General features: G+C 36.1%; 1 protein-coding gene and 1 pseudogene across 1 annotated transcript; both read right to left on the reverse strand.

The window, feature by feature from the left end:
- Positions 1 to 25,107: 25,107 nt before the first annotated feature.
- Positions 25,108 to 47,085, reverse strand: LOC132629154 (zinc finger CCCH domain-containing protein 16-like; annotated as a pseudogene).
- Positions 47,086 to 68,712: 21,627 nt separating this feature from the next.
- On the reverse strand, positions 68,713 to 69,178 carry LOC132623868 (protein SMALL AUXIN UP-REGULATED RNA 51-like). Its single transcript, XM_060338679.1, has one exon. The coding sequence runs from the start codon at positions 69,107 to 69,109 to the stop codon at positions 68,789 to 68,791; it is 321 nt and encodes a 106-aa protein (XP_060194662.1). The 5' UTR covers positions 69,110 to 69,178; the 3' UTR covers positions 68,713 to 68,788.
- Positions 69,179 to 72,089: the final 2,911 nt, after the last annotated feature.

Here is a 72,089-nt window from a genome sequence, read left to right on the forward strand (position 1 = left end):
TTTTATTTTACAAGCAGAGATACAACAAATCCGAATAACCACCACAAATCAAATAGCACGAAATCAACCTGATGGGAAAGCTTGGTCGAGATCTCCAAAAATGGGAGAGTTAGCAAAAGTTTCAAAAAGAGGAGAAGGAAGAGCAGGAATGGGTTATGGGACGAATCAGGAAAAGATATGAAAGGTTTTTTTTTAAGTGTCAAGAAGAGAATGGGGATCAACCCCTTTTTTTTCAAAAAAAATGAGAAAGAGTCACCCCATTAAAATGGAAGATAAAAGTCGGAAAAAGAAGGAGAGAAGTGAGCATTTTTCAACCAAATCTGCTCAAAAATCAAAGAAATCCCCTGAGATTGAAAAAAAAACAAAGGGAGACAAAGTAAAAAAAAAAAGGAAGACAAGAGTGGGGGCCATGGAGAAAAAGGGGGAAGAAACAAATCTGGAAAAAATGAGGGGAAAAAGAATGGGAGAAAAGTCAAAAAGGGTAGGAAAAAATAAAAGATGTAGAAAATGAGGAAGAGAGTGAGGGAGTGTAAATTTGAGTGTAGAAGAATAAAGATTGTGATGTTAAAAAAATAGGGGAGAAGGAGTAAATTTTGGGGATCAGTGAAAAAGTCAAAAAGAAGAAACGTGTGGGGCTCGCGGAGAAGAGAGAAGGGAAAAAGAAATTATATGAGGGGTAGATGAGATTTTAACTGTACACTGAGCGATAATTCGGTAATTTGCACAAGGTGACTTTTGAAATATCTTTGAATTAATTGTATTGTTATAAACTCTCCAGGCTTTTTTGTATTAACGAACTGTATTAAAATATAACTAATATACATATAAAAAATGTGAGTATTAATATACAATTTAAAAAAAAATGTAAATAAAAATATGATTGATATTTGAAAATGTAATGTGCTGTAAAGAAATAAAAAATGATTATTTACTAAGATGTAATTGCACTGTTGTGCCGTATCTGTACAGATGACTCTGAAAAAGCAATGATTATTTAAATTAATTCAAATGACAATAAATTGATAAAAATCCTAATCTTTGTATAAATAAGGATAAGTATCAATAAATCGTATTAAAATTTGAAAAATATGTAAAAAGTTGCATTTTGTGCTATTTTGTGCTGAGACGTTAATTTCGAAAAGGATGAGCCAAAATTGGGTGTCAACAGCTGTCCCTCTTTGACCGGAGATGATGTAAGAGTCTTCGGACAAAGAAGTTGACATCGTGGCCAATTTTGGCTCGACCGAACAAACAATCATTTTGATAAAAATATGGTCGAACTCTTATTTCCTAGTTTCTACACACCTCGAATTGCCGGGATATCACGCCATGTAATACCTTTGCTTCGGCGAAAGAATGCAGTGCCGGTGCATAAGATAACGCCTTTGCTTTGGCGTGAATGCAGTGCTGGTGCGAAAAGTAACGCCTTTGCTTCGGCAGAGAATGCAGGTGCAGATGATAACGCCTTTGCTTCGGCGTGAATGCAGGTGCAGAAGATGATACCTTTGCTTCGGCGAAGATGCAGGTGCAGAGGATAACGCATTTGCTTCAGCGTGAATGCAGTGTTGGTGCGAAAAGTAACGCCTTTGCTTCGGCGTGAATGCAGTGTTGGTGCGAAAAGTAACGCCTTTGCTTCGGCGTAAATGCAGTGCTGGTGCGAAAAGTAACGCCTTTGCTTCGACGAAGAATGCAGGTGCAGAAGATAACGCCTTTTCTTCGGCGTAAATGCATTGCTGATGCGAAAAGTAATGCCTTTGGATTATGATGCAAAAGGTAAGGTCCTTGGGCCATGAAATGGTGCCTTTAGGCGATGAGAATGATGCCTTTAGACTATGACGCCCTCGGTGTCCTATTGTGGGGCTGGACAAGCCAATGCAGTGTCCTACGGTGGGGCCGGATGAGCTAGTGCAGTGTCCTACTGTGGGGTTGGACGAGCCCGTGCAGTGTCCTACTGTGGGGCCGGACGAGCCAATGCAGTGTCCTACTGTGGGGCCGGACGAGCCCGTGCCTTTTCTCTCGAAATGCGCCATTGGTGGAATTTTTGAGGGCGCCCTCAAAAATTCTGTCCCAGTTTAGAAAACAAACAAAAAATTCGCATACTTCCCGCGAAATGTGATGTGCCCTTGCGGAATTTTTGAAGCTACTCAAAAATGCTGTCCCAGTTTCATGCTTCAGCGGAGAAATACGAGAATTTTTTCATGGTAAAACCAGATGTCGATACCTCGTAGAGTTAGTAACAACACAACAACATTGAACTATATTTACTGTGCAATAAAAAAAAAATTAAGAAAATAGCAAAATCATGAAAGCAAAATCTAGCAAAATTGATTTTTTTTAATAATAACAATGATTGATATAACATGCCTCGACTTCAGTTGGTACCAACAATTAGTATTGTGCATAAGAATCACCATTATTTATCATCCAACAAACCAAGATCGACTTATTGGTAATTCCTACAGCTTCAAGTGGTACCTCAAACATACCTAAGGATCGACAAGATTGGTTTATTTTGCTTCAAACAAAGATTTTGAACTATACCTATCCTCATGTTTCAAGTGCCCTCACCAGAAAGAAAGTCCATTTTCACACATATTCAGTATTTTTGAACTTTGGGACGTCTAGAGAAGTACACTCAAACTCCGAAAGATGTTCAATGCTTGCAATTGTGATACCATAAGCTTGGCCGTCATGTAAGTATCCACTAATGTGAGAACCCTTAGCATAGAATCACATAGGGCTTATTATGGGGTTGTAATGTAGGCTTGGGAAAAGGGTAGGATATTATTTGGGTAAGGAGTGACTAATCCTTCCCTGAGCGTTGCACTATGTCTGTGCTTGGTATTTGTGCCCTCTGACGCTGATCTACTTCGTTTTATTGTCCCTTTATTTTGTACTTGTGCGACTTCTTTTGCAAGTTGGAGCCCCTTTTTTTTTTGAGTTCGGGGTTGTATGCCCGAGACTCTGTGGGGATTAAGAGAATTGACCTGGGTTGTATGCCTGAAGTCTTGATGCTAATTCCGGGTTGTATGCCGGAATGTAAAAAATAAAAAGGAATAACGGGTTATATGTCTGAGATCCCGAATGACTGATTTTTTTTTTGTGGGCTCCTTCTTGCTTTGGAGGTCATTCTTAGCCTTTGTTTTTCTGGGACGGTCGAATCCCCTTTTTTTTTATTGGAAGCTTCAGCTCGGATCTCTATCCGCGGTTGCACGTTTTTAGTGCGCTCAGGGAGGTCGGGCCAAGAGAGGGATAGTGCGTGTAAGCACTCAGAAATGGTATAGGCTTATGATGTGGTTGTCAAAGAAAAGGATTTAGGCTCAAAGGGAAAATGCTAGGGATAATGTCATTTGGTAGGCTAGAAAGGCTCAAACGGGTCAAAGAAGGCCTACGATCCTTTCCTATACCAAGCGTTACTCATAATTTCGTCTCAACAGACATTCAGGCCAAGTTCTAGATCACAATGCAATGCAATACAATTGAACGCTATCTAAAGCTCACCACACAATGCACATGAGACAATGAGTTTGGTTTTGTTTTTGTCTTACAAGCATGCAAGAGAATTTTTCAAGTGTCACTTAAAGTATGAACGAGAGGTACGAAAAGAATCTATGGTTTACCACAAAGTCAGTCCTCTCCATCATATCGATTGTTATTTGTTTCTTTCCGATACACATTCCTAACTGTGTTGGTACCAACCAAGTCAAAGATATGAATCTATTTTTTTTTTTTTTTTTGTATTTTTTGAATAAGGGGTACCGAACCCAAGAAGGGTTGCCTACGTATCTCATCTTTGATGAGAATCAGGTGCGCGTAGTTCGTTCAAAGAGGTAAGAAAAAACTTTTTTTTTAATTTATTTTCAGACCCTTTTTTTATTTTTTAAAATAATGAATACCGAACCCAAAAGGGCTGCCTACGTATCTCATCAAAGAAGAGAATCAGGTGTGAGTAGTTCTTGTAAATAGGGTATAAAATGCATGATTGAAGAAAAGAAATATGGTAAATAAAACTTGTTAGTCAAAAAAGAGGACAGTGATAAAGTGTATGAAAAAAAATAGTAGATATGTACTTAAACAAATAAGGGAACAAGAGGAAGGGTATGCATGACGATTAAAATAAATACAGGCAAGTAAAATAATAAACAAAAACTCAGATAAAGACAAAATACCTCGAATAACAAATTGAGTCCATGTGGTTAGAACCTCTCATTATCCCCAGCAGAGTCGCCATGTTGTTGCACCCTATTTTTACCAAGGCAAAACAAAGTACAACTTAGGGGGCTCTAAAAGGATTAATTATGTACAGAGTCGTCACCTAATTATTTATGGTGAATTAGGATACCTAAAGTTCATTAAAGTTACTTTTTAAAGTTGATTTTATTTTAAAGTCTATGAAACCAAAAGATCTAGGTAAGGGTTCAATTAGTCTAAAGGGAAGGTAGTAGGCATCCTTTAGAATCCACAAATGTGGTTCCCGGCTGGACCAATTTTAATTATACGAGGGATTGGGTAAAAGGCTTGATTATTATTTACAAAAATATTAATAGAATTTAGACTAAGAATAACTAATATGAATGTTCATGTAGTAAAAGGTGTAAGTATTTACATATGTATAAAATACGTATTACATGATTATTTACAAGTGAACAAGGTGCACAATTACACTGACTAACAATTTTAGCTTTACATGAATATATCGTAAAGGTATTTACTTAACAGTGAACGAATATGACCGAACATAATGATTTTTGTTTTCAGGAGCTATAACGAGTTTAAGGGATGTTCACAAATATTCAAGAAATTATTTCAAAAAGATGATTTAAGTTAACCAAAAAATGTCAAGAATATTAACAGATATAGCACAACATTGTGAATGATGTGATATAAATAAAGAATAGAAGAAAAGTTTAGCTTTGAAATGAAGTAATAACTGCCTAATATTAATTTGTCTAAAACACATAAAATTTTAAATCACATAAGCAGATCATAAATAAATACTACCAACCTGCACCCTAAAAAGTAGAGTTTCATTATATTTTATGCTTTGTATAATTTTAAGGATGTAAAAAAATAAATTTAAACAAAGAAATTGAGAAGCTATTTGAACTTCTTTTGAGTGTCATCTTCGAGAAAGTAACTCCGGATACCTGTATGAGACTTAGTAAAAATGTTAGTAAGAGAATAAATAATTATCGGATGAATTGAAGAAATAATGAATAAACTTAAAATAAAAACTCGTCTTTATACATGGAAGGCCTTGAAAATCGACGGAAATTTCTTCATCGACCAGATGTGTAGTATTTCTATACCAAGAGCAACAAAACAGAAATAATAATAATAATAATAATAATAATAATAATAATAATAATAATAATAATAATAATAATAATAATAATAATGTCAAGATATCATGAAAACTCACATGGAACACAGTCCCTTTTTATTTTACAAGCAGAGATACAACAAATCCGAATAACCACCACAAATCAAATAGCACGAAATCAACCTGATGGGAAAGCTTGGTCGAGATCTCCAAAAATGGGAGAGTTAGCAAAAGTTTCAAAAAGAGGAGAAGGAAGAGCAGGAATGGGTTATGGGACGAATCAGGAAAAGACATGAAAGGTTTTTTTTTAAGTGTCAAGAAGAGAATGGGGATCAGCCCTTTTTTTTTTCAAAAAAAATGAGAAAGAGTCACCCCATTAAAATGGAAGATAAAAGTCAGAAAAAGAAGGAGTGAAGTGAGCATTTTTCAACCAAATCTGCTCAAAAATCAAAGAAATCCCATGAGATTGAAAAAAAAACGAAGGGAGACAAAGTAAAAAAAAAGGAAGAAAAGAGTGGGGGCCATGGAGAAAAAGGGGGAAGAAACAAATCTGGAAAAAATGAGGGGAAAAAGAATGGGAGAAAAGTCAAAAAGGGTAGGAAAAAATAAAAGATGTAGAAAATGAGGAAGAGAGTGAGGGAGTGTAAATTTGAGTGTAGAAGAATAAAAATTGTGATGTTGAAAAAATAGGGGAGAAGGAGTAAATTTTGGGGATCAGTGAAAAAGTCAAAAAGAAGAAACGTGTGGGGCTCGCGGAGAAGAGAGAAGGGAAAAAGAAATTATATGAGGGGTAGATGAGATTTTAACTGTACACTGAGCGATAATTCGGTAATTTGCACAAGGTGACTTTTGAAATATCTTTGAATTAATTGTGTTGTTATAAACTCTCCAGGCTTTTCTGTATTAACGAACTGTATTAAAATATAACTAATATACATATAAAAAATGTGAGTATTAATATACAATTTAAAAAAAAAATGTAAATAAAAATATGATTGATATTTGAAAATGTAATGTGTTGTAAGGAAATAAAAAATGATTATTTACTAAGATGTAATTGCACTGTTGTGCCGTATCTGTACAGATGACTCTGAAAAAGCAATGATTATTTAAATTAATTCAAATGACAATAAATTGATAAAAATCCTAATCTTTGTTTAAATAAGGATAAGTATTAATAAATCGTATTAAAATTTGAAAAATATATAAAAAGTTGCATTTTGTGCTATTTTGTGCTGAGACGTTAATTTCGAAAAGGATGAGCCAAAATTGGGTGTCAACAGCCACGGTTATCTTATTACCTTGCTATAGTTTCTGCTTATTGCTATTGCCTATTTTTTGTCTTTATATGAGCCAAGGGTCTCCCGGAAACAGCCTCTCGACCTTCCCAAGGTAGAGGTAAGGTCTGCGTACATACTACCTTCCCCAGACCTCGCTTATGGGATTACACTGGGTATGTTATTTTTGTTGATTCTATAAAAATTCAAGTTTCATGTTTGAATGAAATTAGAGTGTAAAGGACATAAATAGTCTCTTAACTATAGTCCCTTAACTATAAACTTAATAGTTTTGGTCCTTTAAATTTGCCACAAGTTAACAAAAAAGATCCCTTAACTATGAGGGTTGGTTAAAAATAGTGCCTTAAGTATGCACTTAACAGTTTTGGTTCCTTAAGTTCGTCAAAAGTTAACACTTATAGTCCCCGATAAATTTTTATCTAACTCTGTTTGTTAGATTTGACGAGAACTATGGAAAAAAGGGAAAAAATTAGCGAGAACTTACATTTAGAGGTACATATTGCTAAAGAAAAGGCCAAATATTTAGGACAAAACCGGCATAAGTAAACTAGAAATAGCAGAAACTAAAAAATAATGTTGCTACTAAAAATAAGCAAAAAAATGATGGACGGAAACCGATGGATAAAATCGAGGGACGCTATTTTTTAAATTTTATTATTTTTACGAAAGCCAACGTACGACTGTCGGTTATTTTCACGAAAAAATGCGCGGAAACTTTTTTTTTTTTTTAAAAAAAAAAGAAAGAACCACTACGATGGAAGTATTTATATTTATACCACATTTTCAATAAAATGAGTCTAGTGTATTTTCCCTCGGTTTTAATCGACAACGTCTGTCGGTCTTTGTGTTCCGAGACACTACTTTCTGACATTATCAAGTTTGTATGTTTTCCCTATAACTGACTGACATCCGTCGGTTTTATCTCGAGGCATTTGACATTTTCTTTAGTAATGTGTGCCTCTAAATATGAGTTCTCGCTAACTTTTTTTCTCTTTTTTCATAGTTCTCGTCAAATCTAACAAATATAGTTCGATAAATATTTTGTTGGAGACCAAAAGTGTCAACTTTAGGCAAAATTAAAGGACCAAAACTGTTTAGTGCATACTTAAAGGACTATTTTTAACCAATTCCTTATAAAAGGGATCATTTTTGTTAATTTATGGCAAACTTAAAGGACCAAAACCGTTAGGTTCATAGTCAAGGGACCATTTTGAACCTACTCTCCTAGTTAAGGGACCATTTATGTACTTTTGTTGGGGAGAAGGGCATGTTTGAGTTGCTTCTTGCATGAAAACCTGCAAAAAAGAACACACAGTTAGAAAAAATCACCATCATGCCCTTCTCCCCAAGGATTTGGACATGATGGCATAGAATTCTCTTCACCACACCAAGCAGACCACATTCTTTTAATTCCTCACCAGCTCCATAAATCATCTCATCTGACAGACCTACCCTTCTAAGCCAATCCTTCCCAAGCATGTTAAGCAAAACTGCCATCAGATGTATCCCAAATCATGTTCTGTGTGTGCAAAATCAATGGGATAAAAATAAAAACCAGTCATTGCCCCAGCTTTATAAAAAATCTTTCTCAGTTGCTCAGAACAACCAGAAGCCAACATCCCAGCGAGATACTCCTTGTTATGCGCTGACGAACTTGCTCTAATGTAATTTCCTGTGCAATCTCTCTTCAAATCTCTTTTAACAATCTCTTCAAATCTCTTTTAACAAGCTCATCTGTATGTACTTAGACTAGCAAGCAGTTGCACTACTCATTTTGTATTGTTCAACCTCATGTCCCATATCATTTCCATGCATAACCATCAGCAACTGCATTTTTTGAATTCTGCATTTTGCTATCAGTACTGTTGACACCCAATTTTGTCCCTCTTTTATTTAATTTACTCGGGTTTCTAAATTTACTGACGAGCTAAATACTTTATTTTTTCACAATATTTTATTGCTACTACTATTAATATCACTACTTTTATTTTCAACATTATGAACATTACTTTATCACAAACTTTAAACGGTTAGTCATCGTTTCGTTTTCGGGTTTGGACTCGTTAAATTAATTACAAGGCAACGCTTTGTTAAATCATTATTTTTCTACATATTAATTGTCTTCGCACAATATATGTTGTACTAGTTATTAAATTAGAAGTCCAAGAATAATTAAATAGAGGGAAAGACCAACAATTTCAGCCAAATAAATAGCCCAAATAATCAGCCCACGCGTTTTAATCCAACCAGTCCATGTCTTCAACAGACTAGCCCACATTATTCCCCTACCCAAAAACAATTCAGCCCATTACCTATCCTACCCGACCAGCCCAAATAATTCCCGTACCCAGCCCAACCAAATTTGCCCGACCCGGTCCGTCCCATAACATGAAATGAAACCGGTAGGGTTTCATTCCATTTTCTTTCTTCAACCTCATCTCTCTCGTCTCACCTCCGCTCTCCCTCTCATGCTCTCTCCCTCTCCCATGTCCCCCACGTTCTCTGCCATCTCCACTTCCCCTTGTTCCCCACGCCGCTCCTCTCTCATACGCTCCTCTCATCCTCACTCTATAAATTTAGAAGGATTTTCAGATTATTGGGGGGATTTCAATAGTTTCGAGGGACATGGAACTCGAAATCAACTAAAAAGGGAAGAACAGACTGGATAATCACAAGATCTGGAACCCCAAAATCCCCCTACAAAACACAAGTTCTAATCGCCTCAAATTTTCCAGAAATCCTTAGATTTTACAACTTTCAATCGTTCGATTATCGTTCTAACTTTAAGACCGTTAAAAATTCGCTCTGTCTTGGTGGACTTTGACCACGACAGAGATTTTGGACTCATTTGTATCGAGCCCTAATCTGTTCCCAACGAGATTAGATTCGAGGCCTCGACGCCCCACTTCACTGTACCCACAAAAGGTCGGTAAATCTCTCTTCATTATCTGTTTATTAGTAGCTTGAATACTTTCCTGTTTGTCTCATATGTTGAAGTGTTTTCATTGGTTCGATAGGTAGCTGCTGATTTGGTTTAATATTTTGTTAATATTAATAGATGACTGTGCCAGTTTCTGCTCGGACTCGGCTTGTATAGGTCCATATATGTTTAGCATATAAATTAATTGGTTAGCTTAGCCTTAATGTGTGTCGACGTGTGTCTGTTTGAGTATCAGATGTAAGGGGATAATTTGTTGGAATGAATGTGGCCATATTTGAACACCTCCTAGTCGATATTTGAATCATTGTTTAGTTGCTTACCTTATTAGGAAAAGAGCACTTGGTTGCAGAAACTGAAATCATAACAGTTTGAGTATTCTCGAATGATATTACTTAACTTTGTTTGAATACTAGTGTATATATGATAATTTAACTGTGCCCCATCTTAAGAGATGTGTTAGCCTACCAGTTAAAGCATGAGGTCCTAAGATTAAAATGAGAGTCAACAAATGAAAATGTGTGCAGTTTTCTTAATGATCAACTGAATAAAATGAACTAGGAATTGGTAACAGGCTTTGCACACCTGGTATATAGGTCAAATCTCTGGTAGTTCTGGACAGTGTGTACATTAAATATGAGTTTGTAGGTTGAGATTCCCTTCAAAGATGTTCCCTCCCTATTCAATCATCTAAGAATATGAATGAAATGACTGAGTTAAATGTGAAGTTGGCAAGATTAATAATGGAACAATAATGCTGGTAAAAGTCTGCCCTCTTCAATGTGTTGTCTTACAAAGCTACTATGAAACTTATACATAGGATATATAGGTATGTGCAATGCTGAATATATTTTGGTGTATGTTGCCCTGTATATAGGGTATTACATGCTTGTGCGTCTTCATTTGAGTTTTTTTTGGAAATAGAAATGTTATCTAGCTGAATCCCTGCTGCCATATATCACTTTGGCCAAACATTGTTGGCTAGTGTAAGTTGTTGCTCAATTGATATAGGCTATTACTCAGTTGCTTGCTTAGCTATTAAAACTCTTTGTGTACACATGATCTGAACATGGATCCATTATGCTGGTTTAACTGCCTTTCTCATTACATAATATACCTTGTTTTAGTTGAAAGCTGTTGGACCTATGCTATGATTCTGCCTACACATACTGAGTCGTATCACTTACATAAGGATTTCACATGACTAATTATAAGGAATTAAGTGTATCACATGCTTAAGTCATTATATTTCACTTTCATGCACCTCTATTTTGTCTGAATCTGTACATGTTTGTTCATTTGATCTCTGAGGATAGTTGTCTTTCTTATCAGCACCTTAACTGATATGATCAATGTAAGGACTGGCCTAATGGACCCTAAGATGTGTTTACCCTTTGTGAAGATTTAATTGGAATCTTGGTCCATATTAGTCCAATCTGTTTGTCTTACTACTATGTCCCTCTACAATTTGGTATTTGCTTGCTTGCATCCTGTAAATGCTTCTATAAATGTCTACAATCAACCTAAGTCCTTGCTTTTCTTGTTATATGTTCAATCAGCCTCATGATACTTTATTTGATCCATGTTGCTGTTTGTTGACTATGTTTGCTGAACATTAAACGCTTTTCCTTAAAATTGGTTAAGGCAGTTTAGGCACCTGACTGCATATTTACACAGAATATATACGCTCTGCCGATTTGTTTGAGTTTATATATTTTATACGTTTTAACATTATCCATTGATCGTTACTAATCCTTTTCTTTTTTTTATGCATGACATCTCGTATACGAGTCCAAGCGACTCGTCATCTTCCCCGCATTTGACGTTGGGCCAAAATCCCGACACAATTCCACTCGAGTCGGCCTCATATAGTAGCAGTCCAGCCCGCAGCACAAACAGAAAACATAAAATCTGGGCCAAACCCCAATAGGCAAGACAACAACAGCAGCATATAAAAAATGGCTACTGGGCCGAAGCCCAATAGCTGCCAACGAATCACAGCGGTCCAAATGGACCAAGCCCATTCACATTATATCTACTCTTCTATTTTATTTTGTGTGCATTTAACATGTATTGTATGACTAACATTTGTGCTTGTTAATTAAGATAAACTTTAGTAACATTAAGGGTATAGTTTAGTAATGGGTAGTTAATTCCACAAATTACATTCACTTCTATTTTTAAAACTATTTATAGTATCTATAACATTTATTTGAGTGATTGATTTTCAAAATAGCATGACTACATCTTTTGGCTAAGGGAATCATAATTTATGCTTACTATTTTAGAAGTTTAAAACGTCACAAATCTTACACTAACGTTAGCTTATTCTAAGAAATAAAAAGCAAATTAGTTTCAATGGATAACTTTTTCACTTTAGTTTCTGTCCAACACTTGAAATACATATTTGTCTGAAATAACCTTTAAAACTTTTATTAAATAACTCTTTTAAATTTGTTAGTCATTTTCTCCAAAAAACATATAAACATTACACATTCTGTTTCTTTTAGTTCATTTGTAACTAAACTTTTTATGCAACTATTATTTTCTACAAGTTTTACTTTAAATAACTTTAGCAATACTTACAAGATATTTTCGTAAATATTTAAATATTTAGATCTACATTTTTAGCCTTAATTAAATAACATAAGTCCGGTCGGTTAACCATTGTTAATGGGTCTTAAAGGATGCCTAATACATTCCCTTTAGACTAATTGAACCCTTACCTAGAATCTTAAGTTTCGCAGACTTTTAAAACATAGTTAACTTTAAAATAACTTTAATAAACTTTTAGGTGTCCTAATTCACCATAAATAATTAGGTGGCGACTCCTTAAAATAAATAAAAAAATAGGAATCTCCAATATGTCGTACTTCTAATTTAACCCGGTTAAAATGGGGTATGACAAGTACCAGCATCTGCAGATCTGTATTTTCAGCAGAGTTGTTAGAAAGCCTGCATATCCTCCTTTAGTTGGACCAAAATTGAAGTTCAGCCTGCATTCTCCGGTTTATCACTTTACACCAAGATGCGTCAAATATTTTCAAAATATGTCCGAGAAGTTCTTGCCCTGTATAGGCAAGAAGGGGAAAAAACAGTACTAAAGAGGGCGTTCGTGTATGATAAAAATTCCGATATTTGCGGGATTCTTGGATGTGTTGCATTCTCCGGTTTAGCATTTTATACCAATGGTTTAATAGCGAATGATGTTGAGTCTAAGGCGGCTAATATTGAGGATCGCCTTGACAAGATGTAAGTTAATGAAGATAAAGAAACGTACTCAAGAGAAGATACTCTCGGTAATTTTCTTTCTTAAAGAAAAAGAACTTATTTTTGCACTCATTTTTGCAGAAAAAGAAACCCTACTCAAGAGAAGATAGTTAGGTAATTTTATTTCTTAAAGAAAAAAAAACAACGAAGACAGAAAGCTTAAAATTTCTTATATGCTTCAAATATGATAAACTACTTACTCTCTTGATATTGTAATTGTGTAGGAAAAGCATATTTGACGCTTTGTTCAGTACCCATCGTCACCAAAATCTCAAGCTTTTGGTTATTTCGATTCACTTGCTTGCAGCTTCCATCACAAAAGGTAATAGAAGCATTTTCAGTTACCGGAGCAAAAGATCAATCCTTATAGCCATTGTTGGTAATATCTTCCTTCTCCCCTTTCCCGTCTAACTTAAATTCTGGATAGTATTCGCCCCTTTTTTTTTCACCAAGAGCCCGTTTGGATTGGCTTATAAGTTGGTCAAACCAGCTTGTAAGCTATTTTTAGCTTATTTGAGTGTTTGGCAAAAATGGAAGACAACTTAAATTAAGTTAAAAAGTGCTTAAAATAAGCCAAAACCAAGAAGTTGTTTAACCCCAACTTATTTTATTTTTTGGCTTATCTGTGAAGTAGAATCAGTGGTTCCAGCATATCTGTGAAGTAGAATCAGTGGGAAGAGGTAAATGTACGTCTGTCGGTTATTTTCACAGAAAAATGCGTGGATTTTTTTTTTTAAAAAAGAAAGTACCACTACGATGGAAGTATTTATATTTATACCACATTTTCAATAAAATGAGTCTAATGTATTTTCCCTCGGTTTCAATCGACAGCGTCTGCCGGTCTTTGTGTTCCGAGACACTACTTTCTGACATTATCAAGTTTGTATGTTTTCCCTATAACTGACTGACATCCGTCGGTTTTATCTCGAGGCATTTGACATTTTCTTTAGTAATGTGTGCCTCTAAATATGAGTTCTCGCTAACTTTTTTTCTCTTTTTTCATAGTTCTCGTCAAATCTAATAAATATAGTTCGATAAATATTTTGTTGGAGACCAAAAGTGTCAACTTTAGGCAAACGTAAAGGACCAAAACTGTTTAGTGCATACTTAAAGGACTATTTTTAACCAATTCCTTATAAAAGGGATCATTTTTGTTAATTTATGGCAAACTTAAAGGACCAAAACCGTTAGGTTCATAGTCAAGGGACCATTTTGAACCTACTCTCCTAGTTAAGGGACCATTTATGTACTTTTGTTGGGGAGAAGGGCATGTTTGAGTTGCTTCTTGCATGAAAACCTGCAAAAAAGAACACACAGTTAGAAAAAATCACCATCATGCCCTTCTCCCCAAGGATTTGGACATGATGGCATAGAATTCTCTTCACCACACCAAGCAGACCACATTCTTTTAATTCCTCCATGTAAGCACCAACAGCTCCATAAATTATCTCATCTGACAGACCTACCCTTCTAAGCCAATCCTTCCCAAGCATGTTAAGCAAAACTGCCATCAGATGTATCCCAAATCATGTTCTGTGTGTGCAAAATCAATGGGATAAAAATAAAAATCAGTCATTGCCCCAGCTTTATAAAAAATCTGTCTCAGTTGCTCAGAACAACCAGAGGCCAACATCCCAGCGAGATACTCCTTGTTATGCACTGACGAACTTGCTCTAATGTAATTTCCTGTGCAATCTCTCTTCAAATCTCTTTTAACAATCTCTTTTAACAAGCTCATCTGTATGTACTTAGACCAGCAAGCAGTTGCACTATTCATTTTGTATTTTTGAACCTCATGTCCCATATCATTTCCATGCTTAACCATCAACAACTGCATTTTTTGAATTCTGCATTTTGCTATCAGTACCAACATCTGCAGATCTGTATTTTCAGCAAAGTTGTTAGAAAGCCTGCATATCCTTCTTTAGTTGGATAAACATTGAAGTTCAGCCTGCATTCTTCGGTTTAGCACTTTACACCAAGATGCGTCAAATATTTTCAAAATAGGTCCGAGAAGTTCTCGCCCTGTATAGGCAAGAAGGGGAAAAAACAGTACTTAAGAGGGCGTTCGTGTATGATAAAAATTCTGGTATTTGCGGGATTCTTGGATGTGTTGCATTCTGTGGTTTAGCATTTTATTCCAATGGTTTAATAGCGAATGATGTTGAGTCTAAGGCGGATAATATTGAGGATCGCCTTGACAAGATGTAAGTTAATGAAGAAAAAGAAACTTACTCAAAAAGAAGATACTCTCAGTAATTTTCTTCCTTAAAGAAAAAGAGCTTATTTTTGCAGAAAAAGAAACCCTACTCAAGAGAAGATAGTTATGTAATTTTCTTTCTTAAAGAAAAAAACAACGAAGACAGAAAGCTTGAAACTTCTTATATGCTTCAAAGATGATAAACTTCTTACTCTCTTGATATTGTAATTGTGTAGGAAAAGCATTTTTGACGCTTTGCTCAGTACCCATCGTCACCAAAATCTCAAGATTTTGGTTATTTCGATTCACTTGCTTGCAGCTTCCATCACAAAAGGTAATAGAAGCATTTTCAGTTACTAGAGCAAAAGATCAATCCTTATAGCCATTGTTGGTAATATCTTCCTTCCCCCCTTTCCCGTCTAACTTAAATTCTAGATAGTATTTGCCCTTTTTTTTTTACCAAGAGCCCGTTAGGATTGGCTTATAAGTTGGTCAAACCAGCTTGTAAGCGATTTTTAACTTATTTGAGTGTTTGGCAAAAATGGAAGACAACTTAAATTAAGTTAAAAAGTGCTTAAAATAAGCCAAAACCAAGAAGTTGTTTAACCCCAACTTATTTTATTTTTTGGCTTATCTGTGAAGTAGAATCAGTGGTTCCAGCATATCTGTGAAGTAGAATCAGTGGGAAGAGGTAAATGTACGTCTGTCGGTTATTTTCACGGAAAAATGCGCGGAAATTGATTTTTTTTTTTAAAAAAGAAAGAACCACTACGATGGAAGTATTTATATTTATACCACATTTTCAATAAAATGAGTCTAATGCATTTTCCCTCGGTTTCAATCGACAGCGTCTGTCGGTCTTTGTGTTCCGAGACACTATTTTCTGACATTATCAAGTTTGTAGGTTTTCCTCGGTTTTCCCTATAACTGACTGACATCCGTCGGTTTTGTCTCGAGGTATTTGACATTTTCTTTAGTAATGTGTGCCTCTAAATATGAGTTCTCGCTAACAAATATTGTTCGATAAATATTTTGTTGGAGACCAAAAGTGTCAACTTTGGGCAATCTTAAAGGACCAAAACTGTTTAGTGCATACTTAAGGGACTATTTTTAACCAATTCCTTATAAAAGGGATCATTTTTGTTAATTTATGGCAAACTTAAAGGACCAAAACCGTTAGGTTCATAATCAATGGACCATTTTGAACCTACCATTTTGAACCTACTCTCCTAGTTAAGGGACCATTTATGTACTTTTCTTGGTGTGAAGGGCATGTTTGAGTTGCTTCTTGCATGAAACCTGCAAAAAAGAACACATAGTTAGAAAAAAATCACCATTATGCCCTTCTCCCCAAGGATTTGGACATGATGGCATAGAATTCTCTTCACCACACCAAGCAGACCACATTCTTTTAATTCCTCCATGTAAGCACCACCAGCTCCATAAATCATCTCATTTGACAGACCTACCCTTCTAAGCCAATCCTTCCCAAGCATGTAAAGCAAAACTGCCATCAGATGACACCAATATCTCAAATCATGTTCTGTGTGTGCAAAATCAATGGGATAAAAATAAAAATCAGTCATTGCCCCAGCTTTATAAAAAATCTGTCTCAGTTGCTCAGAACAACCAGAGGCCAACATCCCAACGAGATACTCCTTGTTATGCACTGACGAATTTGCTCTAATGTAATTTCCTGTGCAATCTCTCTTCAAATCTCTTTTAACAATCTCTTCAAGTCTCTTTTAACAAGCTCATCTGTATGTAATTAGACCAGCAAGCAGTTGCACTATTCATTTTGTCTTTTTGAACCTCATGTCCCATATCATTTCCATGCATAACCATCAGCAACTGCATTTTTTGAATTCTGCATTTTGCTATCAATACCAACATCTGCAGATCTGTATTTTCAGCAGAGTTGTTAGAAAGCCTGCATATCCTCCTTTAGTTGAATCAAAATTGAGGTTCAACCTGCATTCTCCGGTTTAGCACTTTACACCAAGATGCGTCAAATATTTTAAAAATATGTCCGAGAAGTTCTTGCCCTGTATAGGCAAGAAGGGGCAAAAATAGTACTTAAGAGGGCGTTCGTGTATGATAAAAATTCCGGTATTTGCGGGATTCTTGGATGTGTTGCATTCTCCGGTTTAGCATTTTATACCAATGGTTTAATAGCGAATGATGTTGAGTCTAAGGCGGCTAATATTGCGGATCGCCTTGACAAGATGGAAGTTAATGAAGTAAAAGAAGCGTACTCAAGAGAAGATACTCTCGGTAATTTTCTTTCTTAAAGAAAAAAGGGCTTATTTTTGCACTCATTTTTTAAGAAAAAGAAACCCTACTCAAGAGAAGATAGTTAGGTAATTTTCTTTCTTAAAGAAAAAAAACAACGAAGACAGAAAGCTTGAAATTGCTTATATGCTTCAAATATGATAAACTTCTTACTCTCTTGATATTGTAATTGTGTAGGAAAAGCATTTTTGACGCTTTGTTTGATACCCATCGTCACCAAAATCTCAAGCTTGGTTATTTTGATTCACTTGCTTATTTTTGAAAGAGCTTATTTTTGCACTCATTTTTGTAGAAAAAGTAACCCTACTCAAGAGAAGATAGTTAGGTAATTTTCTTTTTAAAGAAAAAAACAACGAAGACAGAAAGCTTGAAATTTCCTATATGCTTCAAATATGATAAACTTCTTACTCTCTTGATATTGTAATTGTGTAGGAAAAACATTTTTGACGCTTTGTTCGGTACCCATCGTCCCCAAAATCTCAAGCTTTTGGTTATTTTGATTCACTTGCTTGCAGCTTCCATCACAAAAGGTAATAGAAGCATTTTCAGTTACTGGAGCAAAAGATCAATCCTTATAGCCATTGTTGGTAATATCTTTCTTCTCCCCTTTCCCGTCTAACTTAAATTCTGGATAGTATTTGCCCCTTTTTTTTACCAAGAGCTCGTTAGGATTGGCTTATAAGTTGGTCAAACCAGCTTGTAAGGGATTTTTAGCTTATTTGAGTGTTTGGCAAAAATAGAAGACAACTTAAATTAAGTTAAAAAGTGCTTAAAATAAGCCAAAACCAAGAAGTTGTTTAACCCCAACTTATTTTATTTTTTGGCTTATGTGTGAAGTAGAATCAGTGGTTCCAGCATATCTGTGAAGTAGAATCAGTGGGAAGAGGTAAATGTACGTTTGTCGGTTATTTTCACAGAAAAATGCGTGGAAACTTTTTTTTTTTAAAAAAGAAAGTACCACTACGATGGAAGTATTTATATTTATACCACATTTTCAATAAAATGAGTCTAATGTATTTTCCCTCGGTTTCAATCGACAGCGTCTGCCGGTCTTTGTGTTCCGAGACACTATTTTCTGACATTATCAAGTTTGTAGGTTTTCCTCGGTTTTCCCTATAACTGACTGACATCTGTCGGTTTTGTCTCGAGGTATTTGACATTTTCTTTAGTAATGTGTGCCTCTAAATATGAGTTCTCGCTAACTTTTTTCCCTTTTTTCATATTTCTCGTCAAATCTAACAAATATAGTTCGATAAATATTTTGTTGGAGACCAAAAGAGTCAATTTTGGGCAAACTTAAAGGACCAAAACTGTTTAGTGCATGCTTAAGGGACTATTTTTAACCAATTCCTTATAAAAGGGATCATTTATGTTAATTTATGGTAAACTTAAAGGACCAAAACCGTTAGGTTCATAGTCAAGGGACCATTTTGAACCTACTCTCATAGTTAAGGGACCATTTATGTACTTTTCTTGGGGAGAAGGGCATGTTTGAGTTGCATCTTGCATGAAAACCTGCAAAAAAGAACACATAGTTAGAAAAAATCACCATCATGCCCTTCTCCCCAAGGATTTGGACATGATGGCATAAAATTCTCTTCACCACACAAAGCAGACCACATTCTTTTAATTCCTCCATGTAAGCACCACCAGCTCCATAAATCATCTCATTTGACAGACCTACCCTTCTAAGCCAATCATTCCCAAGCATGTTAAGCAAAACTGCCATCAGATGACACCAATATCCCAAATCATGTTCTGTGTGTGAGAAATCAATGGGATAAAAATAAAAACCAGTCATTTCCCCAGCTTTATAAAAAATCTGTCTTAGTTGCTCAGAACAACCAGAGGCCAACATCCCAGCGAGATACTCCTTGTTATGCACTGACGAACTTGCTCTAATGTAATTTCCTGTGCAATCTCTCTTCAAATCTCTTTTAACAATCGCTTCAAATCTCTTTTAACAAGCTCATCTGTATGTACTTAGACCAGCACGCAGTTTCTCTATTCATTTTGTATTTTTGAACCTCATGTCCCATATCATTTCCATGCATAACTATCAGCAACTGCATTTTTTGAATTCTGCATTTTGCTATCAATACCAACATCTGCAGATCTGTATTTTCAGCAGAGTTGTTAGAAAGCTTGCATATCCTCCTTTAGTTGAATCAAAATTGAGGTTCAGCCTGCATTTTCCGGTTTAGCACTTTACACCAAGATGCGTCAAATATTTTCAAAATATGTCCGAGAAGTTCTTGCCCTGTATAGGCAAGAAGGGGTAAAAACAGTACTTAAGAGGGCGTTCGTGTATGATAAAAATTCCGGTATTTGCGGGATTCTCGGATGTGTTGCATTCTCTGGTTTTGCATTTTATACCAATGGTTTAATAGCGAATGATGTTGAGTCTAAGGCGGCTAATATTGCGGATCGCCTTGACAAGATGTAAGTTAATGAAGAAAAAGAAACGTACTCAAGAGAAGATACTCTCGGTAATTTTCTTTCTTAAAGAAAAAGAGCTTATTTTTGCACTCATTTTTTAAGAAAAAGAAACCCTACTCAAGAGAAGATAGTTAGGTAATTTTCTTTCTTAAAGAAAAAAACAACGAAGACAGAAAGCTTGAAATTTCTTATATGCTTCAAATATGATAAACTTCTTACTCTCTTGATATTGTAATTGTGTAGGAAAAGCATTTTTGACGCTTTGTTCGATACCCATCGTCACCAAAATCTCAAGCTTTTGGTTATTTCGATTCACTTGCTTGCAGCTTCCATCATAAAAGGTAATAGAAGTATTTTCAGTTACTGGAGCAAAAGATCAATCCTTGTAGCCATTGTTGGTAATATCTTCCTTCTCCCCTTTCCCGTCTAACTTAAATTCTGGATAGTATTTTTTTAGCTTCTTTGTTTTGCTTTATTTGAGTGTTGGTGCATGGGAGATAGTGTCTATGTTAGTTTGAAAGTAATGGGTTACATGAATGCAAAAATGAATTACAGAGTGATTTTTCACATGAATTTGGTTTCTTGGTTTTTCAAATTCTTTTCAAAGAAAGAAATTAAAAGTGCATTTGCTTCATTGGTTTTTCCTTCTTTTATTTTTGAATAAATGGCACGTTTTTTATATATAGGATGATATTTTTGTTCTACTATCTTTTTGCTCCTACAGTCCTTGGAGTTATTACACTGTATGTCGTTGTTGTTGGTACTTGGTACGAGTATATCTTTTTTTTCCTATTAGTAATGGTCTTATCCAATTAGAAAATGGCGGCAAAAAAAATTCTATCGAGGTTTGGTGAGACAATAGCCCAAACGAAGTTTGGGAGAGATTCCTTGAGTCGGAGGTTAGCCATCAAGTAAGGGAAGAGATGGAGCGCTTGAACACTGGAAGGATGTGGATATTTGTGATAGTACTGGGTTTGCGGTGTATGCGGTGGCACCATCATCACTGTCACCTCGTGGTCGATCAGTAGGTTTGAGTTGGCTCAGGAGTTTGATGGTGACAACACTAAACTTGATAACTTGTAAGTTTATCCACTTAAATTTGTTTTATGCAGTTATTCTAACATATAATTATATGTTCGACACAGGATCATGGATAGTATGAGCATCATCGGTCATTTTTCCATACCGGCGCCTATACCCAGCTTTTGCGCTGAAGATTCTGAAAACATCGTAAAAAAAGAATCCAACAAAATTCTAATCTCTTCTCTCCTCCCAAAGATTCTGTAAAGTGTAGAAAGACATTAACTCTTTTGTACGACAGGTCATGGAAAGATAGGATGATAATACTCGTGTCACATTTATTTAATATATATATTAAAAGTCTGATAACGGGTCCAGATTGGCCGGGGGAGGGGGGGTCGAGAGTAGAGAAGGGTGTCACCCTTCTCTACTCTCGACCCCCCCTCCCCGAGCCCAATCTGGACCCGTTATCAGACTTACTAGAAATCATGTTAGACATCTTTTAGAATTAATTGTTCTTATAATGCACTTGGTGTTAAATCACATATTCATCGACATGATCAATGAATAATATGACCTAGACATGAGAGCATAAGAGTTCCATCAGTCCATACCCCAAAAACTATGAGACCCCAAATTTTACTCATATTATATTATGATATATAATTAAACAAGTATTACTTAGTATTAATGATAATTAAGTAAAACTTTGGATCAATTTTTTGTTTTTAACTTATCAATATCATTAATGATATAGTTTCAAATGTTTGTACTAATTTTTTTAAGAGGATTTGATAGAGCTATAACATTTGAAAATAGCACACACTTCAACCACTTTTTATTGTATGTATTGATGTTTTAAATTTTCTTTGAATTTTAGGCCTCAATTTTTTAATTAACAGTGAATTTTATGTATTTATTTTTGCTTAGATAATATTGTAGTTTGTAGAAAATAAAATATAAAAATATTTAAAAGAAAGAAAGAAAGAAAAACTCCCTACCTATTATAGTAGAAATATTTTAGAAATTTGAATTAAATTACTCACATCTTCATATTAATAAATAGAATTTTATACAACAACATCCAACGAATTGTATTGCAAACACATAATTAATATCATAATAACTTGTATTAATATTACTAATATAAATAATATCAATAATATTACTATGTGAAGCTAAAGACCATAAATGTATTTTTTTTTTTTTTTAAAAAAAACTACACTATAAATAACAAGTGTGAAGAGGCATTGCCACTTGTTAAAAATTGGCTTTAGGCCCTAATTTTGTTAAGCTACCCTTGATTGAGAGAGTAATTTTTCACATTATTTTCAAAGAAAGAAATTAAAAGTGTATTTGATTCACTTGTTATTCCTTCTTTTATTTTCAAATAAATTGCACGTTTTTATATATATATATATATATATATATATATATATATATATATATATATATATATATATAGGATTATATTAGCTTATTATTATATTATCTTTTTGTTCCTACAGTCCTTGGAGTTATTGTATTGTATTATTGTATTGTATGTTGTTGTTGTTGTTGGTATGAAATATTCTTTTTCTTATTAATAATGGTCTTATCCAATTAGAAAATGGCAGCAAAGAGGTTTCTATCGAGGTTTGGTGAGGCAATAGTCCAAACGAAGTTTGGGAAGAGATTCCTTGAATCAGAGGTTGGCCGTCAGGTAAGGGAAGAGATGAAGGGCTTGACCACTGGAAGGATGCGGATATATTCTGTATAACAGACACCTACTAATTTCCAGCATGTTTTCTGCCGACTCTAGCAGTGGTGCATATCTAACTTTTGCACCATGATGGCTCAGCCAAATTCTAGGTATTCCCCCAAGAGCTACCATGTTAGTTAACAACTTGAAGCTTTCTCCAAAAGCTCTGAGTTTTTAGTTAACCATTAGCCTCTAGTAACCTGTTGGCTGGGACTTGCTTAAGAAAATGCTTAAAGTTGGTCCATTAATCTATGGAACTGCGAAACTGTCCCTTCATTGACTTTCACACCCTAATAAGAGCATATCCTCTTTTCTTTTTATGGGTAGAGATGTTATCCATCGATCGAGTTGAATTACCTGACTGTTGATATGGCTTAGTTTATTTTTGAGAAAACGAAAAGCACTAACGGAAGGTGCCTTGGTTTGTGGTTTTAGGATTGACTTCATTTATTGAGGTTTAGATTCCATTTTTGTGATTCCTATTTCAGAAAAACAGGTTCTATTTGTGAATGTGCCCTAATTTTTTGAATGTGGTCCCAATATTTTGTTGTTGTCTCCTAAAAGTTATGGAGAAATGGGACTTTATTACTATTTTTTTGTAGTCATACTTTATTCAATGTGGTCCCAACTCATACTCCATCTGTCTCAAAATATTTGTCACTTTTTCATTTACACGCCCATTAAGAAAGCATTTATAAGACTAGTATTTTAACTATTTTACCCTTAACATATTTCATCATATAATCTCTCCTCAATAAATGTTTACTTTATTAATGATGAGAACCTCTTAAATGTTGCTAACTAATACAAGGGTAAAAAGGGAAGAAGCTACTTAATTTTGCCTTGGTTACATAAAACGACAAATATTTTGAGACAACTATTTTTAGAAAGGATGACAAATATTTTGAGACGGAGGGAGTATTTTTTTGTTGGGATCCATTCTTTAGTCATTATAATAATACTAGGTGCAGCAGAAAACTTGCTGTTTGCTTTTGAGTTTTTTCCTTTTTATTTGTTTTTTCATTCTTCTTATTTGGAAACCATTGATGTATTTACTTTCTTTTGAATAATAGTTTTTAATTTGAAAATATATTTACTTGGATTGGCTCAATATGTGGCAACAAATTAAGTTACAAGTTGTTGCTAAAGGACTGTCAAGTATTTTTGTCTATTCGTTCATTTATAACAAGGCTTTTGGTGTGGGTGGCATTTTTGGGGTAGTTGCTTTGCAGTTTGTGCATGGTATATGACTCGACTACAACTCTCTGTCATTTCATCTACCCTCGCCCTTACAGAACAACAGTTTGAAAAGTAAGTTTATGTAATTTCTTAGTTTGATAGCTAAATTTATTTTTGCCGATACTAAAATTGAATTACGTTTGTTTCAGGCTTGACAAAATGAGTAAAAAGGCGACGGTCGATTGTGGATCTATCAAAGGGGTAAGACATTTAAATTTCTTGAATATCATGTAGTTTAAAAATTTACCAACTAATGAAACTGTATTTCCTATTAGGCGATGCTCGTCCGACCGGGTAGAAACACGGGCTCTAGGGATGTTCAAAAGTCCGAGGTATGTTTGTTGTTGTTGTTGTATTGTCTATGTTTGTTGTTGTTGTATTGTCTGAGCATTTTTAATTTTGAACTAACGAGCTCAAAATTAAATAATGGTTTAAATAGTAGTCTGTTTGAACAAAGAATAAAGAAGCTCCTAAAAATTACGCATCCTTAGGCTCATTATGGAGCTTCATATTTTATCCAAATTCTTAGTTGGCGATGTGTTCCTATCTTCTGAGGTTGTAATCTATTTGTGGATGCATGAAGTTGGCGAATCCTTCTTATTTTTAGTTGAAATTATTTCCCGGTCCCCAACTCTTGATAAAGAAGGGGGTTTACTATAGGTTAAAGTCTAATTTTGATAATCCTTTGAACACTAAATCATGGTGGAACCGTTTAAGAGTATTCATTCAACGGACCACAATTGATTTGGTCTTGTGTGTGGTTTGATTGATATGTTCTTTTAATGGCTTTCTAATCATACTACACCTGGAGTTATACAAGAAGACAGAAAAGGGGAGACCATGTACGTATTCCTAATTATGAAATACACTTCTAGTCAGGATTTTCTTAAAGAAGGGGAGTGGCAGGAAGGAAGCCATGTGCGTATTTCTAATTAAGGAAAGATGTACTTATTCAAGTATAAAGATTTTCCGAATTGTAAGTGTAAATGAATTATATCTTTGCTTCATGTAATTAAAGGTTCATTTACTTTTTACATCGTCAAATCATAACTTACTAGTAATATATTGCTGCAGTAGGTGCAACTCTTATATCTGAATTGATTAGTCATGATGGTTTACTTTAATGTCATCACAGTAGAACTTTAAATTACATCCTTCGTGCATAATGCATTGTGTCTGACAGTCATTGTGTTTCCTTCGTGCATCGTGCATTGTGTCTGACAGTCTTGTGTTAACTTCCTGCTTGTTCATTTAAGATGGATATATATAAATTTTTTACACACATTGAGTTCGGGATGAAATTCCAATTTCAGGTTAAGTTGGATCATTCAAGATCACTGAGCAAGCCTAAGCACTGGTTTGTTGCAGCAATTTTGAACAGAGCAAGAATTTACGTGCCTCCAGTATCCCCTAATGCCAGTTAGCCCAATTCCCCTAAGACTGAAGTATCCCCTAATAGCTGTCTGGCGGGGGTGCTTCTTCTGAAATCTAAAAAGCACGAACAGTAGAACACATTAATATGTTACAAAGATTGGTACTTAAATATTTTACGCTAGCACCGAATCAAATACAGGTAGACATGCTTGCAGATGCACCATATCAACTGCCAAAATTGGCTAAACACAATTGAATGCTATAAATGAATAACACTTTTGGGCTACGACGTTCCAGTATCATATTTTGTCCTATCGAGACATTTTCAAGGAAGGTTACTTCTACTTTTATATTCAGTGTTCGCTATAAGGCCTCTTTTTTCTTTTTTCTTTTTTCGGTTGATAAGGAATCTCTATAAGGTCTCTTGTTTCAAAATGCCCAAATAAGGAAAATATTTAGAGCTTTATCTCCCCAGTTTTCCATTTCTTCTTAGTCCAAATGTTGTTGTCACCACTGCAGTCTTCTGTTGATGCAGCAGTCCCTGCAGAACAAGGGTATCAGAAAGAACAACCAAAGGGACCTCATTAGAAAGTTACCATCTCAAACTTCAGTAGAAAATGAAAAGACCAATATATTGATGATTTAATTCTACCATCTAAATACTTCCTCTTTCCCAATTTATGTACACTCTTTCCTTTTTTAGTTAGTCTCGAAAAGAGTGACACTTTTCTATATTTAATACTAACAATTTGATTTTAAACTTCTCATTTTATCTTTAATTAGATGATTTATATCCACACGAATGCATATGACTTATTTTAGATTACAAGTTTTAAAAGTGCTCCTTTTATTTTTAAATTCTGTATTAGTCAAACACCTTTACATAAATTGAAACGGAGAGAATAATAATTATGGCAAGTGAAGTAACTACTGCTGGAACTTACGTCAAGTTGGAGTCCGGAACCAAAATGAACCCAAAAAAAATATTTTGAACCAAAATACCCTAACAAAAAAAACATTTATATGGACGCCGTACGCTGCTATATCAGATGGTTTGCCGGTCTGTTGCAGGGCAGGTCAGGGGGTTTGGAGGTCGCGATGTCCATTGATACACCTGGACATCGTAGAAGACCACATGCCCGAGCGTGTCTTACGACAGCTTGGGCATACACAGAGTATACCCCCTGACGTCCGTTATGAGCTTCGACACTACCAGCGGGGCGATCGGGCTGCCGTTGATGATGATTTTATGGCTTTCATGGATGTTCAGCTCCACCATTGGGAGAACAGGTTGGGCACTTTAGCAGTGGTCGATCATTTGACTCCCATTGAGGATTACATGCGCTGGTATCATCAGATCACACGCCGATTAATCGACAACCCCGCTTTCCGTCCCTCTAGGGATGTAGGTTACTCAGCACTCGCGGGGTAGTACGAGGCATTGGTAAGTTTATCGTATTTATATTTATTTAATTGCATTAATTGTTACGTTTTAAAAAATAACTTTTTTTTTACTGTTGAACATAAATGCAGCTGGTGGCCGTACAGTGTTTACGCATCTTGGGGTTAGAGCATATGCCTTACCCTGGGCTTGCGGGGCTTGCGTCGGGGATGGTACGGGTATCCGAGGATGGTATCCGGCAGGCAGGAGAGATTAGGCGCATGGAGGAGCCTATTCCAGAGGCTGAGTATCAGGCAGCACCAGGAGAAGGATCGGGTGCTCCCAGAGGAGGAGGCCGTGCCGGCAGAGGACGCCGTGCTGCCGGGGGAAACCATGCACGTAGAGGATACAGTGCTGCTGCTGGAGGACCTGGTGGTGGAGGACACCATCTGGTAGATGAGGCAGATGAGGCCGATCCCATTCCAGAGGGCGTTCCCGGTCTAGTCCATCCGCAGCCGCTCCAGGCCGGTGGCAACTCACCTACGTTTACGCCGACGCTCTTACTTGCTGAGATACTTGGGTCTTCATCACAGCCGATCCAGAATGCATACATGGAAGAGCGTGATAACATTGATTGGGCGGCCTTATGCGCTTCATTAGCTGATGAGCGGCCTGTGAGGAATTTAGATGGAGCCAGGATTCTTGACTTCGATGAGTTTTTTTATCCCGGTTAGTATTTAAAATACTTATTTGTTCATTATTATTTATTTTAAATATATATGTTACTCATTATTTAGTAATATTTTATATTTAGGATTCGGCGCCAGCGGGTCCACCAGAGCCACCCACTCAGGCGTTTTCTCATTGGTCTGCCGAGCCAACGATGTCTTCCCATGTGACTGTCGAGCCACAGATAAGCTTTTTATTAAAATTTATTTTATTCAATAGAAGGTCAATATTTAATATACATATTTGATTATTTAAAGTACTTATTTTAAATATGTATGTTACTTTTTTTTTTTTCATATTTTAGGATTCGGCGCTAGTGGGTCCACAGGAGCGACCCATGCAAGAGCATTCTCATCAGCTTGCCGAGGCAGAGGTGTCTTCTCATGAGACTACTGAGGCGCATGTAAGATTTTTACTTAAAATTAATTTTATTCAATATAAGGTAAATATTTATTTAATTTTTATAACTTTTACTTGGACTTCGAACAGCATCTCGTCCAGGAGACTACCTCATATTCACCACCAAACCCATCTCAGGAGCCTACTCAGGCGTTTTGACACACAGGTTTGATTATTCAACAAACGTTAATGGATTCAATATAAATAAGAAATGATACTAATTATTATATATTTTTTAGGTTCATCCTTCGGCGCCCGCGGTGGCAACTCCTGACGAAGAAGAGTCCGAGTTTCCAAACCCAGGTCATGATGAGGTTCTGCCCCTGCGAGCGGGACCAGATCCCAAGAAGAAGCACATTCTAGTCAAGGGCACACGGGCCAGGGGAAGAGGAGATGATCATGACTTGGAGCGCTCGGTTATTAAGAGAAAAAAGGGCGATGGAGACGATAGCGAGGGCGGTAGGGATGGTATGAGCCTTAGGCCTAGGGATAGTCTCCGGCATACTACATATGTGACCCATACTCGATAGTGTATATACATTAGTGTTGTACAGTTTATCGTAAATATTATATATTTTTTGCATATTTATAAATATTACCTTAGTCTTTATTATTATTTATAGTTTCACATCCTAAATTGATAATTAAAAAAAAAACGTGACACATTCTAAATAAAGTTAAGTATTAATTTAAAAATAAGACGAAACCCTAAAATATAAATAACGTAAAGCTAATGACTACAAGTCTTCAAACAAAAAAGGACTTCGAGCACTTTTCAACCACTAAAACGACAATCCACAGTTTTGCGTATTCTTGATGTATTGAGCCTATCTTATTAAGTGTACAAATATAAGTAGGGTTTTATATAAAATATTGAAGTTTCGGAGTCTCAAAGCATGATTAATATACGGCTAAACTACATAAAAAGGAGTGAAAATGTAATAAGAGGCTATTTTTGGAAAATGGTGGTGTCCTATAGCGCACTACGCTATAGGTGAGAGAAAAATACCTTTAGCGCAGTAAAATACTGTGCTAAAACACTTAACGGGGCCGATACGGTTAAGTGCTTTAGCGCAATAAAAGGTAGTTTTGTAACATTTTTTTTTGTTGGGATATTTTGGTTCAAATGTTTTTTTTTGGGTTACTTTGGTTCCGGACTCCGTCAAGTTGATAGTGGTAGTAACAGGAGCAGCAAAAAGCCCCTGAGAAGGAGTAGGAAGTTGGCCACCAGAGGGATTAGGAAAATCCGGCTAGGTTGTTGAGGTGGAAAATAATTTATTGCTTGGAGAGAGAGGATTCTATTATGACTGGGTCAGGATTTGGCTTTCGAAGCCAAAGGAACCTGCAAAGAAGTCAAACTGTATACTCAAGACCTGACAATACTCGAAGAAAACCATTTCGAATCACCTGATGCATTCCCAAATGCGAAAGCATTCGCCACCCCAGAAGTCTTAAAAACGTTCCCAAAGGGACTGGATTGGCCAAATGTATTAGTTGGTGGAGTAGATGCACTGTTAAAATTTTTTAAAAAATGAAGTCAGAAGTTGGTAATAGCCAAAACTCAAGCAAAATAGCCAAAACTCAAGCAAACAATTCCAATTTCGTGTGTTGGGTGGTCGGCAAGGAAAGAGACCAGTGGTGTTTTGAAGGAAAAGCTGCAACTGTCTATGTAATGAAAAATAAATGTCTTATAGGCTGTTTGGCCAAGCTTCTTCAGCGCCAAAAGTGTTTGTTTTTCTCTTCAAAAAACGTGCTTTTTTCAAGGTTTGAAGTGTTTGATCAAGCTTTTTAGGAGAAAAAAATGTTTGTGAGTAGAAGCATAAGCTGGAAAAAGTAGCTTTCTCTCCAAAAGACACTTAAAAACATTTTTTACAAGTTTGGCTAAATAATAATTTGCTGGTCACAAGTGCTTTCTCAAATTGATTAGCCAAACACAAACTGTTTCTCACTAAAAGCACTCTTTTGAAAATCACTTTTCACAATAAGCTAATTTTAGAAGCTTGGTCGAACAGGCAATTTTTAGCTTGTTAATGAAAATTAAATTCTATATGAAGATGTAGTTATGACAGATTTTATTAGCTTGTTACTAGGTGATTTGTGTAATAGGGATATACTATAATGTGCAGCACTTGGTGCCCGGTTTAGCTATCAATAAAATTTACTTATCAAAGAAGCCAAAAACTCTAGCGTAAAATGCACTAATGTCCATGTAAGTAATACTTATGCATCAGTTCTAACCGTGTATTCAGTAAGGCTCCCAACTGACTAAAACTCGAGGCTGAAGGAGGAAAACTGCTTTGAACACTCAACGAGCCACTTGGTGAGGCACCCGGAAAAGGACTTTGAGCACTAAATAGGGCACTTGGTGCGGTGCCAGGAAAAGGACTTTGAGCACCCAACAAGGCACTTGGTGTGGCACCAGGAAAAGGACTTTAAGCATTTGGAGTAGAAGTTGATAAAGATGCATGAGGATTTCACAATAGATTTTCAAATTCAGCTACTTTAGAATTAACCAAGGCCCCCTCTCTCTCAACCTGCATTAACACGAGGACAAAAAAAGTTTGTTAGAACTTGGAAGCAAGACCATAAGATGATTTTAGTGAATGATATATAATAGAGTTTATTGATAAGCAATGAGAAAGTCAGTTTGGGCACCAAGGGGGTTCCAGCAGTAACAAAAAGTCCACTTAAAATCTGTGCAAAGTAATTTATACAATATGTGAAACAACAAATAGGATCTTTCCCTCGATGGAAAAAGAAGTAAGACATGGGGTCTGTTTTTCAATTTTTCCATGTTTGGGTTGGTCAAAAGTTTTTGAAAAAAAGTTCCTTAAAATTGAGGAGAACGACTTCCATAGTAGACTTTTCAGGCCGACTTTTGACCTTGTGCGCCTCACTTGCGATGCAAAGGGTAGATCAAGGCAGGCCTATCGCGCTGGAACCCTTCCCCACGTTTTTTTGACCCACTTTTTGAGAGGAAACAACCTTAAAACTTCCCCAAAACATCTAAGGTAAGTTGTTGATCAATTCTTATCATTGCTCATGATTCTAACATCAAATTGACACTAGTACATTATCACACCCCATCTCTTGCACAAAGGTTATACTTGTATCATTAGAGTTTCAGAGGAAATTTGAAGGTTTGAATGTTTTGCGAAGCGGTTGACAAGCATACTTCGGGCAACTATAACCGCTTGATTAGTTGAGAATTTGGAAAAGTCTCCTTAATGAAAGTTATAGCCCTTTGAAATACCTTTCCATTGACATATTATGGAGCCCAAACGGACATGTGAGTAAAAAGTGATGGTCATTTTACTGAAGGATCACAGAGCAGTTCGAGTTCGCCAGAATCCTTGCGAGGCGAGGACGGCAGACAAGGCGAGAAAGTCAGACTCGCTTTGGCCCCACTTGTAACGACCCGTCTGGTCGTTATTTAATATTTCGCGAAATCATGCCCAATTTAAGTCTAAGGTTGTAGTTAATAAGCTTCATGATATGTTTAAAGAGTTAGGAGTGAGAAAAATCAATTTCGAAAGGGTTTGGCAAAATTTCGGGCCAGAAATTAAGGCGGACCGCTATACCGATCAGTGGACCGCCGTAGCAGTACAACTATAGCGGCCTGAGGACCGCCGCAACAGTCCACGCAGAGACAGTGGCCGAAAGTTTATACTTAGTCTATTTTTCTCTCCTTTTTCAACATAAGACTCTCAAGGGCTTCTCTTAGGGTTCCTCATAAAAGAAAAACCATGGCCCCCAAGAAAAGGAAAACCCTTCTAATCCCTTTTTCCACCACTCTCTATAGATAATATTCGCTCATGGATTCGGATGGAGGTCAAAAGACGAGCAAATCATAGAGAATCAAATATCTGTTCGCCAAAAAGGTAGGTTATGGTTTACTTTAGTTAGACTTTGATTAGCTAATCGTATATACGCTTAGAGTTGACAGGAGAATGCATGCTTAGGTCTTCGGACACGGAGTTTGGAGGGATGGACTTGTAATGTGATTAAAATAACGCATAAATAGGTCTATAATAATGTTGTTGTAGTTAATAAGAGGTGATATGGTCACTAGGGAGATACCTCGTGTTTACTTTTATGCAACTTAAGCAAGGGATGATTTCCGTTTGTGTGTCCTATTTTGTTGAACATTCATAATGGTGTTTTCTTGAAATTGAGAGGTGTTATTAAAAGGGTAATACTAAGTTGGGTTGATTTACGCTCATCAATGGCGGGAATTATGATTGAATTGTCATATCTTTTCGGGCATTGCATTGCATGGTTTATGCGGAGATACAGGTAACACACAAGCTGAGTACGAGCATTGTGTTATCCGGTCTTGTGGTCGTGGGATAGAGTAATTGAATTGCATAAATGTATACGAATTGAAATTCGTGATCGAGGTTCATTCCGGGCGGAGGTTTGTGCTCAGGTTCGAGGAGTATTCCGGAACGAGTGGTACATGGACACCATGGGTCCCCTGCAGATCATAGCTACTGAGCAAAGGCATCAGATAGCGTGTATGTACAGCGTGTTGGGTCTTGCATCACAATTGCATCGCATTGCATCTCATGATTTATTGTTATACACGTGTGTGTTGCTGTCGTTAACATTTTCCATTAACCCGTATGTGTTGTTGAGTGCCTGGTAAGGAGGCATAGTGGAAACGGTTTTATTCTAGAATCTTGAAGTTCATTGACTTATCTTCTTATCTTATTAAGTTTTTGTTGTATTGCGTGAACTAATCTTAGTCGACCTATGATGCTTACCAGTACGTGTGGTGTACTAATACTACTCTTGCTACGCCCTTTTTGCGGTGTAAATGTGTTGCAGGTTTTTAGCTGAAGTTTCGTCGCGTAGGCTATCAGATATTCCCCTTCAGCTTCGCCTATATCACTCTTGGGGGAAGTTGTGTCATTTATTTTGTTTGCTTGTAATTCAGGAGCTCTTGTACCTGTCTAGACTAGATCCGGGGGTTTGTTGCGAATTTAGTTATATTGAAACGGGTGTGTAATAAAAGTCTATTTTAAATTTTACTATTTTAATGATGATTGTCTCATGCTTTTTAAATGTAGGATTCTTTTGGGTAAGGGTTCGCCTACTAATTTTGTCATATGGTAGGTGCCCGCACGATCCATGGGTTGGGTTGTGACACCACTTTACTTAGTTGTGGCGCTCCTGGATGGTCTGGCGCGTCTAATTTCTCGCGAAGCAAGGCCTGGAGATGAGCCAGGACTTGTATAAGTACAACACTTAGTTTCTCTCATTCTTCAAGCTCTAGAACGACATTCACTTCTCCCTCGTCATCAAGAACACCAAGGTAAGCAATCCCAAGCCCTTCCCATTCAATTCTAACACATGTATTCATGTAAGCTAATAAGGACATCAATGTTCTTGACTTAGAGTTTTCAAGAAAAACCATTTAAATGAAATCAAGATTAAGGTTTTGGGATTCTTCTTCAAGTTTAGAATTTTACTACAAGTTTTGGAGCATATACATGTATGTGAGGCTAATAATCTACGTTAGGGAATGTTCATGATTCTCCCCATGCCTCATTATTCATTATTACCATTAAATTGACTCAGAATATAGTTATTCCCTAGTTTTCTTGAATAGCTGTAGAACTGCTATCGTTATTCATATGATCTCAGTCTTTATTAATTAACGAATAATTGAACATATGTGATTTGTCCTAAAGGGCACAGTCTTATGTATACGTATACTTGGCCGAGGCCATTGACTGATGCACTACTAGGACAAGGCCATAGCGTGCATTTATTTTTGGGTCGAGGCCCCACATATATAGATACAGATAAACAGATGATTCAAATACAGAACAGGGAGTACTCATGACTCTACTTCCTTTGGTATTTCAGTTTAACTTTCAAGGTTCAGTTTCATTACTTACAGTTCTTTCTTTCAGTTTGCTTTACATACCAGTACAATTCAATTGTGCCGATGTCCTTTTTCGTTGTTTGGGGGCCTCCATCTAGCGATGCAGGCAACGATCTACATGTTGACGATTCTGCTAACTAGGACTTTCTTGTATCAACTGTTGGTGAGCCCTAGTTCCTCCGGGCGTTATCCTGCTTTCATTCTTCCCAGCATTATAGACAATTATCTTTTCGGCATTCTTTAGAGGCTTCATAGACATAGCCTAGTCAGTCAGATATTGGCAGACTTTCATGTGATAGCCTTGTTGGCTATTTATTCATATGTTTCATAGTTAAACAGGAATTCCGCAACTATATATTTTAGTTAGGCCTTATTAGTAGATCAACACGTGTTAGTATTATTTCCTTATTCGTGTATATTTTGATATCACATGTTGATTTAGCCAGCCTATGAGTTCGCTCAGTCACATGCAGTTAGGCATCGAGTGTCGCGTTACGCCTATGCCATGGTTCAGGGCGTGACATTCATGATTGTTCTCCTCTCTAAGGGATGATTAAAGATTGTGATATAAAGCTTAGGTATTTGAACTCGAATTACCCTTAAGGGATGTTTAAACTTGATATTTGGAAAGCTTGACTATCTTATGTGAATGCTCTACAATGGATTGTGTTGAACTTGAAGTTATTAATTACAATGTTTATTTTCATGAAACACCCTATATGTTTACACGTTTTCATGCAAGTATATTATGTAACTATATTCATGAATCATGCAAGTCATGTTTTATGGAAAAAGCATGGGCTCAAATGCTACCTATTTTCATGTTCATGTTTTTGTGAGTTGCACAAATTACCGAGAAGGCTCAGATAAGCATGAAACTACGTTAGCTACCGTAGGACAAGGATTGCTCCGCCCATGTTTAGGAAGATTCCTTAATATTGATTGGATCCTTTCATATTATATTTATATCTTATACCCCTGGCAAGGTATGAGATGCTTTGCTGGTAGGGCCATGTATCGTACTCCATGTTGTCAGTTATATTTTTCTCCCCACTTAAATAATAAGGAAAGGGATGACCTTGAGTACAGGCATAAATTTTGGCTACAAAAGAGGAAGGATAAACTGCATAATTCAGATAAGTTCAGTTTTAAATGAGCAAGTAAGACTGCAAGTAAGCAAAGTAAATACCGACAAATACGGGTAAAAACATTAACATCTACCTCGGAGCGAACTCTACCTCAACATTCGAGGACGAATGTTTTTGAAGGGGGGGGAGAATGTTACACCCCGCACTTTCAGAGCATGAGCATGCCACGTACATCACCATAGTAATGGAGTATCGGAGACATCCCATGATGTTTTGGAAGGTACAAGCCATGGGAAGTATGTAACAATGAAGTAAAGGATGAATTACGATCTCGTAAGTCGTAATCGGAAAAGACTATTTTGAAACACAAGAACATGATCATTATCAAGTATAATAAATGATAAATATCATGTATGGAGAGTTTCAGAAGATTTCGAGATCAAGCAAATTGAAGAAAATAAGTTTGACGAAAATTTGAGAAATGTTGGGCAGATTTTTAGTCAACTTTGGAGGGGCATATCTCCTAGTATATTAGGAGTTTTAAGGCGTTTCAAAAGCCTAAAATGAATTTCATCGAGTCTAGTTTCTAATGCAACAAACCTCTCCTCTATAGGACATCGGAATAGAGAATTATGCACGTTACAAACTGAGCTGTCAACGCAGAAACATGACTGCTACAGTACTGCTATAGTGCAGCCGACCTTAGCTACTATAAAAGGGGTTAAAACCCCATTTTTCATCATCAAAAATCCTCCAAAAATTCCAGAAACTTCAGCCATCAAAAGGGCTCTTAAATCTCACATAGAAGTGAGGATCTTGATCAAAATTCAAGCTACGGAATACTAATCGAAGTCCGGACAACGTGTAGACGCGATTATAATTTCATTTTTGTGTTGGAGTAGCTTGGGAACAAGTAAATATTGAAGATTTTGTTACTTTAGTAAATAAAAGGTATGAATCATTGAATCTCTCTCTTTATCAACTTTGATTAAGGAATATTTGCAAGAATAGAGGTTATAGTTTGTTGTGTTGATGTTGTTGATTTATGGATTGAGTTTGAAGAGAATTTTGGATGAAAATACATATAATTATCTTGTAGAATGTTGAGGATATTTTTGTTGATGTTGTTGGTTGCTGAATTGAAATTTCGGGCTAGGCATATAAACAGGGGAGATGCTGCCCGAATTTCGACAGAATCTAAAAGGATTTTAATTAAGGGCTTAAGACGAGCGTATGATGATGATTCTAACAATAGTATGAATGATTTTATATGTAGATTACGAGGCTACAAATTATCTTAAGTGAATTGAGAGACAGGAAGTAAGTGGGAAGTCGAGAACTTGTCTTCCAGGTAAGTTAAGGCTAATCCCTTTCTTTCTAAAGGCATGATCCTTTCGTTATAAACCTTTGTGTCATACCCATAATATTATTGGTTTCACGAATGCTAGAAGTCCACGAATCTCGTGATCCTTATGATGTTATTGAGCTTCTAAATACATGATTCTTTTCCTACCAAACCATGCATGAATTCCATGAAAATCCTCATTTCCAAGAATGTTAGAAATTCATGACTCTTAAAGTTTTTATGATGCTAAAGATGAATAATTTTTTTTTATGATAACCATGATGATGATTATGAGGATTTATTTATCCAAGTTCCAAGGCATATGGATTTCATGTTATTATGAGATGATTTTATTCATAGAGATTTCCAAGTACATGAGCTTTATATTATTATGAGGTGATTGAGCTTACTTTGAAATTTCTTAATTTCCTTCATTGTTGGTAATCCCACCTTATGACCCTTGTTCCTTCAAGGTGAGATAAATGATGACGATTGATCCATAATATAATCGGAGGCTACCGACCTTACGTCACTCCGATGTAGTTGTGGCTTTTGATTAGGCTCTTATGCATGCTTTATATATATGTATGTATTTTCTCACACCGTTCCGTGCTATAGTCGGTCGGGCATGGCACGTAGATGTGCACACCACTGCAGTGGGCATATTATGATATTGCCCCGGACGCGGGCTAATGATGATAACACCAAGCCTTAATGGCCAGGCATGATACTATATATATGACACCGAGCCTTAATGGCCGGGAATGGTACTATGTATATGCATAGAAATGTTTTTTTTAAAAAAGGCTAAGAATCCATGACACCCGCCTTATGAGGCATTCCGACGTATAGGTTATCTCTCTTATTCCATGTTACCTTTCATATTTATATTATGTTGTTATTCTTGCTTTACATACTCAGTACATTATTCGTACTGACGTCCCTTCTTGTGGACGCTGCGTTTCATGCCACGCAGGTGTATACAGATGAGTAGAGGATATTGCTAGAAGATGTTTCAGCTAGATTGGCGAGCTCCATTCCCTTCCGGAGTGTTGCCGAGTCAGAGTATCAATGTTATGGTATATTGATTTATGTTAGAGACTTTGCAGACAGAGTCACGTATATAGCATGTCAGTCTTGCAAGTGGCTCTGCAAGCCGATGTATCATTATGCATTATGTTACAAATTTCATATGATTACTGATTTTACTTGATATGAGAAAGACGAAAAGATTGTTTTTGAAAAGCTTTCATTATGCATTTCATTTCGTGATTTAAGAGTCCAGTGAGATTATGAATATAACGAGGACCAGCGGGTTCGCTCGTCTCTAAGTAAAGGGTCGGGTGTCCATCATGCCCTATCAGGACTGGGGTGTGACAAATTGGTATATATATATATATATATATGTATTCATGTTCATGATCAGGTCTCAATTTGACTTCTTATCATGTTAATTCATGTGCCACGTTATTTCATTCAGTTACTTTACATACCAGTACATTCAATGTGCTGACGTCTCCTTTCTATTGCCCAGGGCCTGCATTTCACGATGCAGGTACGAATTTACAGGACGACGCATCTGCTCAGTAGGACTCTACACGTATCAGCTTGTTGGTGAGCCCCATCTCCTTCGGGGTTTAGTCATTATTCACTTTCATGTTAGTTATGCATTAAAGGTATGCTGGAGGCCTTGTCCCGACAAGTATGTTGTCAGTTTAGACTCATGTTAGAGGTTTCATAGACTAATCAGTTATGTTATGTCAGATGTTCAGAGTCGTATAGCCATCTCCGGCTCATTATTTATAACAATCCGTATTCATGCTTTGATCAAGTATTTTAATTACTATTATGACATCCCGTGTTTTATTTAAGGCTCATCATGTTTCATGTTATATTCTGCTCATGTATATCTGATGATGATTCAGCAAGCCATGTGGTTCGCTCAGTCACATGTAGAAAAGCACCGAGTGCCATGTTTCGCCCAGGCCATGGTTCAATGCGTGACAACCATGGTTTAGATCTCTCTCGTTACATTTAATGATCGTATTTTATTAACTAATAGCAAGGCAGCAATACAACTTGCAACAGATACAGTCTACTATGAAAGAACTAAGCACATTGAAATTGTTTGTCATATTTAAAGCCAATGCAAGACGTTATTTTTGGATGAATATGGGAAAAGGATCAGATTTTTGTTCCATTTTAAAAAGATTAGAAATATTTATAAATAAAAATAGAAGACAATAATATTTTAGATTACAAATATATAGTTATATGTAATATTTTGTCATAAATATGATATATTAAAGTATGAAATTGAATATTTGGTCAAAGACTATATATTTATTATTGGTAATCATATATATGTTATTTTTATAAAGATGTTTAAATATTATATTACCAAAAAAAGAAGATTGTTGTTATATAGGGGTAATTTTACAAAGAGTGTACTGTTATAAAATTGGATGTTACTGTTATAGGTAAAATGCTGTTATACAGAAGTAAAATATAACATAAAAAATTTGTTCCGAAAAAATTTAGCTGTTATAGAGAGGTGATGTTATACGCGGATGCCATTATAGAGAGGTCTAACTGTATTTGAAGAATCGTTGAAGAATTGTGATAAAAGTATTTACGTAATTTGTTTTATGTATAGGTACCATAAATAGTAAATAATTTAGCCCATTTATGCCATTGTCGTCATCAAAATGACTCATTTATACCAATTGTTCATTAACACTATTTTTACATTATCAAATATGATATAAGACCTCTTACTAGATTATGGTTACGAATGAATCGGGTGTATGATTTGGATTTTTGGGATTTAAAATCGGGCTGATTTAATATTAGAGGTCTACAAATTAGGAGAAAAGGCCATAAATAGTCTCTTATTTATGGGAGTAGGTCTAAAATGGCCCCTTAACTATACACTTACCGGTTTTAGTCCTTTAACTATCCAAAAACTTATCAAATTTGGTCTCTGTCTATTTTTTTATACAAACAACATACAAACTCATAAACCTTCGTGAGACTAATCATTAAACCATTCCTCGGACCTACATTTCTCTCTCCCTGCTTCTTTTTCCTCAAGTTCCTCTTGTTAAAAAAAAAAAAGCATTCTGGCACTGGTGTCGCTCTCGAGTCTCCAAAATTATAAAAGGCAAACTGTTACACCTTGGAAAAATCCCCGTGCATGTACAATGAATAGACCAACGAAGGGTATGAGTGTGCGATGTTATACTAAGTAGGGAATGATTCATGAATTTTTGGAAATGAGAAAGTTGTAGAATTTCAATTCAGCCAGTGGTCGTAAAGCAGAATACGGCCCGTAAAGTGATTTACGGACCGTATACTGCCATCGTCCTCCAGCCTTCCAAAATTTCAACTTTCTGTCCAACGTTGAAATGGCTAAATACGACTTGGTATACGGCCCGTAAACTGGTTTACGGACCGTAAACCTCAATCGTAAACTGCCATGATCCTCAGCCAACCTTTCTGTTTTAATATGCTTAAATACGACCACACTATACGGCCCGTAAACTGTGGTTTACGACCACTGTTCACCCCGACTGTTGATCATTAAAAATCAGCTTTGAGTTAATAAAAGGGACCTAAGCCTCATTTTATTTCATTTCTCATCCATACAACTCAAGAACACTCTAGAATATTCTCCAAACACTTCATCCATAAGAATTCAAGAGAATCAAAGGAAGACTAGGATCATCAACACCAAATCTATGAAACAAAGTGTATGAAACCTAATTGGAAGTCATCCCCTCCAAGAAACTCCAAAAGAGACGAAGAAGGGTTTTAGTGATAGAGGAGTATTCTCATTCAAGGCTTGTTCAACCATCATCTAAGGTATGTTTCATGACTATATCATGTGATTCAAGGTATTGGAAGGCTTAGATACTTGAAATGTAGAAGAACATAGAAAATGGGCCATTATTGAGTAAAAAGTGTCATAGATGGATGATAGCTAGGTTGGATCATGAATGTTGGCATGCTATGATTATGAATACGTTGTGAATGATGTTTAGGTCATGAAATAAGTATTATATACAAGGAAATGCGGTAACGAGCTCTAACCATAAATGTGAAGGAAAATGGTGGATTTTGCTTAAGATATATAAATGATGATTGTTGCTTGCAATATTATGAGTGTTATTGTAAATGTTTGGGAGTTGAAATAGAACGGGGAAAAAGGTAGTAGAAACAAAGGAAATGCCGCCTAATTTTCCCTAGAAACAACGACGCGTTTTCATAATTGATTAACTAACATTAGTTCAAATTCTCTCGTGAAGGTAACGACGTGATATCAAAGGAGAACAAGTGAACGATAGTTTAGCTAAACGACACAGGTATGTGAGGCTAGTCCTTCTCTTTCTAATGGCATGAATCCTATAGCATAAGTTCCTTTCCTCTCCACGAGTCCCTATGTTCCGGAAAGCTAAAAACCTATATTCCTACATGTCTATATAAGATAAGAGATATGATAATGATGTCATTTATTGCTTACACTCACCTTATGTATTAACTCCTTCAAGGTGAGGCAGAATGTCAATAATTGCTCCATAATGAAATCGGGGGATCACGACCTTACGTCACCCTGATAGAGTATAGATGATCTTGAGCCTTACGCATGTGTTGTGTTAAGATAAGCATATTATGATAAGTATATGATTATAAGTATTTTATGATGAGCATGTCATGATTGCATCACACCGCGCCTAGTTGGTCGGGCAGTCACCGCTAAGGCGGGAAGCTATACGGATACACCGTGACCTTTTTGGCATGGGCAGACACCACTAGTGGGAGACATGAGATGGTACCCCGGACGCGGGAGGCTTGGAAGCGAGCTAATATTATTGATTATCACACCGTTCCGATATGGACGGGCAGCTTGCATGTCATGCATATATGATGTGATGATGAGTATGAGTAAGACAACATGCATTACTTCTCGTCTGATTGTCATTCAGATTCAGATGTTCATATTGATGTTCTCATTATATTATTGTTGTCCTTCTTCATTGTTTATGCCTCTCATACTCAGTACAATATTCGTACTGACGTCCTTTTTCTTTGGATGTTGTGTTCATGCCCACAGGTAGACAGGGAGGCGAGCTCGATCCAGACTCTTAGTAGCCATCAGCTGATTGAGAGCACTCCATTGTTCGGAGGTGCTTATGATTCCCCTTTTGGTATATATGTATATTTTGGGCACGACGGAGTCTTGTTCCGTCTATACGTTTAGTATGTCAGTAGAGGCTCGTAGATACGCAGTGTGGGTTAGATGATCTCACAAGATGTTATTGTATGTATATGTTATTTCGACGGCCGAAAGGCAAATGTATATAAAGTATTTACATTTCTATATAAAATATGATTTTTCTACAATTCGTGTATAAAACTGGCAAAAGAGCATTAATCGAGTAAGGTGAGCCTTAGAGCGAGTGGTGCTCGACGGCTAGCCCCGGGTACCCGTCGCGGCCCCTAGCTGGGTCGTGACACAAACTTAGGATCAAAATTTATGTAACCATTCTTCTCAAACACTACTAAAAAACTGGTAAAAATCGACGGAAAAAAACCGATGGAAAGACCAACAGATTCCGTCGGTTTTTTCAATAATTTTTTTAAATCTTTTTTTTTTAGAAAACCGATGGACTGCGTCGATTATTTTTTGCACAAAAATGCGCGAAAAAATATAATTATTTGTTATGTTATTTTCTAAAACAAACCGATGGAGTCCGTCGGTTTTTTATTTTTATTTTTTATTTTTTTATAAAAAAAACCGATGGAGACGGAGTCTGTTGATTTTTAGAGCGAAAAAACAATATAAGTTAAATCAATGTAAGTATATGAACAAAAAATATCAGTGGTCTAGTGGTAAAGCCCTTTAATGCCAAGGAACATACCTGGGTTTGATTCCAAGTTCCTACATTTCATTCTTTAATTTTCAAAAACGTCAGTTTTTTTTAATTTTTTTTTAACAAAACTGACGGACTGGGTCGGTTTTAACCGATGCAGTCCGTCAGTTACGAAACGTGAGAGAGAACTTGAGGAAAAAAGTTGAGGTTAAAGAATGAACTTGAGGAAAAAGAAGCAGGGAGAGAGAAATAGAGGTGTGAGGAATGGTTTAACGATTAATCTCACGAAAGTTTATGAATTTGTACGTTGTTTGTATAAAAAAATGGATGGAGACCAAATTTGATAAATTTTTGAATAGTTAAAGGACTAAAACCGGTAAGTATATAGTTAAGGGACCATTCGTTTGGAATGAGCTATAAACTGATCTGAGATAAAAGGTCATAGAGTCTCATCGTATGCTCGTTCTCCTCTCTCTAGGTTTGCTTGATTTCTTTCAAAGAAGACAGATCGTGCGTTATGGCTTTTCGTTTCGGAGGGTGGGTTTTGTTTTAGCCTAATTTTGTCGATAATATATTCAAGGGTAGGAATTTTCGTCTCATGTCTTTTTTTCCTTTTCATTCTGTTTTGAGTAGAAGAAGACTATTTGATCGGGCATTGCTTGGAGCTCCAGGAACACAAATCAGGTTTATAAGCGTCTGCATGCTTGATTTCCCTTTTTTCTTTTCTTCTTTTTGATTTTGATTTTGATTTGTTCCACCTCCAAAGTCCCGGTTCATCGTGGTCAATACTTGTTTAATTCTCGCTTCAAATTTTCTATTTTTACTGCAATTCAACCTCACTCATGATTATTTTGGTCCGGAGTGCAGTTATACTTTTTTTTGCTGGGGCTGGATCGACTCTTGCTTTTGCTCATTACGTGTATGTATGCTGTACCTCACTTTTTACATATCTTTTTTGTTTTCTGCTTGCTAATCAGTCAAACATTACACCCCTATAATCCTACATATTTATATGGGTAAAAAAGGGATAAAACCCATAATCTACGCAAGAATTGCAGAAATAAAGAAAGCACTGAAATGAGGAGAAACGCCGTATTATGAATACTATTTTTGGGTTACTGACTTTCACTCCACCTTACCATTGAAAATTAAAGTTTTTGATTAAAAGGGACACAAATCAAAATTGTGAAACATGAGTAAAACTATGTACTAGTAATATGATAACATTAACAGTTACAGTAATAAAATATCAGTGATTTGACTGTCGTTAACTGCTTATTTTTATTATTTGAGAGTTACTTCCGAGCAGTGTTTTAAAAGGCGTTGTTTTCGGGGGCTAGCCCCGGAGCGGTATACCAAAAACGCACCGAGGCGTACAGGTGGGGCGTAAGCTCCAACCTTCCGGGTGTTCGCCTAAGCGTAAGCCCCAACATTTTGGGCGTAAGCCCCGAGAACTTTTTCAAATTTGAGCCCAAATTGCTTAGTACATTTTTTATTTTTTTTTAAAAAGAGCTAAATATCCAAAAGTTAACTCATAGTAAATTCTCAAACCAAAAATCTCAATATGTCAAAAGTTTTTTCTAATTGTTTATCTTAATTTCATAGTCTTTTCTCTTTGCTGTTTACGGAGTGACAAATACACTTTAGACCTTTGTATGCAAAGCACAAATTACAAAACAAAGAGCTTTGTCCTCCAATTCTTACTATGCTTGAATTTTCCTTCTTTATGCTTTATTTTCTTCAAGATCTTTTTAGCATTCTTCAATTTATCTTTTTCAAGATTGTTTTTAGTTTTAGAATTTCTTTTGGTATCACTCTAATTTAGCTAATGTTTTGAGGACTATTCTAGCTATTTGTATTATAATGAGCATTAATTTGTTATCTAGTTTAGGTCTTAAAACAAAAACTTTATGTTTTTGTCATTTTTATCTTTGAATTATTAGGATAGAGTGTCATTTTTACAACTCTAATTATGTATCATCATAGTCATGTTGTCAGAGTAATACATCTTTATGTCATTCACTTTTTAAAAAAAAATTCAATGGTTCGTGCACATGTTAGCATGTTAATATTAGGTATATGCACTTTTTTTTTTTACTAATTCTATTATTTTTTAAAAAAATTATGTATTTTTCTTACTTATATTTTATTTTATAATTTATAAAATATTTAAAATTAAATACCAATGGGGCTAACGCCTCGTGTCTCGGGGCTTGCGCTTGGGATAGACATATGTAAAATGCCTCGCCTTATGCCCACGTCTTTTAAAACACTGGTTCCAAGCTGATTTTCTATCATATTTGTAATAATAACAGAATTTCTGATAGACTTATGCTATTCTAATTAGATTATAGGATTGTGAGATTATATTTTCCCTTTTCCCCTTAAACTAATCTTTTCATTGCAAATAATTGTTAGGAATCTGTTTAATTGACTCAGATATAATTAACACTTGGACTTTATACAGTAAATAAATTTTCGATCATTATGTTTAGTTTTAGATACTGATTTCTACAATCATGTAATATCAGAGATATTTTGGTATTTGAAAATTGAAGTGACATAATTTTGTTGTTCAGCTGAGTTTTCAAAATAACAGAAAAAGCACTACAAGAAAAAATATATTTCGCAACATTTTTTTTTATTGCCATAGATTGATTATTGTTGCAAAAAGTAGTTTTAGCAACAAAAAAAAAATATTTTGTTGCATAAACTTTTCCCAACGGCTTTTATTGCAACAACGTGCAACAACTTTTTTTTTGTTGTAGAAAGTACTTTTTGCAATGATAACTAATACTATGACAACAAAATTAAATTCTTTGGCAACAAAAAAATTATTTTCCAACAATAAAACTAAGTTGTTGCCAAATATAAAAAATTTTGTTGCGATTTCTATACTTTCTTGTAGTGACGTAACAAAACTTCTTTTTAAATGAAATAAAGAACTAGTTCTTCACAATAATTTCTTTAAAGTAAACCAAACTGATAAAAAAAACTAAATAGATTTTTTCTCCGGTGAAATAATAAGAAGTTGCCTGCATACCGTTTTAAAACGTTTTCTGAATGTTTTGAGGTACATAGTCTTAACTGGAAGTCCGGAACCAACCAATGGAATCTAAATTTGTAAAGGAGAGGTGTGGGTTGATAGGTTATCCATTTTTTACCCATCCTACTCGTGTGTATAATCTTCCATGAGCAGCTAACCTAATAATGAATAACCATTTAGGAGAGCCGAGGTTATTGCATATAAGTCTTCTTCACTGCACTTTGGTTTATACTCCCAACAGTTTTTGATACATAGCCTTGATAGAGAAGTATCTCATGTGCTCCAGATCCTGCTCAGTATAGCCAACCTCCAGCAGAAACTTCTTAGCTTTAATTTTTTTTTGAACAATCCATGAAGCTTGCTTACGAGTAGCTTCCTAAATTGGCTTGTCCTTACCATAACATTCATGAATCCATTGTACCCATAGTTTTATCTCTTTTCCTACAGATATTCCACAGCAACTTGCACACGGCCACCCTATTTAGGCCTGTGCACGAATCGTTTCGGGTTTGACCATCATTGAGTTAAAATTTCGAATTTTGACTTTCTAAAATTCTCAACCAAACCTGATCCATTCTAAGTCCAATTCGATTTGTTTTTTATTATTTCGGTTCAGTTACACAAATCGATTTGTTCGTTTTATTCGAAATTTGAACAAGCAACTATTTTCATTTCAGTTTTAGAGCAAACATAATCAAAAGTAATGAGATTCTAAATTTGCAGTCTTATAACCAAGACATTAACCAAGATAAACTTGCCAGCAAAATGGCATATAAATAGGAAAACAAGAATTTGACAACTTGTGCAAGCATACAAATCCGCATATTAACATATAAATAGCAAAACAAAAGTACGATTTTGCCTTGAAAAACACTTGAGAAGAAAAGACGATGTATTTGGATTTAGGAGCCTGTGAGAGAGTGAGTTTGAGAAGAGATGACCGTACTAAAAGAGAGTGAGTGTATTTCTGTATTAGAATGTTACTACAAAATATTGGGATTTGGGCCTGTGGTATAAAATATGAATATTAATATTAAATGTATTAGAGTACTATTAGTCATTAGTGATATATACCCAATTCGGTTTGTTCGGTCGGTTCGATTTATAAGTAGTACCCAATCGTATTTGAACCGAGAAACCATAATATCTGACAATTGAATTTGTAAATCGAAATCGAATTGTACTATCTGAATTGCTTCGAATCGATTCGGAAATTCGGGTTGAACCGATTTGTGCATAGGCCTAACCCTATTCCAGAGGCTGATATTTATCAAGTTAAGGCCATGTGCTGAAGCTGGAATGCACAATCTATTCCAAGCTAGAAGAACATTTTTGGATATTTCTAGACCACCGATCCACAGGAATATTTTGCAAGTTCTCTCTATCAACAATGTGATCTTCTTAAGGAGGACAAATATCTGAGCTAGACCAAAACATTTTTATAGAAAAGAGAACACACCTCTTCAATAATTGGGCTGGCACTGGCCTATGGACAGTCGTTTGGTACTTTGGGCCTGGGGAGCCCCTAGTGCCTAATAGGAAGCTCACCTTTAGACAACACCCAATGCTTCAATAATCTGATGTTGAATACTCATGGCCACCCCTCGAAAATAAATTGAACTCTTTTGCATGTTAGCCACTAACCAGAAGAGGCAAATTTTTTTGAAAACATGCAAATAAAGCTTGCACAGAAGCAAAATCCCCTCTACAGAATAACAATAAGTCATCAGCAAATCCTAATTGGATCACTTGGAGCTTTGCGCACTTAGGGTGATACTTAAAGCTTTTATTTTGTTTCATCCCACTTAGCAATCTAGTCAGATAATCCATAGCTAGTAAAAAAGAAATAGTAACATCGTCACCCTATCTCAAGCCTTTTTTTATTATCGAAGGGCTTTGTTGGGCTACCATTGGTAAGAATTGAATAACTCGGTGTGAGATGCGGGTCATAACCCATTGGATGAACTTAGCTGGAAATTTAGCTCACTCATTATCTGTTCAGGAAATGCCCATTCAACTGAGTCATAATCTTTTGCATGTCAATCTTCAACACACACCTAGAAGAGATGCATTTCCTATTATATCCTTTCACCGACTCATGGCTTAGGACAATATTGTCTGTGATCACTCTCCCAGCACAGGCTCCTTGACAGTTATCCACTAAATGATCCATCACACTCTGTAATTTATTGGTCATGCTCTTAGAAACAATTTTATACAATATTGTGCAGCATGAGATAGGCCTATATTCTTGCACTGTTGGAGGGTGTTCCCCTTTTGGAATAATAGTGATAGAGTTGCAGTTGGGAAGCCTGCATTCTATCAGTTTCAGAGAAATGCATGACAACAGTGGTAACATCATCACCAATAGAGATAGTGCATTGAATCCATCACAGCCGAGGGCTTTGTTGTCATCAATCTCTTACAAGGCATTAAAGACTTCCCCTCTCGACACTAGAGCACTTAGCAATTAGCGTATCTATTGTTCCGCCTCAATTATTAGTTTAATTAGATGACCGTACCTTTGTTTATGGTTTCCATAAGGGGTTCAAAAGTCTTTAGGAAAATAGGGACAACATAATTATATTTGTGTGGGATTTCCATAGTGCAGGGGTCCAAGTGTTTGATTATTTTGATTTATTTTGCTGGTCAACTAGTAATTCTTCATTGGCTTACTATCGGTGGTATCTTGTGGGTTCTTTTTTGTTTTTTCTCACTTCTACCACATAAACTTTCCATTATTAAATGTGATATAATAGGGCATATGGGTTCCGGGTCCAAATTAATAGTGCTGAATTAAGCTTGAGCTGAGCTGCCTGTGCTGATATCGGCATTGCTTGACTAACCTTAACCAGCATCTTCATGTCAAAGTATTTTTCAAAAAATTTGCAATCTTTCTTTTCCAGTCAAGGTCTCACCCATCCTCTAGATCTACCTCTGTTCTTAACATTTTGAAGTTGTCTTTTATCACCTCTCATAGCTTATAGTCTTCGTATAGCATTCTCGTGCTTCTCTTTTTCCTTGTTATCTCGTACTTCTTTTCCACTTGCCATGGCCTTGATTGAGCTTGCCTATATTTTGGCTTGGCTCGACACTTTTACAGTCCCTAACCAACAACAACATGCCCAGTGTATCCCCACATGTGGGGGTCTGGGGAGGGTCGAGTATACGCAGACCTTACCCCCACCTCGTGGAGATAGAGAGACTGTTTCCGGAAGACTCTCGGCTCGAGTAACACATAACAAGGCAGTATGGAAAAGACAATAAAGAAGTAAAAAGGCATAGGAAATTATAGAAATAGCGTAACATAGCATTCCGAGCAAAATAATGCGATAAATGAAGCAGAAGAAACAACAGGTAGTAACAGAGATCTAAAGACAAGAAACTACGAGAATAATGTTAATACTATCTACCTACCAAGCCTATCCCTCAAGGGTGCGAGACAGTGCTCAACTACCGTCTATCCTTCTACCCTAATCTTCGACCTCCATATCCTTCCATCTAAGGTCATGTTCTCGGTAAGCTGAAGTTGCGCAAACATATTAAGGATTTTTTTCATCTTCTTTTGTATTGGAAAAAGGACTCATTGCACCCTGCATAAAGTGAATGTTATTGAGTGCATTACAATAAAACGAAAGCCAGCTATGTTACAATTGAGTTGAAACTACTAGTATGCCCTCAGTCCCGAACTTGTGGGTTGGCTGCATGAGCACTCGCTAACTATTTTACTCCCATTAAGTTGGATGATTTGCACAAATTAAGTTTTGGCTCCATTGAAAGTAGTTTAACAGAAATGGTCTGGCTCGTCAGGAAAGCATAAAAACCGCCATAAGTTGGCCATAAAATGCGTTAGGTTGCCGTGTCAAAATTGTGACAATCGCCAGAAACATCCAAAAATTACATTGGGTTGGCAGATCCTCACGGATAGTCATAAAATTCATCAGATTAACGGTTCTGGACAATTTTTTTCTTTGTTTCTGATGAGAGAGTTCATTTTGCACAACTTTTTATAGTGGCACTTAAACTTAAAAAACCATAAGAAGGCTTCCTCGCGCCAATTCCTGAATTAAATTCATCTCCTCCCAACATTACACAAAAAAATGGAAGGTATTATAATTTCTCTCCTGGCATAAGAGTCTCTACATGATTTCCTTTGGGTATACTTAGTGGGAGTTGCGCTGAAAGAACAAGAAAAAGCCGTATCTTTCAAATGTGGGGAATTTAGAATTCATGTGTAAAAGAACAGATCTTGTAGAGATTTTTGCTGTAGTGCGACAAGTTTTTGGTTTGATATTGACTTATGTTTTGTAGCTTGTGATTGATTAAGAAAATTTTACAATTGTTTTAAATGCACATTTAGTTACATCTCAATTTCTTATGATATATGTAAAACAGGATATTATGTCTTGACATCTAGATATTTCTTCAAAGTATTCACTCCAATTATTACCAAGCTAGTCTAGTTTCAAGAATTTAATTCACTTTGCTATTTGCCTCGTCAGGAATCAAATTCATCGACTGAAGAGGAAAGCTAAAAATGATTGAGTCGCTGTTAATCGTGTGGACTTATTTATGGGGATGTATCGTTGATCTGTACTATGTTTCCTGCATGTAGGAAGAGACTGATGTGATCTGTATTAATACTTCTCCTACATGCAGAAAATGCTGTTAATGGTGTGGACTTATTTATGTGGATGTATCGTTGATCTGTACTATGTTTCCTATATGTGGAAAGAGATTTAAATTTGTGATCTGTCTTTATACTTCTCCTACATGTAGAAAATGGTTGGAATATGTTTTATACAACATTTATTTGTTCACCTAGGCCCATAATTTCCTACTTCTAGAAACTAATTTCGATATACACATAATAGCATCAAAGTTCTCTAAGGATTGACCTCAGACATGGACTTCTATTATGGATTTTGATGTACTTCCGTTATAATGTTTGTTTGGGGAGCAGGAAAATTTCTGATTTACTTTTGTTTGGTTAACATGTAGACCTTCGAGGTCTTGCATATGTTGCCTTATTTGCTTCCAGTCATACTGGTGAAAGAGCTTTAATCTGCATCTCTGCGGGGAAGCAGGATCAATGGTTTTTTAGAACTTTTAACATTTATATCAAGTTGTTGAGGTTCATCACAGGCCTGGAATTAAGCGTAGATCTAGCGCGTATAAGGATTTCACAGTTTGATATTTTCCTTTTTTTCATGTTTAAGTTGACCTTATTATTGTGTACTTCCAATAAAGTATTGCATAGGACGAGGAGTAGGGCTGTCCACAGTTTTGGTTAAAACCAAAATCAAACCGAAAATTTAACCAAACCGAATAAAATAACCGACATTTGATTTATTTTGGTTTGGTTTGGTTTTAAATTTGAAAAACCGATAATATTTGGTTTGGTTATAGTTATAGTAAAAAATAACCAAATAAATAACCGAACCAAACCGATAATTATATACATAAAAGTTATAATTATTTATATGTATAATATTAGCTTTTCATAAATAATTAAAGATATTTTATACCTTTTAATTATTAATTTAATTTTGGTCTACTTATTTTTAAGGCCCATGTCTTAAAAGAATATGTCCAACAATCGAAGCCCAACTCTAATAAGTCGTAAGCATAAAGGTTGTTTGTATTTTGAAACCTCTATTTGACTTGTTCTTTTGAATCTAAACTGTGTTGCAAGTTTGGTCCACCTGATTTGCCAACAGCGTGTCTTTCCCTCAATATGCAGCAAAGTTCACCCTTGTGGGCCATGAGGAAAAAAAAGCTTCATAAGAAATTTGAAGAATGTAGAGAGAGAATATTTGAATTGTCACGGCTAGTCATAAACCGAAAAACCGAACCAAACCGAACCAAACCGACAATAACCAAACCGGTGGTTATTATTTTACTTGGTTTGGTTATGGTTTTAGACATTTAAAAACCGACTAAATTGGTTTGGTTATAGTTTTAACCAATAACCGACCCAAACCGAACCATGAACACCCCTAACGAGGAGACCGAAGGCGAAAATCAATCATGCCCTGATAATGACTTTCCTGCTTAAAAAACCGGGGCCACTTCTTTCTATACTAGATGGCCTATGCCCGTGCGCACATTTCGGATTATAGTGTATCTATGTATATGTAGTTGTGTTTATATAATGATAATATATATATATATATATATATATACTATGTTCAAAATACGATTAATATAACATTTTAGTTTGTACTCCGTATCTAAAACTTTATTTTATTTGTGTTTGCTACGAAAATTCATTAATACTTTTTAAAAGAGAAGATTTGTTTAAAAGAAAACTATTTTCTTCTCTTTGAGATAAAATAATAGCAATATTTAAGCATCAGTTGATACTTTTAATTTTAATTCGATTAATTTAAAACTTTAAAATACTTATTATTTTTTATCAAATTTTGATTTGGATAATTCTAATTCAATTTATTAAATTAATTTTACATGTTTGAAACGAAATAAAGTAGAAATTAATTTTCTATTTAAACGAAGAAATGCTATTTTTTAATTTTTGGTAAATATTCTCGGTTTAACTCATTTTATTTGTCATCTTGTCTTTTGCATGGTTTTTTAAGGAAACACGAATTAGAATTAGAATTTGACTAATTTATCTTATTAATTATTTGATCTTCATTTGATATTCATCTCTTTTCACATTTATTAGAGTAGGCATAAAAATAAAAAAGTAATTAAATTGTATGTTATTTTTTAAATATATATATTTTAAGTATATTTATTTTAGTAAACATAATAAATAAATAACATGGCGGAATAGAAAATACAGCAATTAAATATTTTGAAGAAAAGTAATAATATGAGGTCCATTTGTTTTGCTGTGCAATAATTTCATTTGCTCTCACTAATGGGTTAATATGCATGTAGCAATGAATCCACTATTATTGATTTGATGGGGATACTTTGGGAATTATATGAATATTGTTTGATTTTTTAGTATATGGGATGCACCTTTTTTTTTTTTTTTTGACCTTGCCTTTTTTTTTTAATATGGAGTCCATTTTTTTTTCATGAGTTTGAAGAGGGTGGGGTCCACTTTTTTTTTTATGAGTTTGAAGAGGGTGGGGTCCACTTTTTTTTCATGAGTTTGGAGAGGGTGGGGTCCAACTTTTTTTTTTTTTTTTTTTTTTAAGAGTGACTGTCGACGAAGCATGGGTAAACTGATGCTTCTATATAGTAGAAAAATAGAAATATAATAAAGTATTTCTATCTACTTTTTAGAAGAGTTGGTAATATAAAGTATAAAACGTCATTTTTTTTACTCTTAAATAAAAAAATAGGACCGAACACGGACGACGATGTTGCCTCTATAAACTGGCTCTTCTATATAGTAGTAATAGTAAAGTAATACATATAATTTTTTTATCAAAATTTGATTTGGATAATTCTAATTCAAATTATTATATTAATTTTATATGTTTAAGATGAAACGAAGTAGAAATTTGATTTTCTATTTAAATGAAGAACTTCTATTTTTTAATTTTTAGTAAATATTTTTTGTTTAACTCATTTTACTTGTCATGTTGTTTTTTACATGTTTTTTAAGGAAACGTCAATTAGAATTAGAATTTCACTAATTTACCTTATTAATTATTTGATCTCTATTTAATATTATTTTTTCTTTTATGACATTATCTCTTTTCACATTTATTAGAGTAAGGAAAAAATGAAAAAGTAATTAAATTCTATCTTATTTTAATATATAAGTATTTTAAGTATGTTGTTGTACAATAATTTCATGTGTTCCCACTAATGGGTTGATACGCATGTGGCAATGAATCCATCATTATTGATTTAATTGTTTGATTTTCTAAGCACTTTTTTTTTTAACATTGTTTGTTTTTTTAATATGTTATTCATGTTATTTTAATATTAGTTGTTGTTTAATATATATGGGGCCCACATTTTTTTTCCCAAGAGTTTGAATGTGGTGGGTTCCACTTTTTTTTTTTTTTAATATTGGTTGGTGTTTAATATGGGGCCATGAAGAACTTCTATTTTTTAATTTTTAGTAAATATTTTTTGTTTAACTCATTTTACTTGTCATGTTGTTTTTTACACGGTTTTTAAGGAAACGTCAATTAGAATTATAATTTCACTAATTTAGCTTATTAATTATTTGATCTCCATTTAATATTATTTTTTCTTTTATGACATTAATCTCTTTTCACATTTATTAGAGTAAGGAAAAAATGAAAAAGTAATTAAATTATATCTTATTTTAATATATAAGTATGTTAAGTATGTTGCTGTACAATAATTTCATGTGCTCCCACTAATGGGTTGATACGCATGTGGCAATGAATCCATCGTTATTAATTTAATTGTTTGATTTTCTAAGCACTTTTTTTTTAACATTATTTGTTTTTTTAATATGGGATTCATTTTTTTTTAATATTATTTGTTGTTTAATATATATGGGCCCCACATTTTTTTCCCAAAAGTTTGGATGTGGTGGGTTTCACTTTTTTTTCTTCATTTTTTTTATTACTCGATGTTATTTAGTATGGGGCTCACCCTTTTTTTTTTTTGGAGGGACAACGGACGACGAAGCATGGGTCTAAACCCATGCTTTATATAGTTTCTTTTTTTTTATTATTGGATTCACCTTTTTTTTTTTTTAATATTGCTTGATTCTATTAATATGGGGTCCATTTTTTTTTCCCGTGAATTTGGATGTGGTGAGTTCAACTTTTTTTTTTTATTGCTCGGTGTTATTTAGTATGGGGCCCACCCCTTTTTTTTTAAGGGACAACAGACGATGAAGCATGGGTCTAAACTCATGCTTTATATAGCTTTTTTTTATATTGCTTGGTGTTGTTTAGTATGGGGCCCATCCTTTTGAACATTATTAGTTTGCATTATTTTTATGCATTATGTTCAAAACACGATTGATATAACATTGTAATTTGTGCTCCGTATCTAAAACTTTATCATATTAGTGTTTGCTAAGAATACAAAGTCTGAATTTTTTTTTTTTTACATTGTTTATTTTTTTAATATGGGATTAACTTTTTTTTTAATATTGCTTGATTTTGTTAATATGGGATTCACTTTTTTTTCCCGTGAATTTGGACGTGATAGATTCCACTTTTTATGGGGGGCCCAAAATTTTTATTTTTTTTATAATTTTTTACTTTTTATTTTGTGGGCTTGTTTAATATTGGGGGGAGGGGGGAGGGCCAATTTTTTATTTTTTTTTAAATTTATGGGGGGTCCAATTTTTTTTTTTTTTATGTAAAGGGGCCACGACGGACGACGAAAAGCGAGTAAAACTCACTCTTCTAAATAGTAGAAAATTAAACGACGAGAAGGCACGATAACATAATTACCTAGTGTCCAAGACATATGGCAATTTCAAAATTTACACTTGGCTGCAGAGACGGCGTACTGGTAACAGAATGTAAAAATGTACCTACTGATTTTGATATCTTTCTCTAAACTTATGATGTGGAAGTCCCTCGTTCAAATCCTATTTCAATCGGTGTGGCCCGGCTTGGAAACGGACATATGGGGGTATACAGCCCGAGTTCTTTTTTATATTTTTAAATACCAAAAGGGATGAAAAAAATAGATTAATAATTATCCTAATTAAAGATGTGTGCCACGTCAGATTTCTTTCTTTCTGCCATACATTTTTACAACTAGATGAGGTACGCCCCAAAATCTTCATTATGAATGCTTTCTTGTCAGAGAAGAGATTGAGGAATGAGGGGAAAAAGTCCGAGGTGTTTCATCAAACACAAAACTGGATACTGAGAGTACTACAAACACAAGTAGGAAACACTTCCGCACGAGATAAACGCCAACATCACAAGGCTACCATCATACATTAAATTACGGGCCGAACCGATCATTTCTGCTTGTTTAGCGTGCGAAAAATAGCCATGCGCTTCTCTGCATTTAGGATATCAACGATCCTAGAGACAAAAAGTGAATTAAAATGTTAGCACAGATAGGATAATACTACGTCTACGTTAAAACACAGCCAGCCTACTACACATGGAAAACCAGGCAAAGTTTACTTGTTTATGAGCGCAAAACCACATCAGATGTAGAAAGCAATAGAACTGGAAATTTCATTCCACAAAAGTATCCTAGAAGGAGAAGCTCCTCCTCTCTATGATTCGCTTACTCCTAGTCGTCATAGTTTGTATTTCCCTTCAGCCATCTCTTTAAGTGATTGATTAAAACATGGATAAATATTTTATTTCATTGCCAGTACCAGATCTTATAACATTAGTGAAGACAAAGCGTGAATTTAATATCTTCAGAAGTGGACATTCCCTGCCCAGGCATTTGGATATTTTTGCTCCTATAAAAACTTTGGGAGGTACATCTGCATGGTGGCAGTTCAAGGACAAAGAAGAAGTGTCTTTATACTCGTTGAGATCTACTCAACTCAGGGTGGGAAGATTTGGTAAGCAAGATATTATGATTCCTTAGGAAATGCGAAGTCCCTCCCTCAATTGGACAATTCGAAAGACTTTCTTATGCCACTATGACTAAGAACAAAGGATAGAAGGTGAAACCAGAGCAACTCAGCAGTAAAATGGTCAAAGGACCAAGATCTCTAACAATCTTCTTCAAGATAACAAATCATGGTAAGTGTGCTAGCGTCAAGTTGAAAGGCCCAACCCGTATAATCCCCCAAATACATTCAAAGTGAAGCTCATAATATTTTCTTTACTATATCGATAGAAATGTCAATGTGTCGAATGATGCAGTGACTGACTGAACTTGAAACAGTAAATAGACAAAGTCGTCAACGCGGTGGACTAGTAAACACTGACCAAGATGGTAAAGGACCATCTGTTAGAATACGTGATATGGGTTGATCCAACTGATTTGTATTTGTTTAATTTGTATCGGGCTCGGCCCAATTGTAATTAATTTACGGGTCACTACTTACATGTGAGCCCAAGTTATTTGGGAAAACAGATTATTCATTTTTCTCTTTCTTCTTCAAGATGAATGAAAGGCTCTCTCTTTCTCTTCTCTCTCACCGACCCTCAACCCTAATTTCTTATTATTTCGTTTCGTGATAGAGTTAGTGATTTAACATGGTTGATTTTGCCCTAATCTTGTTGGTGTGAGTTTGTTGATTGCTTGTTTGTGCTCGAGTGAACAGTCGCTACTGGTTCGAGTTCAATCTGACCTAAATTTGTCTATTTGGTCTTCGTTTCTCTCTAATTTCCAAAAGAGGATGGAAATCGGGTAATTTCGTTCTATCAATCAACCTTGTTGTGTAAACTGCATGTCTTTAACTTGAATTGTGATTTCGTTGTTGTTTAAACTTGGATTTCAATTGTGACTTTATCGTTGTTGTTCAAACTGGTAAAATGCCGGACGATAGTCCCACTCCCACTGGTTCTCACCCTACTAGTAGCTCACCTCAGTCTCGTGTTGTGTTTCATGAGGATGACTACACTCATCCATGCCATCCACTATACGTGCATCCATCATATGTGCTAGGAAACTCTTTGGTTCCGGTGCCGTTTGATGGAACTTGCTATGGTAGTTGGAGAAGGCATATTTTGGTCGCTCTTTCTATTAGAAACAAATTGGGTCTGATAGATTCTAATTCTGAGAGTCTCTGAGAGGACTCCCCTCTAGTTCGCCAGTGGCAAAGGTGTAATGATCTAGTAGTCTCTTGGTTGACAAACTCAATGACCCAAGAAATAGCTCGTAGTGTTGAATATTCAGTGTATGCTAAGGACATTTGGGCTGAATTAGAAGAGAGGTATGGTCAGGCAGATGCTGCAAGAGTGTTCGAATTAAAGAAAGAACTAGCTCATATATCTCAGGGATCACTTAACATAGCCTCTTACTTTAACAAGATCAAGCAGCTCTGGGACGAGATTGCTTCTTTGTCTGTTGCTAAGGCTCGTAGTTGCACTTGTAGTGCTAAGTCTGAGTATGCAAAAGATGAGGATGTTCAAAGAGTGTACCAATTCCTCATGGGTTTGAATGATACATACATTCAGACCAAGAGCAATATCTTGCTGCTCAAACCTTTTCCATCCATGAGTGTTGTGTATGGTATGCTCTTATCTGATGAGACACAAAGACAAGTCTCCTCCTCATCACAGCTTTCTACCAATTCTGCATCCTTCCATGTTGGTGTGTCCAAGCAGTCCTATCCCTCAAAGGTTACTTTTGATCATGCCACATCAGGACTTTTCTGCAAGTTCTGCAAGAGAACTGGTCATACCATGGACAAGTGTCACAGACTTCATGGTTTTCCCCCAAATTTCAAATTTACAAAAAATAAGCAAGCTAACACACCAAACAATTCCAACAGGAAAACTGGTCTTCCTAACAATTCATCAGTAGCTGCTCATGTTCAGTCCTCTGGCTTAGATGCTGCTGGTACTGTGTCTGATAATCCTAGTGTTGATGCATATCCAATGCCTAGTTTGTCCAAGGAACAATCAAACCAGCTTATGACACTGGTCCAGCAGGGATTGCTCACTTTTGATCCATATGGCAATCCACATCTCTCTGCTTCTGCAAATTTTGCTGGTAAGCTGCTTGATCATAGTGTTGTGCTCAAATCATGTATGATGTCTGAAGTAGGTTCCTTTATTTGGATCATAGACTCGGGAGCCACTGATCATATGACATCACATAAACACCTCCTTACAAATATTCAGACCCTTCCTATACCTTATCTTGTATCTTTACCTAATGGATATAAGGTTAAGGTGAATCATGTTGGGTCTATGACCCTATTTCCCAACCTAGTACTTGACCATGTCCTCTATGTTCCTAGTTTCCAATACAATCTAATATCTATTCACAAATTACTGTCACAACTTGATGGCTTTGTTCTATTTACCAAGTATCTATGTGTTATACAGGGCCCTTCCTTGAAGAAGCCTCTGGTTCTTGGTAAAGTGGATAAAGGCCTCTACAAGTTGGTTCTGCCTAGCTCTTCAACCTCTGTTACATCTATCTCTCCCACTCCTACTGTTTCAACTGTTTGTAATTCTACATTATCTGATAAGAATGTCCTTCCTGATGCTTCTGATTTTTCTTCTGGTATACACACTGATTCTGCTCATGATGTAACTTTTGATACCACTGTTGTTCCTAATAATACAACATCACCCATTCCTAATACCTGTCCTGTTTTACCTGTTCATGTGCCTAATGGCAGTATTGTTACTCATGCTAATGCATCACATTTTAACAAGTTAGATATGATATGGCATTACAGGTTGGGTCACATTCCTTTTTCAAAAATGAGGACCATACCTGGGCTTAGAAATCTGTCACAAAAGCAGTCTTTCCCTTGTCCTGTTTGTCCCTTGGCAAGACAAACCAGGCTGCCCTTCCCTAATAGTAGTATTCAAACCACTAAGCCCTTCCAACTGATTCACATTGACACTTGGGGTCCATATCACACTCCAACCACAAATGGATCCAAGTATTTCTTAACCATTGTAGATGACTTCTCTAGGGCTACTTGGACTTATCTAATGAGATCTAAAAGCAATGCCTTTGATCTACTAAAATCTTTTATTTTCATGACAGAAAATCAATTTCAATTGCAAGTTAAGATTGTTAGGAGTGACAATGCATTGGAATTAGGCTCCAGCATTGCTGGTTCCACCTTCTTCTCTGACAAAGGCATCCTCCATCAGACCACCTGCCCTCACACTCCACAACAAAATGGGGTGGTAGAGAGGAAGCATAGGCACCTGTTAGAAACTGCTAGGGCCCTTCTTTTCCAGTCTGCCCTCCCCATCAGATTTTGGGGAGATTGTGTCCTTACTGCCACATATCTAATAAATAGGTTCCCCTCCAGCTTGTTAAATGCAAAAAGTCCTTATGAAATTCTATATGATAAATAGCCAAATTATTCTCATCTTAAAGCCTTTGGTTGTCTATGCTACTCCACCATTCCCAAACCTCAAAGGGACAAATTTCAGCCCAAAGCCATGCCATGTGTATTTTTGGGTTACCCTTTTGCCAAGAAAGGCTATAAGGTATATAGTCTCACTTCCAAACTGACTTTTGTGACCGGGGATGTTGTGTTTCATGAACACATTTTTCCTTTTACTCTTACTTCCAAACCACCTTCATTCACACTGTCCCCTTCCCTATTCAGTTGTTTTGATGATCCTTTTCCCCCTACTTCTGTTTCTGCCCAACAACAGCCTCATCCACCATGTGCCACTAATTCTCATGACTTTTCTCCTCCTCCTTCCCCTGCTCCCACCTTTCCTCCTCCTGCTCCACCTCCTCCCCCACCCACTTTACCTCATCCTTCTCGAGTTTCTTCCAGACCTCGCACCAGACCTTCTTACCTTGATAGCTATGTTTGCCAGTCCACTTCACAATTTTCTGAGTCTGCTCCATCTTCTCATAGTTCTGGGTCTGTCCCTTCTACTTCTAGTCAACTTCATGTGTTTGAGCCTCACACTTACTCTCAGGCAGTCTCAGTCCCTGCCTGGCAAACTGCTATGCAGAAGGAATTTGATGCTTTAGAATTGAATCACACATGGGACATTGTTGAACTTCCACCTGGCAAGAAACCTATTGGATGTAAGTGGGTCTACAAAGTTAAATACAAGGCTGATGGCTCCATAGAGAGGTATAAAGCTAGGCTTGTAGTTAGAGGTGACACACAAGTTGAGGGCATAGACTTCCATGAGACTTTTTCACCTGTTGTTAAGATGTCTACTGTTAAGACTTTAATTGTTGTTGCTGTCAAGAAACAGTGGCCTTTATACCAACTAGATGTCAATAATGCCTTCCTCCATGGAGATTTAGATGAGGAAGTGTTTATGAAATTTCCTCCTGGCCTATCTGTTCCCTCTTCTTCTACTCAATTGGTCTGTAAGTTGAAAAAGTCTCTCTATGGCCTCAGACAGGCTTCCAGGCAGTGGTATGCCAAATTATCTCAGTCCCTTTGTTCAAGAGGTTACTCTCATTCCCTGAATGATTACTCCCTTTTCACCAAAATAACTCCTGATTCTGTGGTGTTGCTCATAATGTATGTGGATGACATCATTATAACTGGAACTGATCTACATGAAATTGCTTCCTTAAAAGCTTTTCTACATGAGCAGTTCAAAATTAAAGATTTGGGTTCTCTGAACTACTTCTTGGGCATTGAAGTGGTGCACTCTCCTGATGGGGTTCTTTTACACCAAAAGAAATTTATCCATGATTTACTTGTTGATTTTCATGCCATTGACTCCTCTCCGGTTGTATGTCCTCTTGAAATGCATGTAAAACTCCAGGCTGGTGTTGGAGATGTGTTACCTAAACCAGAGGAATACAGGTGCTTGGTAGGGAAGTTGAATTTTTTAACCAACACTAGGCCTGACATTTGTTTTGTTGTGCAACACTTGAGTCAGTTCATGCAGAGGCCTTGTGTTTCCCATATGAAAGCTGCCCTACATCTCCTTCGATATCTTAAGGGGACCTCTGATGTGGGTATTTTCTTCAACAATACACTTGATTTTTCTCTTAGTATTTTCTGTGACAGTGATTGGGGCTCATGCCCTGATAGCAGGCGATAAGTTTCTGGTTTCTGCATATTGCTGGGTGGCAGCCTGGTTGGTTGGAAGTCCAAGAAACAACCAGTGGTCTCCCTTTCCTCGGCTGAAGCTGAATACAGGTCCATGAGCAAGGCAGTTGCTGAGCTCACCTGGTTATCTCGGCTGCTTGTTGATCTTGGACTGCCTGCTCCTTCCTCAGTCCCTCTGTTATGTGACAATCAATCAGCTCTTCACATTGCCAGGAATCTGGTGTTCCATGAGAGGACTAAGCACATCGAGCTTGACTGCCATTTTGTCCGGAGCAAACTGGCTGATGGGTTGATCGCTCTATCTTACACTTCAAGTGCCACTCAGTTGGCTGATATGTTTACCAAGATTTTGACTAGGTCTACTCACCATTCCCACCTTCTCAAGTTGGGTGTCTTATCACCCTCCAACTTGCGGGGGGATGTTAGAATACGTGATATGGGCTGATCCAACTGATTTGTATTTGTTTAATTTGTATCGGGCTCGGCCCAATTGTAATTAATTTACGGGTCACTACTGGTCACTACTTACATGTGAGCCCAAGTTATTTGGGAAAACAAATTATTCATTTTTCTCTTTCTTCTTCAAGATGAATGAAAGGCTCTCTCTTTCTCTTCTCTCTCACCGACCCTCAACCCTAATTTCTTATTGTTTCGTTTCGTGATAGAGTTGGTGATTTAATACCATCCCCGAAATGCGTTTGATTTCTGAAACCCCCTACCAAAAATTTGACCCGGCATGCGGTGAAATGACACTCCCTGTAGAATTATTTGTCTTAGATGAGGGATATCAGTTAAGTGTTGCAACCCACAAACCACCCAAACTCAAAAATACGGGCCAACCAAACTTAAAAAATGCAAATATAAAATATGAGCCCAAATCAACTAGCCGTTTTAATAAGTCAGCCAGATCAGGTCTCACGACACTCTTTGACCTACTTTGCATTAGTTTTTCTGTAAGTATGTCTATGAAAAGTATATCTAAACAAAGGAGGAAAAGATGATGATCTCCCGTTAGACCTCTTTACCGACCCACAGCTGGATGAAGACATGATGCAACTCATTGAAGAAACCAAGATGATGGATAGCAAACTTTTTCTATTAAAGAGCAGCGAAATATAGAACTAGAAGACGTTGATAAAGCCTAACTGCCTGATGAAGATTACAATTGCAGGGATGCTCAGCACATTAGGGCTGAACTTGAAGCAACATTATGGGTTCATAAAAGCATTATGATGTTGAGCAGATAATATGTAGCTGACTTTAACAAATATGTGCTCCAGACTCCTCTGATGATGAAGACGTAGCAGAGTCTGTTGGTCGGGGCGCAGTATCACGCATAATCTGAGCAAGGGTCCGAGTAACCTTCTGAGCCCAGCTAGTCTCTTCGGCCGCTACTGACTTGCCCTTCTAGGTAGCTGTCGCCTTTTTCGGAGGCATCACTGAAAAAAAAGACACCACAACGGATCAGAACAGAATCATCCTAATAGCATAGCTCTAGCGCACGATCTAAAGATTCAAAGAAAGGAAACACCCTAAATGTCCTGCAGCCTCCTGTTTATAGATGTGGGGCACAACACACCGATAAACAAGACTCTACTAGACACGGTCTGTAGACATTCCGAGGACAAACCGCTCTGATACCACTTTTGTCACGACCCAACCCCGTAGGCCGTGACTGGTGCCCGAGTTGGGCACCCAAACGTACCTATCCATATCGAATCACATACAAATAGCATATACTGGCACAATTGTCACACGCTGCCTTAAATTATATCAAACTGTCTCAAACGCATTTCAACACAACCATATACATATATATATATATATATCAAAAGCCGACGAGGCTATCAAATGGCACAACGGCCCCAAAACATATACGAATGCACGCCGACAAGGCTGCCATAGCGAATAGGATCATACAAACACATCTGAACAGAAGTAGGCACACACACACCCACAAATACGTCTACAGACCTCTAAACAGACCAACCGAAACATATGACGGGACAGGGCCCCGCGGTACCACAAATATATATATACACAGCGAACGAATATATACCAAAATATATGCTCTGAAATGAGAAGAGCACTCCAAACGGCAGAAGAGGGTGTCCTAAACTGGTGGATCACCAAACTGTGCGTCTGTACCTGCGGGCATGAAACGCAGCCCCCCGAAGAAAGGGGGTCAGTACGAAATATGTACTGAGTATGCAAAGCAGAAAATACAGAAACAAATCTGAGACATAAACAAAATAGTAGTACAGAGAATAAGTACAAATCCAACATATCAAAAGGTTTACTTTGAAACTATGTAAGTCATGCATAGGGTACAGAAGAATATGGTCGCCCGCCCGTCGATGGCGCCAATACACAGCATAACACCAGAAAGTTTCAAATCTCCGTATCCCCGTCGCATATCATAACACCGCATAGCACCATACACATCATAACGCCATACACAGCATAACACCAAATATAAGTGGAACCCGACCCTCTTAGCGAGTAGCTCGGTGAACCATAAACACAGCATAACTCCGGAGTATATCAAAGTGCGCACGACAACAGAACCGGCCCGGGACTCGGCGAAAGGGATAACAGAATGCACGAGTAGAGTCGTGAGTAGTCATATGCATAAAATCATTATCATGAACTCAAACATAAGTAAAATGATCATACTTGAAAATCGAAATAATAGTCATAACGAATTCTTTCAAAAGTTCCCGAATTACATAAAGGGAAGTCGCGGGGCCCACGGACGGGTATTGACCCGAGTCGGGCCCGCCTATGGAAAACATACTCATTATACATCATGCAAACTCCTATAAAAATATTGGAGCAATCCGAGCCTTTAAGCAAAAGATATGGCATTTAAAAATTACGAAATTCTTTAAAGTGAAACCTTTCTATGCAAAGTTCGGAGAGCGATCATTTCAAAGACATAATGGTTCATATTTCATCAAATCATACATAAGAGTGCCAAGGAATATATAGGGATCATAACATGCTCGGATTCCGAATCTTAGAATTTTCCTCAAGGCTTATAATCTAGCCTATTGAAAACTAAGGCATGCCAAAAGAAAGGAGGATTGGGCTTTACATACCTCGTACGCACTCCAAGCTAGTCAATCTAAAGTTAATCCCAATCTACGCCTCGGGCTCCCCAAGGTCTATAAATATGCCAACGAATACCCAATATTAGCCATAGGCACTTAAGCAATTCATTTCAAACTAACACTAAATTCTACAGAAAATTCAGCAGCATTTCACCTGTAAATAGGCCAACCCGAGAATTTAACTCGTCCAAAATCAACAACAACAACAACAACAATAACCAACCTAGCAACATCGATAACCAATTCAAAAGGCAATATAGCAATGGTAACTCTCTTTTTCATCATTCACAACTTTCCAAATATTCAAATCAATGGCTTACCTTCAAGCCAACATCAACGCTTATACATTCAAATACTAACCCAAACCCATACTAACAACATTCAAGAACATTCTAACCAGTTTACATAATTTTTCCAACAATCCAATAATTGGCTCCAATGTGGCCGAAAACATCCCCTAGAAACCGAGAGCAGCCCCCATCCACATTCCTCAATTTCAATTCATGATTCGTATCATTAATCCACCATATAACGATGTCATTTTCACAAATATACGAATTACATCAAACGCACAATAAGTCTCAAATCAGCCCATACAACTTCAACATTATTCTTGAGTCATTAAACGCTCATTTCCAAACTAGAATTCATAACGACAACAACTAAAACACTAAGCGATATTAATTCATTCCTTGCTACAAATTGGAAGCTATATACACGACCATACACCCATATACACATTTAGATGGTTCTAATTTATTTCTTCACCCTACAACAATCAAACATGCTACATGAAACTAATTCATCAACTCAATACCACACAACACACACACACCTAACACGGCTAACACACCCATCACACAACCCACTTCCAACATACTATATTTCACAAATTTCACCCATATTAACATACTACAATATGCATAAAACACTCACAACACATAAAACAAGAGAAATTCTTACCTTTCTTCTTCACTCCACACTTTGCTTAGGGTTTGTGATCTCTTAAACGAATGGTTTGATCGCCCCAACGACACTTCCACGCTACTTAGGGACCTCCAAATAGTGGGTTTACACTAAAGAAATAATTTTGGGGTGGCTTGAAATGGGAGTTGGTTTTTCTTGCTCTTGGCCGAGAGCCTCCATGGCTTCAACTTTGCTCTTCTTTTTTTTCTAAGTGTCTAGTGAAGGAAGATGACTTGAAATTCATCTTTTTAAGTTCCACAAAAATTGGTCCATGTGTCCTTGGGCCCACACATGTGTTGGACCAATTAAAATTGGCCACACAAGGTGTGGGACCATTTAATGGACCCCACGGCCAAAGGGCCAAATATTGCAAGATTTTTAACCTTTAACTATATCACATTTGGTCCCAAATTTTCTAATTACTCCAAGCAAATTAATTCATGCACAACTTACGTCTCAAAATAAAATCGAAGGTCAAAAGTCTCGACTTCAAGTCACGGAATAATCTTGGCCCTAACTTATCATAGTTAATCCGGGTTGTCCCAATGTATAAAAATACGGGATATAACAATGTTGATCCACAAATGGAATGCAGATGAACTTTGCTTTCAAGAAACTAAGCTCGAAGAGGAATGGACATACATGCCAGACAAAGTTGGACAAATAGATGTTGTATCTTATGGTACTTTTATGCCAGATGGGACGAAGAGATGAACTCGGGCACTCTGGGATAAGAAGTTTTAGAATGGCAAGGTAATTGTGACAGGAGAATACACTATAACCATCAAATTTGACTCTAGGGGCAAAAAACTTCTCTAACAGCGCAGCCCTCTCTCCACTCTGAAGCATCTCTGATCAGTCTGAATCAGACTTCACCCAATCTGTCAATGATTTTCTTCCCACCCAATCTGTCAATGATTTTCTTCCCCTTCCCTGGCATGATCGAAGAGAACTTTGCATGCAATTGATTACGGTGGTAGAAACCTCAAGGTGGACCAAAATTGCAATAGCTAAAGTATGTAAGGCTTTTGGGTGCATGCAGCAGGTTTTGAGCATGATATCTTGGAAATCATCCTGGAGGACAGAAGGAAAACTCAAATGATGATTCAGCAACAACAGTAGGCCTCGACATCTATGAGTCCCAAAGAAAGGGAAGAACAAGGGTGCATCAGAACTCAAAAAACTTAGAACAGCAGTTACATGAAGTCATCAACCTTATCATTCACATTGTCTTTCTTTTTCTGTGCAAAGCTGTAACATGAAGGAAATAGAAAACATTAATTAATCTATGTTGCTAATCAAACCGAAGACAATTAGATGTTGAACAATTTGTTTTTTTATTGGCAACAGGGAAAGAAAAAGTATTTTGTCGAACTGAAGCAAGCACAGATATGTCTTTATTTTTTCTTATTATGAAAAACACGATAGATTCATTTTAAAAATAGTTTAAATAGAAAACAACAAATAGGTCAAACAAAATGATGTAAGATGTACTAGTTAATATTATACAGAAGTGTTTCAACTTGTTGAAATACAGTAACGTATTTTAATGCAACAAATAGCATGTTAAATCGGTTGAAATATAGTAATAGTCTGACATAGATCGCGGATTTAAACTTGAATGTCATATCAAGTAGTAGTAACTATTGGACATTTCGCCCAATGTATATATAAGTTGCATCTTCAATACTGATAGTGTAAACTCTTTTATATGTAATGTTCGTGCGCATAAGTTAAATCATTTGGGATCGAGTTTATAAATCATTTGGGATCGAGTTTATGTTATATAAACCGCCATGGTAAGGAAACTTTTATACTATAAAGTCAGAGAATATTTACAAATAAGTATTCTTAAAATCTGATATATATAATCTTGAAAATAAGACAGGTTATCACAACTACAACATGTAAAATTGAAGAAAGAATAAAAAAACATGTAAAATGAGTTAATTGTGCAAAACCTTCTTATATTAACGGTGGATGTAACTTAAATTCTTTTCATTTATAGAGTGATAGAGATCATGCGGTCAAAGTCAAATGCTTCAACGTCATCTTTAGATCCAACGGCTAGGACCATCCAATCTGTACGGATATGTTATGGGCCACTGAACGTCGGCCCAGGATTAGGAGTTGTAGATGGACCACATCCAATCCAACCCATACGAATAAAGGGATAGGATTGAATAAAGATATTACATGGGGAAGACACATAGATGTATATAAAATACATTTAACGGGTTTAACTGAACCTTGTATATTTTACGCTACACATATATACAACAACATACTTAGTGCAATTTATAAGTGGAGTTTAAGGAATATAGAATGTACGCAGACCCTATTCTTATCTTGTGGGGTAAAGAAGTTATTTCCAACAGAATACGTAAAGGATAGAATACGTAAAAAAATCATTAAATATATAAATATTAAGTCCTATATTCATAATTACAGAAGTGCAATATGAGAATATAAAAAGCTGAATTCATCAAATTCAAATTATTAATCGGTCTCTGATAAATATTTATAGAAGTAGTAATGTAGTATATATTATCTTTGCCACACCATTTCACCATTTAAAGCCTCTGTGACTGTTAGTCTTATCCACGTAACATAATTTCACTGCCTCCAAGTGGGCTCTGTAGATTTTGAGAGTCATTTGCTATTTCCATCTAGACATACACCTTCATTCATATGACCATTCCTACTTTGAATCCTTCTAATTTATAGTATCCACTTACTAGAGTAGTAAAATTTATTCACGTGAAACAGTATTTTTTTTTACTTTGTCAAGTAGTATAATATTTAAAATATTTTTACACTAGCACCAATTTATGCAAATGACAAGCACTAGGGCACAATTCATGCTTTAATCACAAATAGAACGTAAGACTTTTTCTTAGTCTCGACACTTTTACAGTTGACCAAGTGAATACTAAATATTGAATGAGAAAAAAAAAAATTACTCCTAACTGAAATGTTGACCCGTCAAACAAAAAATGTTTTTGCCACACTTGCGGAAACTTATCAAAAACAGAGTGCACCTCAAGGACGTAAACTAACCAAATATTTTTAGGTTTTAGATATTCTTTTATTAAAAAATAATAATAATAATTTGCCAAAAAATTATCCAATTTCCAAACGTCGTTATTTCATGTGCACACTTAGGGCTCGTTTGGTTGGGGAACAAGTTATCCCGGGATTGTTATCTCACCCTCTATGTAGGATAAAAAAATACTATAATCCCGAGATAACTTAGTCCGGGATTAGTTATCCCGCAATTTTATCCCAACCAAACGTGGGATAAGGCGGTACTAAAATTTTATCTCAGGACTATTTTTGCTTAACCATCATATCAAACGACCCCTTAGTTAATTAGTCATCTCACTTGTGAAAGGAATTGAGGTAGTACAACTTCGAAAATTGCAATGAAGTGGAACTATTTATCACATATGCTTTGGTATATTTCAAATGAGTCAGTAAGACCGCTAGAGTGCAATGATACAGATGAAATCTCTTTACTCTTAATCAAAAGTTTTGAACTCGAGTTGTGCGAAAAGAATTTTTTTTAATTAGTAGCGCTTCTCTTTATGAACCCCAATTGGCACCAATCTAGATTAATCGAAAGTTGAAATACTTCAACATCCTTCCTAACTCATATTTATTTGTAGTACTATACTTGATAGCTTTAGCTCTACTCATATTTTTTCAAACAAAGTTCTATTCGAATGGCTTAGTCAAAGAAAACATTGATATCTGATAGCAACCGGAGTTGGCATTCATAAATAAAAACAACCTGTACATCTTAAGATCATTGAAACACAAAGGACAGCTGCAAAGACAGATATAAATCTCATAAACATGATAAAACAGCTCCAAATATTATATAATTTATATATAATTAGTTAAATCTCTCACAGGGTACAAATATTAGTACCTAACACCACTATGAGGATAATTACAGACTTTTGAGATTTATAAACAGAAACCTATCACACCCGTCACCAAGTTTCCAGTTAGTTAACAATAAACACAAGATTACAAAAAGAGACAGAAGTAATAAAGTAGATTCGTGAACTTTGTTATAAAAATTTCCAGACAACCTAGCTAGCTCGGCCTAGAGTTAACTCACTCCAATTTCTTCATCATCATCTTGCACTTCTCCTTCTTCTTTTTTTCTTTTGTTTTTTTTTTTTTCATTTGTCCGCGACTTACGGGTCCCGACTAATTTTGTCCTTCATTTACCTTAGCATTGATGAAGTTAGAGATTCGAAAAAATCTTCATCACAAGGAATTGTGAGCCCCATGTCATGATCAAAGCCAAATTCTTCTTCGGCTCGTTGAAGGAGTATCCGAAATTCGGGCCTTGACAAGATGGAAATTGGAACAATGTACCTTGTTCTATTTTCTCCAACGTATACTACAAAATGCCCTTTTGGTACGTCCATTGGAAGTCCTTGTTCATCTTGATATTCATTTTTCTTTCCCAAACTCGAACACCTTTTTAGAATTTGCTTCAACACTGCAGTTTGTGACAACTTGTTTGATTTTCTAATAGCCATTTTTTGCGAGAGGAAATAAAATTGGTTTGAGAAGAAAAGAGGGATATTCAAGTACTGAGAAAATGAGTGTGATGGACATGAAGGGAGTTAGAGGGATATATAAATAGAGAAATTTGAAGCGGAGAATTTAAAAAGAAAAGGTGAATTTTAGAGAAACAAAAGCATGTGGGGTAGAAAAGAAGAGAGAGACAACACGGGTGTTTTAGAAGGGAGTGTAAGGCTCAAGACAAATGTAAAAAGTGCATGTTGGGAGCCAAAAGCTTTGGGTTTATTACCTGTTGTAGCCTTTCATCAGGACATGTTGGCCCCTTTGACTCTGTTTTCAATAAGAGTTCAATGTAGTACTAGTGAAAAATATTTCATCAGGGAAGGGTGACTGGAAAGATTACAGTGGAATAGACGTTATTCTTTCGTGTTTAATTAGATATAGAATTTTCTTAAGAGGGAGCACTCTTAATGAATTTGGATTAAATAGGACACCAATCCGAATACTAGAGACTGAATGTGAAACCAAAAAAATAGGTTAATTTACCCTTAACTACGGTCTACAAAGGCTGTGGTGGGATGGATAGGATCCATCCACTCTTAACCAAATGTCTCGAATTCGAATTATTGAATATAGGTAGAATCCTTGTAAGGAGTACTTTCTCCTTTAATGTTTCTTACTCGACACGAATTCAAATTAGTCTGACCCCAAAGCGCGTCACCGAATGGGAAGCCAACAAAAAAAAAAGGTTGATTCACCTTTAATTAAACATGTTGAGTTCAAAGCGAATGAAATATTCTTGCTAGGAAGCAATAAAATCTCGCACGGTGATTTTTCTACAGCTCCAATTTTGATTACTTGAACTAGTGAATTCCTCAGCCGAGATGCTTGAAGAGAGGAAAAAAGATTACAAGTGACTTTCCATAAATTATCAGATTAGCGACCTAGAAAATAAGACGGGTTATCTGCTATGAGCTTACAACAAGATTAATGTAAAATACTGATATTGCAAAAGTTTATAAGTTATATATGTCGTATGTTTTTTGCTTCTTTTTTTTTTTTTTTTTTTTTTGAAAAAGGAAAGTTGGAAAATAAAAATGAAAAAATACTTAACAAATAACAACTGGAAATTCGAATCACATCATTGAACCTTTCTAACAATTTTCAAAGAGTGTTTGTTATGAAGTTCCTTGTTTTTCAACCACATTCTAGCCTTGTCATAGAATACAAATGGAGCAGAGACTAATAACTAACCTTCTAGAAAGTAAACTAATGTATAAAACCAGAGAAGGATTATACTTCCTCCGTCCCATAATAAGTGTCACCTTAGCCAAAAAAAATTGTTTCATAATAAGTGTTACCTTAGGAAACCAATGCATATATTAACTAGCTTTTTCCAACTTTCCCCTTGGACAAAAGAAGTAGTAGTACTCTAAATGATGATGGTTAGATTCCGATGAGAAAAGATGGACTATTTATGCATGCTCCAATCATCAAGAAGAAAAAGTAATTTTTTTAACATAAGGATAATTTGGTAAACTTCACATTTCATCATTGGTTTTCTTAATATGCGTGTTTTAGCTAGGGTAACACTTATTATGGGACGGAGGGAGTAGTATATCAAAGTTAAGACCTCAGGAAGCAGCATTTACCATTTCAGACTTTATGTGTATTTACGCAACCCTACATAGGAGACAAGAAAATGCTTCAACTAAGGAGAATGAGAACTCTTGATTCTTGATATACATTTATGAAAGAGGGTGATCAAGGATAGCTGGGAAAGGTATGAGTGGAGAGCAGACTTCTAATTCTCACGTTTTGATTGCTCTGCTGTAAGAAAAGAAAGCAGACTAGAGAACAAATGTGTCAAAATCTAACAGCTCGACATGTATCATGATTGATAGAAAATAAGAGTCTACCAAATAGCATAGAGAACCAGCTCTATTCCCTCAAGTAAAAAATAGAAAGTAAATTAGACAAGATATTTACGTGAAAAACTTCTTGCTCAAGGGATTAATAACCACGACCCCTCCCCCTCGCCCCTCTCCCGGAGTAGGATTTCAACTTCACTAAACTGAGCAACTTTCTGATTATAACCTTTTGCAACTTAACATAAACTCTTAATCCCTCACCCCTTACAATAATTCTATTGTAAGCTACAACCCTTGATTAACTCTAGCCAAGCATCGAAACTAACCTTGACTAACTCTAATCAAGCATCCAAACACACCTTGACTAATTCTAGCCAAGAAACCAAAATAAACAAAGGTTGAAACTTTCTTACAATAACGCTTCTCAAAAGTAGAGTAGGATTACAAGTGAAGAACAAAATGATAAAGACTTAACAAATCTAGTATTTAAGACATCTTTAGTTGTTGGGATCTGATCCTTGGATTTGTTGAAGCTTTGTTCTTGAGAGCACCTAGAGAGTAGTGGCGGCTGCACTTAGAAGAATGTGATTTTTTTCAGATTTGAAGTGTTAGGTTAAGCATTGTAACATGCTGTACATATATTGGGGAGCAGTGAGAAGCATGTAACCATGAATAGAGACATTTTCATCTTTTGGTATTGGCATTTAGTTGCAGGTTTGGCCTCTAGTAAACTGCAGCTGTGCTGTTGCAGTTCTACCAGTCGGCACATTAACAGTACCGTAATTTTATAGCTATAGCGCGTTGACCGTACGACACTCAGGGGACCTCATCGTACCTGGTCCCTCAAGTGTTTATCAAATTATCAAAACACAAAATGGCATAACTTATCAATATTGCATCCTGATTAATAAAAATTTTGCTGATGATTAGTGCGCATTTACAGAATTTGGATCCCATTCATCATCCCCGTCCTCATAATTATCCCAAAATTCACCAACGGAGGCATAAAAGATTTAGCTACTTCTTCTAAGTTGGTGACCTTTCCAGAAGAATTTTATTTCGAAACTGGATTGAGGAGTGGATAATGCCAAAAATTTCAAAAGATAGAAGGGCCAATTAAGTC

This window comes from Lycium barbarum, chromosome 2 (assembly GCF_019175385.1).
Source record: "Lycium barbarum isolate Lr01 chromosome 2, ASM1917538v2, whole genome shotgun sequence".
Taxonomy (NCBI): domain Eukaryota; kingdom Viridiplantae; phylum Streptophyta; class Magnoliopsida; order Solanales; family Solanaceae; genus Lycium; species Lycium barbarum.

Coding starts and splice junctions, on each gene's coding strand:
- LOC132623868 (XM_060338679.1), bottom strand. CDS start 69,109: ATGGCTATTAGAAAATCAAACAAGTTGTCACAAACTGCAGTGTTGAAG.